Genomic DNA, 72089 nt, shown 5'->3' on the forward strand with positions numbered 1-72089 from the left:
TTTAAATATTTCGAAAAGCGGGAGCAGTGGTGCTCCCGTATGTACCAAATCTTCCTCTAGGGTTAGCAGATTTGAGAAGAACGGGACTAGCTGCCTAGCAGATACTCCCTCCGTTCTCAAAAGAGTATATCTCTACCTTTTTAAAGCTTAAACTCTATTTTCGCATCGCTGCACCCGTTGTCCCAGGGTTTCTCTCGCAAGCAATTTCCCATGCTTCCGCCGCTCCGTGATGTTTAGGCACTTCGTCGATTTCAGTCCATATGCGTTTTTGGTAGCCTCTACTTACTATTTTGCAGTCCCACATTTAGTGTATCTTATATAGTTGCTCTTACTTTTTGAAAAGCTTCACGAACGATTTCAGTTTTGATCAAGCCATTAAAAAGGGTTTATATCAATTCTCATTTAGAATTAGCTTAACTTTAATCTGATTTCATAGGATTGCACACTGATAGATGCTAACATGGGTTGCAAATTAATAAGATTTGTCAAGGTGATTCGCCAAAAAAAATCTAGTCATACACTCATACATGTGGTTGCAACTTGCAAATAAAAAAAAGTCCAGACCATCAGATCGTCTCGATGATTCGTGCTAGTCATGAGATAAAATGCGCAGAATATCACAACCTGTTAAATTACTTTATATGTTCATATTAGCAATAAGCTATAACCAGTGATGGATCTAGGATAATACGAATGGATGCCAAGCTTAAAAGATTCCTTATTGGTCTTCGCATTTGATCTAAAATAGACAGGTTAATTCGCTAGTTTGAAATTTTCACCATAGGTTGGGCATACTTTACCATAAAATAGGCTCCGTTCGAGCCATGGCGGGGGTTTCCACATACAGATCCTGGATTTTACCAACTGGTAGCCCATTATGCGGAAATCGTCAACGCCGGGTACATCCAAGGTTAGCCAAACCTTACATCACACTTGTACATGTATGTTAGGGGCAGAAGCAAGTTTTCCAACAATTCTGACGCTCCGGTGATCTGTTTCTTGGGAAACCCTAGGGTTAGGGTTAGGGCTAGAGTTAGGGTTACGGTTAGGGTTAGAATTAGGGTTAGAGTTAGGGTTACAGTTAGGGTTAGGGTTAGGGTTCGGGAAACCGTAGGGCGGGGACCCCGCGGATCTACCCATATGTACATCGATAGCAAATGTTGGGCCTAGTGGCTCCGGTTGACCCGTCTGCGAAGAGCGTCACCCATGGGACCTACATATGCCATCTACGAATTCTTAAAAAATAGAACCATTTTTTACATAATTCATACTAATAAATAAATAATAGAAACATATTATAAAGTAATATGAGAGAGGGAAAAAATAAAAAAAATAAAAAAATACTATATGCCGAGGGTGGCCGTCGGCATAGGGTGCCCATGCCCTATGCCGAGGGTGGCCGTCGGCGTCTGACTGACGCCGTGAGCGGGCGACGACGGCGCGGGCTGGGCCAGAGGCGATGCCGGTGCTACGCCGAGGGCCAAGGTGACGCCGACGGCTGCCCTCGGCGTAGCCTCCTCTACGCCGACGGTATTTGTACGCCGACGGTCGGCTTCCTGAGCTGCCCCGGCGAGGCCGTACGCCGACGGCCCCGATAAAAAGCCGTCGGCGTACAGTTTAGCCGTCGGCGTCTTCTCCCATTCCTGTAGTGGTTTGTACCTAATAATATACTTATAGGATTAGCCTAAACTACTAAACAAAGGAGGTTTTATATTTTTTGGAGGGGATGCCATGCCACCCTACTGCATCTGCCAATGGTTAACGTGCGTTACACTAAGCTTTGATAACATCTAGTCGTACCACGTAAATGTGGTCTCTCGTTAAAAAATAAAGTATGGTTTGTAGCACTCTGGTCTGGTCACGTACGTACTCACCTGAAGCACGTTTTTTTTTCTCTCGAGAATAGTCCGATAGTAGGCGCAGCCTAGAGAACTCCCGCCGCACGCAAAAGAAAAGCCAACACAAAGGTGGCCGCGATAGCACCCTGCCGGTGCAGGGGCGTTGCATGCGCATATGCCACACCCACACGTGATGCTGAAATGCGTGCTGATTGACATGGTCAGATAAGCTCGGGTTCCTTTTTTCAGTTTTTCTCAAGAAAAGAAAAAAGAAGGGGAGAAAAGCTCTCAGTTCCATCGTTAAACCCAAAGCTTGGTCTAGGCCGCGCCCTATTGCTTTCGGATGCACACCGATCGACGGCTCTTATCCTCCTCCCTCCCACCTTCCCCCTTCATTTCTCTCTTATCGCTGCTGTGGCTTGAGAGCTCTCACTCTTTTACGGGCCGTACCGAGATCTTCCTTGTCAGCGATGGCCATACGGCTAGGCGAGTGGCTGAGGCTAGACGTCGGCCACCGTACTGTCCATAGTAGGTTTAAGATTAGTAGTGGTCCTACATAGCCTTTGAGAGTAGAGTACCGGATCTTCTCGACTAGATGTGGTGAGATGTGGTGCGGCATGTGGGTGTTCTTCTCATCGCGCTGCGCTGGTGGCAAGCGCGATCGTTGGCCTTAGGGATCTCCACCATAAACTTGTGGGGTCGAGCCTAGATTGGCGTTCTGGTGCTTTGGCGTGGCACCAACATACAACAATCATCTTGGAGCTTCACCGACTTTCTTCCGAGATGGGAGGAGGAGGAGGAGAAGTATTTCGACGCAGACTCAAGCGATAAACATTGTGTACTCCTGATCTGCGGTTTTCGAGCTCGACAAGTACTTTGGCTAGCCATGGTGGTGAGGGAGAGGAAGGGAATGACTCCTCTTATGCTAGATCAAGAATATATTGGAGGGAATACACATAGTCTATGTTGTTCGGTGATCCCCAACCAGATGAAAGACTGGGGCACCGATGAAGACGGATCGCGAGGCGGGGGGTTTAGGAGGGCGGCAAGCGACGCGGGGATAGACCGGGAGCTGGCGGCACCCAAGGCGGAAGCGGACATAGATGCGGCGGCGGCCCTAGGGTTTTGGGCGCGGTGGTGGCGGCGATGGCTAGGGTGGGGAGGATCTAGATTTAGGCTGATACCATGTAAAACAAAGGGTTTGGGGGAACTAGCTCAACCCTCTATGGGGTGGCCTATCTCATCTCTATATAATGGTGTACAATGGTACAATACAAGTTCAATATCAATACGACATGGATTACATAGTTGGGCTACAATACAAAGTCTAACAGGTGGTTTCCATCTCCCGAGTTCGGCGGTGAGGCAGATTGACTGGATCGCGTTTTCAGAAAAGTTCTTGAGGTCCTCTGTGTGTGTTTCTAGGACCAGCTTGTAATTTGCTTTTCTCTTGAGGTCTTATGTGAAATTTGTACCCGCTTGGAATGAATGATGCAACTCTAGGTCCTTTAGGACCGTTCCCTTTTTTTCGTTCCCTTTTTTTTTAAAAAAAAAATCAATGAACCGAGGGAGGAGCAGAAAACTTGCAGGAAAAGACTCGTGTCGTGTGTCCCCTGCACGGCCTTTTTCTGCCCATCCCAGTGCCCAGCCACGCGTGGAATATGCCTCAGATTGCACTGTTCCAGATCCTGCCTTGCCATCCCGTGACCTCTGCCAGAACGCCGGCACTCACTGGTAAGTTTCTGTTTGCCAGAACGACTTGTCGATCGGACGTTTTTCTTCTCCAGTTTTCTGGGCGCACGTGTGATTTGGTCGTTAATCACTTGGGTGTGTACGTGGATTTGCAACGTCTAATCATGCAACCCACGTAGCTAAAGCGTGTAGAGCTAAGCTAAGCTAGCTGCTTTTTTATTTTAACCCCGCTCGTACGTGCGTGGCTAGAATGCCTGGATAGATACTACCGGCCTCGGCTGCTTGACACCTGTGCCGTGGATCGGTCAAAGGGAGTGGGGTTTTTCTCGCCCGGTATTCCACCCGTCGGCGATCGATGACGACTGTCGCCTCAATCGTCCCTCTGCAGCCGAGCTGCGATATCGACGTCCCGCCTGCAAGTAAATATCGAATCTACTGTAGACGCCGATGCTGCACACCTACTAGTGCTTTACCTGACCGACGATGCTGAGGGCATCTCCAGCGGCGCGATGCATTTCGGACATTCAAACGGACGCGTCGTGTCCGTTTGCGTCGGGCAAATGGTCGAAAGTGTCCGGGTGTCCGTTTGCGTCGGGGGTGGCTCCAGCGGTACGACGCATAATTTTTTTTCATTCATACGCCATAATTTACATGATAATAAAAAGGACATAAAAAAGCCAGAAAGGGGTGCTAAAATAGGCGCTGTCTACTGGTCGTCGTCGCTGACGAGGTCAATCAGCTGCGGCGTCGGCCATGGAAGCTCGTACGCCGGCGGTGGAGGAGGTACCGCCGCACGGGCAGGAGGCTGTGGCCAGGGATCCCACGCTAGAGCAGCAGGCGGAGCGCGGACGTTGGAATCGGCGTGGCCGGAGGAGTCGCCGACCTCCCCTGCGCGAGCGCTGACTCGCGGAGCTGGATTGCGAGACCGTCCCACAAAGCGAGCTCGTTGAGCTCGTCCTGCTCGCTGTTGGCGAGTGCCATGGCAATGGCCTCCTCTGAAATGTCCGACGGCTGGTTCTCCGGATCCCACGCCGGTCCGCCATCGTCGTGGTCGTACTGCGGCATGGTCACGTCGCCGTCCTCGTCCTCGTCGCCGTCCTCGTCCTCGTGGTCGTTCTCTTCTTCTTCGGCGGCGATCTCGCGCTCGAAGTAGTCTACGTCGGCGAGGTAGGCAGCGCGGCGCCGCGCGTCGAACTCCCACGCCCCGAAGGAAATCCAGTTGTAGGAGTTTAGCGCGTACGTCGGATCCTCCCGCAGATCCGGCGGCAACACCGCGCGGCGGCGCCGCACCTCGTCCCGCCGCTCTCGGCCCGAGCGCGGCACGGGAGGGACCGGCACGCGCCGCGAGTTCAGGTACCAGCCCCCTCCCGGCAAGTTCGCGTCCGGCCATGGTACCGGCCAGTTTTCCTCCCATAGCTGTCGAGCGAGGTCAACGCGGACGTACCGACCGACTCGTGCTTTCTTACCGGAACGCGAGCCGCTAGCCTCCTGGTCGTTCTTCGTCTTCCGGAACGGCCAGCATTTCTTCCCCATGGCGTCCGCGTGGTGGCTACTGTGGGATTTTGCCAATGGTTTTGGTCGGGGAAATGGGCGCCGGCAGCGTCCCTTTAAGGCTCCGACGCCATCTCGCCTTCAATGGTCTGCCATTGCAACGCCTACTAGCTGCGCACGCTCGCGGAAGCCGAGGCACGCCATTAACGCGGCCCCTGCAAAGGCTGCAGCGCGCCGCCCAGAAGTAATACCGCGGAAGACGAAGCAGTTGTGCCGCTGCCAGACGCGCCCACGCGAGGACCGAGCGGACACTTTGCGCGTCCGCCGAGCGTCCGCCGAGACGCAAACCTGACGTATATTTGGGCCAGGTTTGCGTCTCCGCGGACGGTCCGGTCATTTTGCGTCGCCCCGCTGGAACAGACCCCAGACGCATTTCCGATCACGGCGGACACAAACGATCGCTCAGCGTCCTTTTGCGTCGCGCCGCTGGAGATGCCCTGATGCACACGCAGGACGACGAGGCTTATTCTTGGGCATGCTAGCTGACGACGACATGCCACAACTGGCGGCATGGCAGCTCAATGATTGTCCAATTTTGGTTGACGGGCTATTTTACTTGGAGCCTGGGATTTTCGTACTGTACTAGCATTCTTGTCGTGGGACTTTTGTGTGTGTCTGTGCGCGCGTGTGTGTTTACGGCAAATGAGTATGAGTTTTGAGCCCACATATAGTGGTCCTTAGATTTCAGACTTTCCTATAAATCTTAAAGACCACGTAGTGGCAGCTTATGTGAGTTTGAGCCTAAGTTAGTGGCAGCTCACAAAGGAGTGTCAAGAGGTGGAAAGTTTAGTCTCAGATGGAAAGTTGGGAGGAAGTTATGCCACTTTATAAAGTGGGTTGTTCCACCACTAGTAAGTGAGTGAGAAGAGAAGTGGTACATGCGCGCTCCTCCTCCTCGCTCGCCCGTCTTGACTCGACTCGACATGACACGACACGACACGACACGTTCCGATGCACGTGCCGCGCTTGTGGTGAGTGGATTGAGCCTCGAGCCAGGAAAACGAACAATCCTAGACGGACGCGTTAATCGGTTCGGGTCGCTCTCGTATCGTGGGCTATCTGTAACAGACTCAAAACGTGGGCGTGGCACCCATGTTGCCTAGGGTTTCCTGAGGCTATATAATCTCTTGCTCGGCTACCCTAAAAACATATTTAATACACGAGTTAGGGTCTTGCCTCCTCTCTCTGCTTGCGCTGCCATCGTAGGGCAACTTCTTTTGGGCTCCTGCTTATGCATAAGCCGGCTTATAGAAAATGGTGGCGAGAAACTGTGGTGGGAAGAAGTTGCTAGAAGCAGGTTCCTTCTATTCTTTTGGGCTTCTAAAAATTTGGCTTATTGGATGGGTTGAGTTGTGAAATATCTGTAATGCCCCTAAATTAAAATTTTGTGAAACCAAATAATAATTAAAATTAGCGGCAATTCAACATATATGACCAAATCAAAATTAGCACTCTCACAGCCATGAACATCTACACGAAAGCATGAACAAACTGAGATGATTCTGAAATTAGAGGCAGTCCATGGTGTGTGAAGACAGCCGGCCGTGAGTAGCTGAGGGCGGGGCTGGGAGCGGCGACGGGCGAGGCCGGATGCGAGCGGCGACGGGCGGGAAGACGTGAGGAGAGCCGGCCGTGAGGAGTTGAGGGCGGGGACGGCGGCGAGCGGCGGCCGCGACAGCGGGGTAGGCGGCTACGAGCGGGCAGAGCCGGCTGTGAGCGGCGACATTCCGTGCAGCGTGAGGAGAGCCAGCCGTGAGGAACTGAGGGCGGGGCCGGCGGATGCGGTGGCGGGACCAGCGGCGAGCGGCGGACGCGGGGGCGGGGTAGGTGGCTATGAGCGGGTGGACGTGGGCCAGTTTTGCTTTTGCTGTCTCTTTTTTTTTCCTTTTTCTATTTTCGGTGACAGACAGCAGCTTCGGAGTGGCATCTGCCGTAAATTGCATTAACTTGAGGGGCTAGTTGATGTACCGGTTCGGTTGGCTCGCGGAGAAGCACGGGAAACTGGTGTCGGGCAGTTTCTCCAATTACACAGCGTGCTCGCTTCTCGGTGGAAATAAGCTGGACATAAGCTAAACACTTCTTTTGGACTTCAATGGTTTGGTACTGAGAAGTAGGGCTATAAGCCCAAAAGAAGTCGCCCGTAGTCTACTTCATCCCGCCCGCCGGCGTGCACCGGCGAACGGGGGAGCAGGCCTCCGAAACTGCTCGCCTTTGCGATCATGTACGAGAGAGGGAGAATTAGGTTTTTGGGGAGTGCTCTGCGCGACTGCTCAAGCTCTTCATCACATGTCGTCTTCCGTCCAATTCGGGTGGTGATGCCTACAGTCGTCTTCAACGCCATCTACTTCGACCCGTCGTCAACAACGTTGTCGTCAACAACGTTAAAGCTGCATCGGCGACTGCTACACCGCCGCCACCACCTTTACCAGAGCGGTACGTGAGACATATCTCGATCTGTTTGGCAATGAATGTTGTGTCCTTTGCCCTACTACTATTCATGTTGATTAATGCATCTAGTGTGTTCGAGTTTCACATGTTAGTAGTTGCTATCGTCATGCTTAATATTCTAGAATTAATCATGAAAATTGTGCCTAATTATCCAACAAAATTTTCGTGTGTGGCATTTCTTTGCTTTATTTGGGAGTATACGTACCGCAAACAAATCGACACACGACCGAATACTGTGAAGGATCACACGACCACAGTACAAATAGCATCTCCTTCAGTGGCAGAGCTAGACAAAAAACTGTTGGGACCGAAATGTAAAATATGTGGTGCAAAATGTTTAAAAGTCCCATCTCCCATCAAAAATATCTTCTGAGAATGGTCAAAATCCCCCCCCCCCCCCGAGACATGCACATAGCTCCGCCCCTCATCTCCTTTGAAGAAGAAATTAACCAAGCAACCACAAGGGAGCGTGGTTGGGCCGCCCAAACATTTGAATTGCACCACCATCACGACACTTCGAGTACCGAAGTGCCAGCTAGCACCGTGTTCTGAGGATGGTGTCCCGACATCTAGATGAGTACCTAGCATAGCAGCATGTCATCATCACCACCTAGAGCAGTTAGCACACTAACATCAACAACCGAAGGAGTTAGCACAATAAGATTTATTGGAGTTTGCACGACCGTATGTGCTAGAGTTAGCACAACAACAGGAGGTGCATCAATTCCTAATAGTTGGAATGGCATCACCTCAAGGAGCTAGCACAATATGATCTCCCATAGACGATATGGTAGCAGAATGTCCATGCTTTTTGATAGTTGGGACAACAACACCTCAAGGAGCTAGCACGGTAGGATCCGTGATACTTAGGGTAGCAGAAAGGTGCAGTATCTGGGTTAGAGCAAGTACAATAGAGTCCAGTCAGCTGACTATAAGACATTAAATAATATATTTTAGATGAGTTGGAGGAAAGAGAAGAGGAGAGAGAAGGGAGGTGGGCTACTATGCAATAGCCAGCTCTTGCACGTGCTCCTAGGCACCTTGTGAGAGTGAAAGGTGGGTCATATTATTAGTAAAGTACTACATTCTTATAGCCAACTATTGTACATGTTAGCTATATGATGACTACAAATGATATGACATCTTGTTATAGCCAACAGTTGGCTATACTATTGGAATTGCTCTTAGATTGTCGAGCAGCATGTATTATTCCAAGAGGAGATTGCACACTACTTGAAAAGAATTGGGTAGCATTACCTTCTCCAATCATATAGATTTGCCCTGGTTTTTCCTTATTAACTACATAATTATCTTTTCTTTAATTAATGTAAACAGAACGCTTTAACTCGTTAAAAAAAACACCCAAAGGTCCTTCATGCGCTGAAGGATAGAACGAAGCAGGTGTGTGTAAGAGTAGTGTTTTTTCCGGTGGCAGGAACGTATGCACCCAATATCAAAAGTGGATCTCCGTACATTTTCCTACTATTAATCTCTAATGTATTTCCGCGGCAGTGGTTCATTCTAGTCTTGTGTGGACATGATCCAATTGTGTCACTGTTATCTGGATACTGTGATGATATTATGGTCACAATAATGTCCATCCTTCTAAATAACTCTGTGAACAACTACTCTCCAGACACCTAAGCTAAAACTTCTAAAATAGAAGAAACATTTTGGGTACAGCTACAAGCAGCAGGAACCAGTATCAGTCTTCCTCCAGAAAAGAAAAACCAGAGCATATCCAATCAAAACGCACACACAGATCACGCTGAAACCTTCTACCAAAAGAAAAGAGAGAAGCTAGATCGTGCTGAAACCTGTCTGTCTGTGTGCCAGGAATCAGGAGACACAATTATATACGAACCTGTTCCGTCAGACTGTCGCATGTACGCATCCGCGTAGTTTATTACCCACTAACAATGGTCCACTAATCAAGGCAATCATACTAATCCGATGTGCTCATCCAGGCGAGCAAGTAGGCCTAAATACTACATAAACAAAGCCATGGAAGCTTCGGGAGCTCCAGATCATGTATACAATAATGCATAAATGAGCTCATGGAGTTAGGTCAGCGACTACTTTCTTCCCTGAGACGAAATCAGGCGCCATTAGTTTTCTCTCGATCAGTAGTGCCGACTGCCGAGTGATGAAGAGACAGCCCGGGTGATTGCAATAAACTAGCCCGGGAATGATGGTTTGCATTGCTGTCATCTTTCAGACCATCGAAGCGATCAGGACTTAATACAAAGAACGTGCATCGTAAAGTAGATAAATTGGGCGATAGAATAATCTATCTAGGGAGTACTCGGGATCATTCCACCATGGATACGTTCTCTGACATCGGACGTAAACATGGCGTCTGAGTGAGGAAAGGGTGCAACGTGCAAGCATGGTTGGCTGCATGGGTCATGATGCCAATCAGCCAATGTTTTTGTTTATTTTCTTTTTTCCTAGCATTCTTTAGAGAAGTGCAAGTAAGCAGTAAGGATGAGGCGCCAAACCCCCTCACGTCTCCCCACGGAGGCGCCAGGCGGCCAGGGCGGAGGGGCACCCCGCAGATGCCAGCAACACCTCCTCATCGGATCCCCTCGTCGCCGAAGGTGAATTGGGACGGTGGAAGATGGAGTCCGCCGCCGATCCTGGAGCGGCGAGAGTCGGCGAGTCGTCGATCTGCGACCAGGGTGACGACCCTGCGTCGGGGTGGTGGCGGAGACCTTCTCCGGCGGCGCCATGGCCGGCGGCGGATGCAGGGCTGGGGTGAGTGGTGTTTGGACGAAACCTAGATCTGATCTTGGTGGATCTCTCATGCCACATACCCGGATCTTTTTCCCTGCGTGGTAGGGCCAGATCCGGTGGAGGGTCGTCCCTGCGCTGCCTCCGCCTTTCCTTTTGTTGGCCCTTGGCCGCCGGTTGGGTTCGGTGCGGAAGATCGAGCAGGGTGTCGGAGGGTGTCGTGGGGCTGCTCACACGGATTGAATAAAGGTGGTGGTCCTAGGGTTCCTCTCGCGCCAAGACGAAGATCTACTTGATACATGTCCTCTGGATTTGGCTGGAATATTGAGTTCCGGAAGACTCCGCCGACAAATGTAATAGTGCACCTTATGCCTGGAGTTTGCTGGATCGGGTGGTATTTGATCGTGCGCACCCATGCTTTTATTCCGACCGTTTGGTTCCGGAGAGAGCGGCGCGAAGCTCTGTTATGTGTTGTCATCAGATGCCATTCTAGTCCATGGTGAAATCAAAGGCAGAGGATATCATGAAGTCCGGGTTTCGAGGACTAGCGATGGAGGTTCGAGTCCATGTGATGTTGAGGGACTTGATTGCTATTCTGGTTTCGCAGCAAAAGTATGCAAGTGGGGGCGGCAGCACATGTGAAGTTCGAATCTTACCTTTCAGAGTGAAAATACAAGGTCTGGACTTAATTGGTTTTATCTGACAATGACATTGTTGAAGACATTGTTTTGAGAGCGGGGACTATCTTCAGGGTGAAAACCTAACATCTTCTGATCGGGCGACGATGGCGCTTGTGCACTGTTTCTTCTTGGAGGCGTCGCTTTTGGAGAGTCTGGAGTTCAGGTGTTGTCTTGGTGGTGGATCTATTGTTGGTACTAGCGATGGAATACCGTCGCGGGACTTTTATTTTCTTAGTTTTATTTTTCTTTTTTGGGTTATGTACATCTGTACTACCAGTAAGCTATTGCGTTGTTGCAGAGGCTGGGTGTAATTGGTATCTTTCGATATTAATATATTTTCTTTATCGAAAAAGCAAGTAAGGATGTGGAGATTCACTTTTGATCATGGGTGCGTATGCTTCTGCCGAAAAAACATTTTAAACTATCAAAAAATTCAACAAAAATTTCACGCATACATTTCGAGATACAACGTGTGCATGCCAAGTTTTCCTACCAAATGTTTTTTGTGTCATGTAATACAAAAAAAAAATAAGAAATATCCCATGAAGAGCTTTCCGAATTTTGTCTTTTTACACACTACACAACAAATATCGATTTTTTGTGAAATGACTTTGCGAGCACGTAGAAAGTCGAGATGTACAAGATGTATTTTTTTTTGTCTTTTTTACATTTTGAAAACGCATTTAAAACCTATTTCGAAAAACAGGAGCATATGCTCCTAGGTGCAAAAAATGCCTCGTCTAAAAATATATGCTTTATTTAAGAGCATAAAGTTTTGCCTTATTGTTGAAATAAATATATATATGTTGGACTCTACAGAAGATGATTTAGATGTCTCCGGCTTTATGATAAGCCTAGTTGCTAAAAGAGAAAAAGAATCCTCCAAAACTTTGTAGCGATAACTATCTTAGAATAAAAGTCGCAGCCATTTTCCCTGGATGGGCTCGAAATGGGCGCCTAAAGATGCATCTTAGCTCGTTGGATGCTTATCGGGCGGCAAAGAGAGATGCCCTGTCGCTTTCCCGGCCCTCCTTTTTCAATGATCACTCAAAATCATGGTATATCAGCACAAGCATGGGCAAGGCCAGCAGCGCATTATTATCTGTCTATATACTATCATCTGATAAATTTGAAGGCGCAATCCAGGGGTTCTAAGATTGTTTTTATAATTCGAAGCAACTACACAGCGGTATGCTGTAGGAAAACAGGGCTGTGAAGCGAATGTGGCTAGTCATAGAGCTACAACGTCAGTGTGCTGAGGAACAAAACATTCACCATGGTATGTAATAAAAAAAATCTGAACTTTAATTCCGCAAGTGCGAGCATGAATCAAAAAGGTCCAAATAGTTGCTATCAAGATCCAATCCTGACAAGCAAAACAAATCAAAAATTCAATTATATGTGAATTAACTGCAAAATTTGTTACATTTCTTTGGTTGAGGTGATTTTGACACCACAATCTGCTAAAATGACTATACTGCTGCAGACTGAGAAAAAGATAAAAAGAAAAGTTATTCCACTCTAGACCATCTCCTACCCAAGCTAAACATCCACGCTAACTTATTAACATAAATGATCCCAGGTTCAGTTACACTTGGCAAAGCAACGAACAAAAAAAAAATTCCCGACCTTGTCAGCCTAAGGTTTTCCAAGCAAAATGCAATGCAAAGGGACCGCCGCACTAGAACGTCATCCGCATGGCCTCTACAAGCAAGATGGCTTTCCTCCGTGTCTGCCCTGTTCTCCACACGAGGAAGGCCTGATCGAAGTAGCCGGCTTCTTGCCACTTCCGCATTTGATCCATTGAGTGTGGCCCTTGTTCTTTTCCCGTAGGATCAATGTAATGCCACATCCTTAAAGACTCGGTGGCCCCGTTCAGGGTTATGCGAGCAGGCGCCACACCGTCAGTCATGGCTTGTGAAGTGCTGACTGCAGGCACAGTGATTCCATTGAGATCTTTGGAAGCACAAACTGTAGGTACGGTGACCCCATTGATGGCTTTTGCAGCATCATGTTTATGTGCAGCCAACTCATAGGCAGCTTCCGGGGCATGATGTGTACGCGCAGCGATCCCGTTCGTGGCTTCAGGTGCACCACATGTTGCCCGTTCTGGCACACGCTGCTCCATATGAAGATCCTCGTCGTCATCGCTGTCCAGATTGATGACCTCTTTGTCACAACCAACGTGATGCCTAGAACCATTTTCATCCTTGCCACTGTCTATATTAATGACTTGAGTTGTGCCACCATCTGCATTAACTTCAGAAGATTATTTTTATTGGAGAAGGGGGAACATGTAGAAAAGCAATAATTGTCAAAGGGTTAAGTATAGTATTTCAATGCATTATCTGGTGAGGTTGAATCAACCTGAAGAGTAAACTATATATAGTGAACAGGTAAAATGGTAGTAGCCAAATGCAAACTATTTCCTTTCGTGTTGCACCACCATCTAATTATACTTGCATTATAAATGGGCCAAAACTTATAAATTAACGAAAAATGTCTCAATATGCAGAAAAAAGAAATCTGGAAAGTTAACAGGCTCATAATTAGCAAGAGGGGTGAGTAGGAATAGGAAACCTTGACAGTTGTGCACTGGAATAGACATTCCAGGACCAGGGGTGCCACCATTACAGAGGGCTTTACCGCCAGCTGCATGGATTAACGTGGGTAGATAAAGATCCAAATCGAACAATACCAATTGCAATCAATAAATCAGTATCCATGACAGGAGATAAATAAGAGTACAACCAGACGACAGCTCATAACAGACATGACGACTGCCTCCGAAGCACATAAACTATATTCACATGTGAATACACTAATTTATACACATTATATCAGCATGTTAGACACAAGTAGTATGATTGTTGAGATGCACTATTTCGTAGTGTGGTTTCTACTTTTGCTTTCCACCATTAGCTACAAATATACAACTATCTTTCAGGCGACATATATGTGCAGCCTAGTAGTATGTCCCATACGATTTGTCCGATATTTAAGTATTTTATTTTTCTTAGCACCGCGAATACCAGTTTGCAATATCACTTGCAGATAGCAGCATTATAGACAAATTCGCTCACAGCCTACTCCATAAGAGTATAGACTTCGAAATGACTACTAAGAATTCAAAAGATGCAAGTGAGGAAAGAAAGGATCCGGTGTAGAGGAGGAAAGAAAGGATCCGGTGTAGAGTACCTTCAAAAGCTACTTCACAAGCAGCAGAATTTCGCAAAGATGCACCTGGACAGACAGAAGAATGCAAGTAGCCCATAGATGGAAGTTAGTCAACAATTAAAAATGTAAGGTAAACAAAGGAAAAGAAAGGTGTAATAGTTTCTTCAAACACGAGCTACCAGAAAACCCATATCTGATTACCAAAGACAAACCTTCTGGTGATTCATCTATGCCTACTTCCAGAGAATCAGCTACTTGCTGTGTTACACCTGAGAAAAGAAAGGCAAGTAGGTCTTCGTATTAAAAAGTTTCATCTAATAGCAAGTAAAGACTTAAGCAACAGATTGTTTCATGGTAGAAAAGCAGAAGTGATGAATGGCAAGTATATGCATGGAACAGAAACCTAAGGGAGAAAACATGGTAAACCTTCAACTCCAACAATATGAAACAACTCATGGAGTGCACCTTGGAATATTGGCACAAACCCAGAAGATAAACGGAGGAGAAAATATGGGCATTATTATTCTAAACGTTGGCTACCCAAAAATATCTTAACTGAGTACTATAGACAAACCTTCTCGTGATTCCTCTACAGCAACTTCCAAAGGATAATCCAATTGTTCCACTGCATCTGGAGACAAGAAAGTAAGCAGTTCTTAGTTAAGAAGAGAATCAGACCAAACCTGCAATCAATTCCATCCAGTACAAATAACAAGTATTTATTTATCGGAGAACACTAATGTTAAAAGGGGCAGAATAGAAATTTTAAACAGAGTAACACGAAAATACATGATTAGCGCAAAGCTCCAACAACATTGCTAAAAAAAATTGAACCTTACATGGAAAATTGACAAAAATGCGACAAAGGAAGGAAATATTCTTCTGAGCATTAGCTACCTAAACATCATAACTGATGAGTAAAAAAATGGGCAAATAGGTCTTACTACTACAAATAGAACAGGTGAACCTACCAAATACAAGACAATCAAAGGTAGAAAGAAATAAATATTCTTCAAACTCCAAAGCATTAGCTACCAACGCATCATAACTTATTACTAAAACAAACCTTCTCCTTGTTCCTCTATGATGTCTTTCAGAGAAACAGGTAACTGCTTTGCTGCAATAAAAGGGAGAAAAGAAATAAATATTATTGTAAGAATTAGCTACCAACACATCATAACTGACTACTAAAAAAACCTTCTCGTGGTTCGTCTATGATGAATTCCAGAGAAACAGGCAACTGCTTTGCTGCATCTGGAGTAAAGAAAGGTAAGTAAGCCTTAATATTATGAAGAGATGACATTCGTGCCATTAGTTCTATCTAATGTTAACAACTAGAGCTCACAATACAAACTATTTAGAGACAAAGGTAGAGGCGCAGATAGCAGTATTATACCAAATGATAGCTTACTCAAAGGGGAAGGCATAGGTACAACATGCAAACAATCTACGAGGTAGATGTTAAGTGGAAAACAAAATGGCACATAATCCGAAAAATGATCTAATTTATGTATCTCTTCATAATAGGATACCTGCACATGGTTACTTTTAGAGAAAAAGCTGCAGTAAAAGCAAATGCTACAAAGAATTACAAAAGTTACTCAATAAATTTAGCAAGGACTGAATCCAATAATTAAACCAAATTAAAAGAAAACATGCAACTTCTCAAGGTACTCTGATCTCAGGATTGTCGTTGCAGATGCCATAGGCTAGCTTATTTAACGCAGGGAACATTGTACCCGGAAACAAGTGAGCTTGTAAGGATACCTATCTCTTTACTAGTGAAATAATGCGCAAATCTTTTAATCATTCTCAAAGGGAAAAAAGAGAGAATATTTTAGCCCTTTCAAACTGGTATTTGAATTCTTTTCGCAGTACGAGAACTTGGCAAGACTAACCTGCGGCATGTGATCCGTTCTCCAACTATGTTACCACGAATACAGCCACACTAAGTCACCGACTGTACCAAGTTTTGTTTTTCAAAGGCCTGGACTACGCCGCATACTATGTTGCACAGATAGTCAGATATAAACACATAGTAACAAGACGATACACCAGCTTTGCAAATCCAGTAACATGGAGAAAAAAGTAGTGCATGGTGTGGGCCCCACATGTCAGGTATGTTAGCTATCGCAGGAGTACGATTTTCTGTAACAGCGGGGGCAGGGAGGACGTGAACCATAGTTCTTTGATAAGTTTCATGAAGCGTGTGTTTTTTTGGCAGTTTTGCAGGAGTAATGTTTCCTTTATATGTTTGTGTTAAACTGAAACAAGTCAGCTAGGTCTTGTCTCCTCAGCCAGCACAAGAGGGAGAAGAAGATCGCAACTAAGGAGAGGAAGAAGAGGATAATGAACTCAACATGCTACAGCTGGTGCCAGTCATTAGCGAAGAGTCGCCATGGCATACATCTCAAGAGGAGGAGGATGAGCAGGGTCTCCACATTTCAACAAGATGACATGAGGGAAGCATCATTACGGTAGAGCAATCCCTCTGCTTCCCTAGGTAGTATAGAATTCAATCCTTGGGGACGAAACAATTCGACTCTTGCTTTATACTTAACTAAAGAAATCAAAAGCCTTAACCTGAATTTTCAACTAGATGAGGTCGGATTGAGCAGTCTTGGTAATGGGTACGGAATGAACATAAGATCTCCAATGCTGCTAGGCTACTCCAAAAGGTTCATAAATTCATTTCAAATATAATTTTATTTGGGGGTTATGTTCACAAAACTCAGCCCTATTTTCAGTTGCCAACTGGACATGGGTGGCAGAGGCATAACAATGGTTCAACGCAAACTTGCTGCCTACCCTATCTGTCTCTGCCTTGTAGACTAAATTGCATTCATTTCAAAATTATTGCAAGTAAAAGTGTAAAACCAATCAGTTATAGAACAACAAATTATTAAATATGAGGATGCTCTTCAGAATGAACCAAAAATCATAGTCCACCACAACAAACACTTTCAACAAAAAAGAAATTAGTTGTAAGGTTTCTGAGAGTGCCTTCCAGTATTCTCCTCAAATGTATAAACTACAACATTTTAAAACCTGTAACGAGTACTGTGAAACAAAGCAAAAAGGTTCTCATATGCGTTCACCAAAAGGATGGATAATGCCCCGTGAAGGCATTATCTGGTGCAGCGAATTGTAGGGAATCATTCTGTATCATTTTAATTCAATAGGATCGTATCTCTAGAGTTAGTTTCCAAGTTGTTTAATCCTTTCCAAGTTTGTTAGGATTCAGGCCTTAGGCCTAAGTAATGTACATGGGTATTTAATGCCTACCTCGAGACCCTTATGGACAATCAATAAAGAATCAGATGTAATACATGGGGTATTCAGGCCTTAGGCCTAAGTGATGTAAATGGGGTATTCAGGCCTTAGGCCTAAGTAATGTACATGGGGTATTCAATGCCTGCCTCGAGGGCCCCTCACACTCGATGTGGAGATGTGGTGGCCAGCTTCTCTCCTGGAGGCAATGTGTTTGGAGTGCACCTGTGAACGCTGGGCAAGCTGGGTACCCCCAGCTCCAGAACCAGCCGTGAGAGCCGATAATGGTCTGCTTCAGGACTCTGACGTCGTCCTGTTCCAGCTCTGCCATCACCAGGAGTGGCTGCAGCATGAGCTGGGCGCCAACGGCGCATGCTAGCTCAGGCGGAGATGGTAACCCGCCGAGCTCAAGGCCTATGTTTCAACTGTGAGGAGCAGTTTGGCCCAGGACCCAGGTCACCGCTGCAAGAAACTGTATATCATGGAGGTTGATCCATTCCTTGATGATGACAATGCAGCCGATAATGGCTGATTTTTAGCAGCCCTAACCAACTTATCAGCTCGAGGATGAGCTGACTCGAGGGGGGAGAAATGTCACATGACGACATTGGCTGGTGCAGCGAATAGTAGGGAATCATTCTGTATCCTTTTAATTTAATATGATTGTAAGTTAGTTTCCAAGTTGTTTAGTCCTTTCCAAGTTTGTTAGGATTCTGGCCTTAGGCCAAGTAATATGCATGGGCTATTTAATGCCTGCCTCTAGACCCTTAAGGACAATCAATAAAGAATCAGATCTAATATCCTTCGGCACGTTACTTCTTCCCTGCCTCCGTTGTGCGACAACCCCTCCACGGCTGGAGTCGCGCTACAGAGGTCCAGGGTACGGCGTAAGATCTGATTTTTTTTCAGAGTTCCTCAGCTTCTAGTGCAAACATGGTTGCGATCGCATTTCCCTTCGCAGGCATACACCGGTACACACTGAGCACGCTTGAACTAAATCTAAACCAGATAAAATGAGCAAACCTTTAGATATTTCTTCTGCATCCTTTAAGCAAGCAGCAATATTCCGTCTGCTACCTGCAGAATGGTTCAACATTAGCCTCTTGTTGACATAGCAAATGAGTAATCTATTATTATATTACTAAAACAAGTTTAAAGGTGCTCTCACATCCACCCTAAAGGGCTAGGCGGAGCAAATACCATCTGATATGTCAACAAGCATTATAATGTGTAGCTTAACTAAAAATGCATACAAGGTATCTAAACTAAGAAGGAAAGCATAAGAGAACATAAAACCAGAAAGAAATCTGGAACATCATTTAAGTTGGATCCAGATTATAACATGTAAAAATATTGCAAGTTTGCAGCAATGCAGATACTCAAGTACTTGTTATGAATATATATAGAAAGTATCTAAACAAATAAAAAGAAACAAAAAGAACATAAAATTTGGGAAGGTATCTGGCGACAAATTTGGTCACACGATATCCATTTTCGCTTAAAAGTAATATTCACTGCCTATTTTAATATGCCTATAGATGCACGACCCACTGTTCGATACGAAGCATGCGATCTGAGTCACCAGTGATCATATAGCCACAATACAAGCTGCAAAACATCGACAGCATTTCAAGCCAATCTAGGCCAAACCTACCTTTCGAATAGAAAGTTATACCATATTTAAAATTGAACTTGCTAGGATAATATCAAGGTTGTCTAGTTGCTCCAGTCAAATTGCGCACAAACTGTGAGCTGAGCTTAGAGTATGGTTCATCATGATTTATTTCCTTATTTGGCAAAGCTTGAGAATCCAAGAAATCAGACCATACTTAAGTTTGATCACCTAGATGTAGCGAAGATATTTTGCTCAAATCATTTAGTCTTCAATAGATAAATTTTGATACTACTCAAGATTGATAATTGAGATGGTTGCTAAAATATTACCTGGCCCTTTGTGATTTTTTTTTTGTCTGACCCCAACCTAACCATGTAGGCCTCAACAGATAAAATGGTGTTCTACTAAGCAATTTAGGCCTTATTGCTACTTGCATGCATTGGTGCACTATTGCCCAATATTATCCACTATCAACGTGTCAAGAATTTAGTAACATGTACATACTACCTACGCGTGTTGGCCACTCCTCCGATCGACCAGTTTTAGGAGCGGGTGTTACGGAGGATTTGCAGGGAGCGCCTCCTGGTGCAGGCGAGTCTTATGGACTTCAGGTCTCAATGGGCTCAGCCGATAGAGGTAGCTAAAACTTTTCCCCGCTTTCTTCTAGGACTTCAAATGTCTCTTGATAGCACCCACGGTGCATCTATAGTGTTAAAAGGAGTTGATTCAGAAGGTAACATGCACTTCTTAAAATACAGAAGATAGGCATCGTAACATTTAGTCATGCGATAGAAGTGGTCATCTGGTTACTATCTACGTCAAGAAATGGCGGGTGTCACGAGTCCGCCTTCTTCTTTCCATTGGCAGCTAAGATAGCTGTCAGCATGTGTGCAAGGTTGGCCTATCCCAAGGCATCCACATAAACCTTGCTCTTTTGCTACTCCCTATGTTTCATATTAGGCTGCATATAAGGTTTGGTCAAAGTCAAACTTTGCCAAGTTTCATCAACTAAATGTAAAAATATATTATTATTTACAAAATCAAAATAATATCATTGGTACCATAATGCAATGACCTATCACATCATATCATAGATAGTCGGTGAAAGATTGCAAATATTGACTTTGACCAAACCTTATATGCGGAGTAATATGTGGAATGGAGGGAGTTTCTAGCAATGCATGGAGACATCATTTTTTCATGTTTTCTCAAAGAAGAAGAAAAAACTTGGGTGAAATGCAGTGGCCAATGTACACATAAGTTGTTCAATCAACTTACTCTGATATTTGGTAAACAGGTCCTATAAAGTAATATTCATAGTTTTATACAACAAAAACATAAATTCCAAATATTTTCCAAAAAATGAGCATAACTTTTGAAACACAAGACCTGTGTTTTAATCATACGTCCAACACATAGGTACATGTTATGTATCCACTACGTTACAAAATAGCTGACAACTCCTTTTTCACAAAAAAGGCTTAGTATTATTTCAAAAGGAACATAGAAGAACTGAAGTAGGGCGCCTTCATGGGGATCTTTGAAACACCTCTGCACTGATAAGTTACTTGACAGTTGGACCTAAATAAGATACAGTTTAATGACCATGACTATTTTAGCAAACAAGTCAACAAGTTAACAATGGACCAGGAAGGCTTTAGAACACAACCAAATTCAATGGTAAATAACTCCAGACCAACTAATAGATGAGTCATCTAAGATAAATTACACTGCTGCATTCCAGTTTAGGGATGATGTGGAATTGTGGATGTGAACACTGAACAGAGTGTATTTCAGGAGTTGAAGTTTGGCATTCCCTTTATAGTCATGTTATACTGTATCAACTGAATTACATACGACCAGAAAAAAAGACTTGTGTCCCCTCAAATAAGGAAAAGAAGGCTCTAATTTACAGAGGGTTTTCAAAGGCTGATGTTAGGACATATCCATCATACCAAGTCCATAGCATACTATATGCATTAACAGCAACATACATAAATTCATATATTTAGTCGGTATTAGAAATATCCACTAAAACATCACTCATCTCGGCACTATGTTGCAATCACTTGGCTACTTGTAAACGCTAAATCACAGTCTTCCCAGGCAAACACAAGAATCATGCAGTGGCAGAATCAAATAGTTGTTCACAGTATATTTAACAGCTAACAAATCTTTCAAAAGAATTAGCTAAGAAATTCGAGAAAACAAAGTATCTCCATTTGTTTGTTTTTTTCCCAGATGTTAGTTTATGAACTTCGGTAATGTTGGTTTCCATAACGGGAACCATGGGGGAAACGTTGGATGGAGCATGTAACGCTTTAATGAAGCATATGGAATGGAAGAGAAAAAAATGTTATATAATTAAGAACAGAAATTAGTGCTTGTACCTTGATCCCCTTGGACAGGGCCACTAGCTGCTGGTTCAGTTTCAGGATCTTTACTCTCTTCTGCGTCTGGAATAATTTCTGGGATCTCCTCAAGACGGCGTTGTCTTTCAACTGGTGTGCTTAGAACTTTTTTTCGGCAACTTAGATCATAGAATGTAAAAAGAGAATCAGTCAAGGAAAAAAACACCACATAAAGTTTCTTTCCTGTGTTTTAAGTCATAGGTTTGCAATAAGCTACAGTAACATAATAAGAAAAAAGACAAATCTGTAAATCACAAGCATTGTTAGTTATGCTGCATATTATTACAGTCAATCTGGAAAGGATATTCTTGGCGCCACCCCTTCACATGCGCTCTCTCCAACTCATTTTCTATCTTTTGAAGCTCCCTGTCAATCCACTGAAGAAAAGGCAATTTAGCCAATCATTGTAGAGAAGCATAACTAGCATACAGATATTACGCAATATATCAGTAGGGTGCACGGGTATTCAATTTGAGATGACAACTCCGAATTTTCTTTCAGGCTTCACATGGTATCTATCAAACAAACGTAAGAAACTTTAGCATGCAAGGAAGCTAGCATGTCACTAAAAGATATAACACTTTTCCTTTTGAGGAATGGTGGGGAAACTCTAATAACCCCATTAAATATGTGCTAATTAATCCAGCCAACTTTTACAAAAATAATATTCTACCTCCTAAATAGAGGTGTCATGTCTAGCGCCAAACCTAAACCCTGATCTTGAAAGGTCAGGTCTGTTAAGGAGTATTAGTATTGGTCTAGGTCTCTATGAGTCCGTATTTGTCTAGGTTTACTATTCTTGTGCCTCAAGTCTTTTGTACTATATATTGTGGCCTTTGGTCCCCTGGTAATACAAGTTGCTATTTGTCTAACATGGCATCAGAGCCCGGTTAGGGTTTCGCACGTCGCCGCAACATCTGTGCTGCAAGTTCCCGTTGGATTTTTTTTTCTTTCGGTCTTGTCGCTGCTGCTGATCTGTTTCTGGTCGTCATGGATCCACTTGGTCGCTTCCTTGCTCTGCTGCTTGTCCTCATCCAAGATTGCATTGGGAAGTTGCCTTCAATCGTCCAGGGTCAGATTGCTCCAGCCCGAACGCATCTCGACTCTGCTCTCAAGGTTGCTGGACCCGCTGATTGATCTGTTGCTCCTCATGGTCGTCGAGGACCTCGGCCGCTGCCCCAGGCCGCCCTCCATCGTGGTCCGCCACCGCGTCCACCGGATCCAGGTCGCCGCCCCGTCCACAGGATCCCGATCGCGGCCGCCATCCAAATCATGGCCGCGTGCGTAGCAGAAGTTCTGTTCCTGAGCTTTGACTTGATCCCGAACTGGCCGCTCTACTCGTGGTTGTTGCTGTGCGCTCCTGTTGGGCTGTGGCGGTCTGCTGATTGGGCTGCTGTTCGTACGTGGGCTGCTTCTGGGTGCTGACCTGCTCGCTGGTTCTGTGATCGTTTCTCTGCTGCTGGTAAAAAAAATCGTGTCAATCTCGACTTTTTCTAGTTTTCTTCCGCTGCGTCCACCAAGTCCGTTGATCTTTTATGTCTCTCGCCATGCGAGTCCACCATACCTTTATGTCAACCTGCAGCTGCTGCTTGGCCCTCTGTGGCTTGATTCTCTTGATGTGCCATCTTTCGACAGCCCATTTTCTTCTTGTGGGTGTGTGTCTTTCTCTGATGCGCCATTTGTTGCATGGTCATTGATCTATGCACTTTTCTTTTTCCCGTTGTCCCTCGGTGTCCACGTATAGGCCTGTTGAGCCATACATCTCAGTCATCGGTCCACGTATAGGCCTCTTGAGCCATACCTCTGAGTCCACGTTGACTTGTCTTCCCATCGTCATAAGTGACGGGGGTGTTCTTGTGCTATGATCTTTCTGTGACATGATTTTCTTCTTGTGGCCGTCTTCCGGCTTGTGTCGATCTCTTCTTTGATCAAACAGGTTTTGAAGACTCTTCGGGCTACGATGACACTCAAGATGCGGATTTGGATTATCTTTTTTTTTTGTAGTTCGCCTTTCTTCAAATGCAATGCTATTGCATACGCTTTGCATTTGAGGGGGTGTGGAGTATTAGTATTGGTCTAGGTCTCTATGAGTCCGTATTTGTCTAGGTTTACTATTCTTGTGCCTCAAGTCTTTTGTACTATATATTGTGGCCTTTGCCCCCCGGTAATACAAGTTGTTATTTGTCTAACAAGGTCCACCATTTTTCAGCAAAAAATACTGCATTCAGAATATTCTCACTACAAAAAAATTACTCCGTATTACTGTTTACCTTTATCAGGATTTCAGAAAAGGCCTAAACTGCTCAGGAACTGAGTTGCACATGAACAGGTCCGTCTACTCTAGACTCACAATGCCAGAGCACTTCAAATATCAAACATAAGACAAAGGAAAAACAACTAAAATATATACCAGTTCAAACACAAGCTAAGGTTGAAACTATGATACTCCTTTATGCAGTTAAGCGTTAAGACTTGAGAGTATATTAAGAAACTTTTGCTAAATCATGCACCATTTCATTCAAAATGATTTATAATCACTCGGTCTCTTACTAAATTGCTTGCATCTAACCAATTATTTATAAAGTTTGTCCAGTTGCATTTATTTACATTCAACATTTAGCACAATAAAGTACCAAATTAAAGTCACCAGAATGCGCTTACATGATTTACTATGTCTGCATGTACGCTTGCCTCTTTTTCCTCTAACTCAGCCTGTGAAAAGGACAAACTCATGGCATTAAGAGAGTAGCTTGACATATGCTTGCTAGAAGCTCAAGTAATAAAAGAGACTGAATGACACTTAAAAGGGATCCTAAATAAGCCTTTTAAGCTTTTTCCATATACTAGGAACTAAGAAACACATATAAACAAGATGGCTTATACGGCACCAAAATATATCACGACATGTCTCATGTGCACTCGCTACATTACCAGCTCCGATCAAAAAGGGATACCCTGGGACACGCGGAGTCCAAATTTGCCAAGAATATAACTGTGAATGTTAGACTGGACTTCATTTTACGAAAAACATATGGGTAGATCTGTCTTAAAATAACTTTATAATTGCTAATTAAACCAGTTCTACAATATTTTACAATAGATATTTATAATCCAAAGTGAATTTGGAGGCCTTACTGTCTAAAACGGCATTATCAGCTAACAAACACAGGAGTACCATCATGAGATACACAACATTTTCTATCTCTGTCCTTACATGATTCCAGTTAAAGAGATAGTATCCAACAAGACTACTGAAAGTCACTTCCTTATGACTACATAATGCAGGCTTGTTTTTCCTCCCAAGTATTTGCTACAGTCTCATATGCATCAGATGTGAACAGGGACAAAGGAAATGATGCATATACCAATTTGACAACAGATGCATTGCACAAGGAGCAAACCTACTCCTGACACAATCATATGTCGCATTATATCATTTTATTTGACAACTCAAATATGCTACTCCTGTGTCGGAGGGGGTAGAAAAACTGCAAGATTATTATTTCTTTGACATGCTAGTATGGCAACTGGACAGTGTTGATGTTTAACCATGTAAAAATGAAAGCATGAAGGGGAGGAACAAAATATGTTTCTCAATCTCACAGATAAAATAAATTTTAAGATTAGACACATACAAGTAGACATATAGACTGATCTTACACATGCAACTTCAATGGGCTAGACAAACAAAATAGTTAAATAGCAGTAGCAGCAGATGAACTAAAGCAATGCATGTCTAAATATAATTTTATCCAACAAAAAAAATTGTATGTTGGGTGCACCCAGTATATCTTATGGCCAAACATTACAGTGAGGTGAACTTACAACAGTAGGCCTTTTGAAGTGATCTTTCTTGGCCGAGAGAAGAAGATCTTTGCACTCATCCTGTTGTGAAGGATAGAAGAATAATCATTTGACCAGCCCAATACTCAAAAGAAAAGAAAAAAGGCTGTATTTGGAGTAGGTGAAGCAACTTTGCAGAATCTGCTGAGCAATAACAGCCTCTAACTCATAAAAAATGTTTGCACTCGCTACAATTTTCCACCGGTATGCAGTAGCATAAATCATAAACCATACCTCCTCAATGTCTTCATCTGACAGCGATGAGATCTTGACATCATCCAACATACTGGAAACACATAAAAGAATGTCTGTACATTTGTTATCCTTATTAATCTTGTATTCTTCTGAAGATTTCTTAATGCCTGTTATGGATAAAAACAAGCAGGTGAGAAAATTGCTTCCTTTCATAGAATGGACAAAACAGCAGAATGCAGAAGTCAGCCCGCTTCTAAATGCATGTGTTTTTATTTGCCAGCTGATGAAGTAAATAAAAGGATGTTGCAGGCTGCAGCATGATTTGGGTTCTCTCTAAAACTACAAGTATGCTGGGCATGCTTGACAAATAAATTATAGCAAGCATCAGAAGACGAATGCTTGAAATTGAAAAATACCTGTAACTAGGCCAAGCTGGAAATGTTTCTTAGTCATCATATAAGTATAACTCTTGACATCATTCTTCACTCTAACAAAACAGCCGACAACTTTCTGATGAAATGTGTCTAGCTCACTCAGAAGTTTCACAACCAAAGTTCTTCTCAAATAAATTAAATTCAAGTTATTCTGATTGAGAGCAGCAACACATCTCTTGTCTATTCCTGAAACCTTATTAAGAACTTTTGGCTCCAGACAATTGCGCGGCTTCTTTTTTACCGTCAAACCATAGTCATCCCCAGATCCATCGCTTTCATCCTCTGAAATGGCATTTACAGCGAGATGTGTTTCCAGCAGGCTATGGATCATGTTTAACTTCACTTTGTTTTTACCAAATAAAGAATGCAGATTAACATCACAATCCACAGATTTTTTTTTCTTATTCTCCTTTTGTCCCGACTTGCTTGGGACAAAAGGCTTTGATGTTGTTGTATTCTCCTGTAGATTCTGTTGGATGTACTCCCTGACAACTCGAGTAACTCCGTAATGATCAAGAGGCTTGGTTGAATCCTTACCGATACAGGATAGGAATTCAGTTAGCTCTTTTGAAGCCCAGCCAACATATGTTTTCTTATTTGACTTCTTTCTCTTCGGTGGTGCTTGCACTTCACTTGGTTTGTCCATTGGCTCAAGCAGAAATGTTTGCCCAGCATCATCATTACCCAATGACTGTCCATCTGTGTTGTGATGTTCATCTGAATCCCTACTTTCTTTACAGTTTTGTCTTTTCAGAAGAATACTTGCTGCTTGCAAGTCGAGCAATGTGAGACACTCTTTGCCTTTAATTACTTCCCAGTAATCTTTAAACAATAATTCATAGTCCTCTGGCTCTGGGGCATCTGCAGGCTGGAGAAGCACATGGATACTTGTAAGAAAAGACAAAAGGAAGAAAAAAAACGGAATGGCATTTTTGTTAGTAGATAAATAAAAACTAGCCTGACTTCTTTCTACAAAGAAATCCAACAAAGGTACAGTGGGACAGCATATAGATAAATATACGGTGAATGTGCCTTACGGTAAGCAGCAGGACTGTTGAATCCAAAACAGGTACAGGGGGCAACATGCAGATAAGTTGACTAATGTGATGCCAATTCATGCTAAGTGAAACTTGGTATTGCGTTGAAAAATGGAAGCTCTTTACTGCAATACAAAAACAGGCTGTGGGTATGCATATGGCCATATCCCATATGCATCTAGTTACCTGTTCATCGCCAGCGTCTTTCTCAGTGACTATTGCCATACTTAAGCAGCTGCTGCAGAATCCTTTGCCCTCTTTCAGTGGGACAAAGTCAACTTTTCCAAGGCAGTCTTGACAAGTAGAGGAAGTTGGACAACAGAAGCATTCATAGAGCGCATTCCCTTTGCAATGAGCGCATTTGTGGCAATCTGTAAAGAGTTAAATGTTAGCAGCAAGAACCAATATCATAATTTTACGGGACAGAAGTTAAAAAAGGCATTCGATGAAGTGGAGTCAGGGAGGAGGGGGAAGCTATATACTGAAGTGTATGGTATATATATTCAAAACAGCAAAGTGAACACTAAGAATGTGAGGTTCCGTTGAAACAACTTTTTCTTATGCCTTCATCATACATAAAAAAAAATGCAGGGCCACTATCGATATGAAAGTTTCTAGTTGGAGATATTGTGGCGCTGGAACACAGTTGAGCGTCATGCTACATCATACTGGAACAAGGACAAAGCATATTATGTTCTAAGAGGTTAAGCACCCAGCAGCTTTTTTTTTTACAACGAAAGGAAAAAAAAGGAGATGAACATGAAGAGCAGGGACTTCAGAAATGCAGGATATGATACATGATTCCTGGCCATGACAGGGGAATTGAAAACTGAATATGAGCACGCAGCATAAACAAGTGTGCACCAATGTAGTGCCGATTCCCGTAGCAGTCAGTCATGCATGGTAGAAAAACTAGGAAGTATAAACTGGGAAGTATAAAGTATATGAGCCCTCACCACAGGTGAATTGGTCATTGGAACTGAGGAAGTCGTCTTCCTTCCCCACGCAGCGCGGATGGTAAGCCTTGAGGCAGTTCCTGAAAAGACATCGCAAGGCACATTCAGTGAAATTCTCGCCCGCGGGACAGTTAGACAGAAAATGATCCAGAAGATGTTGTTTCCAACCCCGCAACTAGTAAGTAGAATGAATTAGCCATGCATCATAGTTGCATCATCATCTACCTAACCGCATGGCGCACTGTCCCAAACACAGCAGGAACACCAACCACTGCAGAAGTAGACCCTTTTTTTTTGCCCAAACGGAACAGGCGGCAGAGACAGAAAACTGACAGGAGGTGTGTGCGCAAACGAGGGCATCACACATGCCCTGATCGGTTGGTAAATGGGGAACGCAGATGAGTGGGGGGCAATTGCCCGAACGACTGTAATAAGACTCGTGATGAGTGTGATCGGTAATAATATTGCATCTTCACCCTGGGGTTAAAAAAAAATGCAGAAGCAACAACAAGGCCGCCCTTTTCACCACGCAGATTGCCGCAACAACCAACCCAACCCAACCCAACCGAACCCCCGGGGTAAAACTAAACCAGAGGAGGGGAGGGTAGGGATGGGCTTACTTGAAGCCGCATACGCGTACTTCGCCGCCGTCCTTGCAGACGAAGCAGAACTCCTCGGCGATGTCATCGGCGACCTGCTTGCACCTCCTGCCCATCGCCCCGTCCTCCCCCTCCTCCTACCCCTCCCAGCGCAGCGACGGCGGGGAGAGGAACCAACCGAAAACCCCAATCCCCCGGCCCAGAACCCCCGCGGCGACCGAGACGGCGGCGGCGAGGGGGGGCGGATTGCGGCGAATCCTTGTGCGATGATGATTGGGGAGGCGGCGGGGCGGATGGGGCGAGGGTTTGGGGATTCGGGGGCTGGAAATTAATGCGGCGCGGAGGACGGGGGCTGGGGAATCGGCGAAGATTATGATGAGCGGCGCGGGGCGGTGGGTTCAGATTGAGTGCGACGAGAGAGAGAGCGTCAGGGTTCAGGAGAAGCGGCGTCTCCAGTCGAGTTGCAGGGTACCGGGGCGAGTCAGCCAGCCAAGTGTGGATGCCTTCCAACACGTGGCAGAACTGCAGCAGGGCGCGTCACGTGTATCAGCCTCGGAACCTCCACATTCGTTTGCCATGCCCACAGTTTCTAGCGTCACGCACTGGCACCGCCCGGGCGCCCGGGCCGGCGGGGCCAGCACCGTCCGTGTATGTTTCAGTTCGTTCCACTGCTAGTACCGGTGAATCTTCCAAAACATGACGACCTACCACTAACTTTTATCCAACCCTACCTATTGGCCTATTAGCCAAAATCGAGGCTAGAAAAATAACCACCTCTCAAAAAAAACTAATTTTAAACTAGGCTCGTCCCGCTATATTAATATAACAACCACAAGATAGAGATGATTGCACCACTCATACAGCAATCGGTCCTTTTGGGTGCAAAGTTATACAAAAACTTGCAACATGTGTTCCCGTGGTACAACAACTTATATTTTAGGTGCATCTTCGTACAAAATCGTTGTGAGGTTGACTGCAACACTGGAAAAAAGGCATGCCCCAGTTTTCAACATTTCAAGAAAGCCCCCCTCTGCTTATTTGAACTCTCTTGGGTTCTTTATTTCAAGTGACTATTCTAATCAAAGCCTCCATCATCCATGGACAAAACACCATCAGCGGAGGCGAGCAGATCCAACAGACCACGCACTAAACTAGATCCTCTTAACAAACGCCCCGCAGCTCGGCCCTAGTTGCAACATGGACACCATCTATGGGAAACCGCGTGAAAAAAGGTGATAATTGATGGACTAGGGCCATTACTGCTACAGAAATAATTCGCAAATGCAAGGTTAGAGAAAGAATCCTACAAGCCAGGTTTAAGTTTCATATGTGGGTGTAAGTTAGTTGATGCACGAATACAAAATGTAAACTGGATTTTTTAGTTATCAAAATCAACAGACTACTAAGACGGGCAGTGATGTCTACGCACGCTTCTATTATTGTAGACAGTGTTGGACCTCCAAGTGCAGAGGTTTGTAGAACAACATCAAGTTTCCTTTAAGTGGGTCGCACAAGGTTTATCGAATTCAGGGAGGTCGAGGTCAAAGATATCCCTCTCAAGCAACCCTGTAATTATGATACAACGAGTCTCTTGTGTCCCCAGTACACCCAATACACTTGTCAGGTGTACAGGTGCACTAGTTCGGCGAAGAGATAGTGAAATATGTTAAGTTTCATGCACTAGCCACTTGAACCAAAAGTCCGAACTGATGGAAAGGGCTAGGCAATCCACATATACACTTCACAACAAAATACAAGTAATATGGATGATTGTAAGTAGTAATTACAATCTCAAATAAAAATGACAGCAAGCAAATATATAGCACAACTTGTTGTAAATTGTGTTTCAATGCTTGGAAACAAGGCCTGGGGATCATACTTTCACTAGTAGACACTCTCAACAATGATACCATAATTAAATACATAGATAGTATTACTTCACTATGCTACTCTGAACCACTCATCGGTTTGATAACAAACACAAATTCACTACGTGTGGTTGCATAAGCATTCCTTCAAGTTCGCATTCCCAATCTATGGATGCCCCACGCTATCACTTTGAGCATACAAAGATGGTACTAACTAGTCACCACAATTCATAGGTACTTCTATAAACTAAGCTTAAGAAACAAACACGGTGTGCACACTGTCACCTTCACACTGTTGGACAAAGTGTCACCGGAGATCACATAATAAAACCACTTGAGTAGCACAATATTTGAAGAATAACATCTACTTATTCAATTAGATTACAAAGCTCATGATCACATAAAGATCATACATGGAGAGATGGATAGACCACATAGCTACCGGTAAAGCTCTCAGCCTCGGGGGAGAATTACCCACTCCTCGTCATGGGAGTCAGCAATGGTGATAAAAATGGTGGTGGAGTCGATGGAGATGGCTCTAGGGGCAATTCCATGTCCCGGCAGGATGCCGGAACAGAGACTTCTGTCTCCCGGATCTTGTCTTCGACGGCGGTGGAGCTACAGGACTTTTCGTGGACTGAGGCTTATTGATTTAGGGTTCACGCGTTGGGAGGCTTCTTATAGGCGGAAGGGAGAGGTCGGTGGACGCTAGGGGGCTCCAGGGCCTGGGCCGCGCCTAGGCCTGGTCTGGCCGCCCTATGGCGTCTCTTCGTCCCCCCTCTGGATGATGGGTTCGTTGCATGGAAAATAAAAAATTCTACCGCAAAGACGAACAAATCCAAGATCTAATCTATGGAAAAGCCAAGATCTAATCTATGAGATCGGAGCAACGAGATGTATGTGAGACTAACCCTTGAAGATAACAAAGCCTACGAGATCAGATCTCGTTGTTGATGTAGTCGATCGTCCCAGTGCTGCAATCCGGCAGCACTTCCGTACTCGGTCGCGCGTACGGTGTCGATGAAGTCCGTCCTCTCCCCGTTCCAGCGGGCAGCGGAGGTGTGGTAGATCACCACGGAATTCCAGCAGCACGACGGCGTGGTGGTGGTGGTGGAGAAGAAATACTGCAGGGCTTCTCCTAAGCCTGAGCAGCGTATGGAGGAGGAAGAGAGGGGGGCGGCTAGGGTTGGATGAAGGGGGCTTTGGCCGGCCACCCCCTCCCCTCTTTATATAGGTGGAGGGGTCGTCCTAGGGTTTCCCCTAGGGCCCACCCTCCCCTTGGCCGGCGCATGAAGGGGGGAAACCCCTCCCCCAAGTGTTCCCCTTTATCTCTAAATTAAACCTTTTATTTTTTAGAGATAGATTCTATCTCTAGATTTAAACAATTTAAACAAGAGATAGATCTTATCTCCAAAGGGGGGCCAGCCTGGGCCCACATGTAATAGTGGGCAGGACCCACCATGCCATGTGGCGCATATGTGGTCCCTCCCGGGGTGGTGGGCCCACTGGTGACCCTTCTAGAACATTCTAGAAGCTCCGGTCAAAACACCAGAACTTTCCCGAACCCCGGAAAATGACTTCCCATATATGAATCTTATTCTCCGGACCATTCCGGACCTCCTCGTGATGTCCTGGATCCCATCCGAGACTCCGAACAAACTTCGGTCTCCATCTCATATTCTGAATCTACTTATGCGACATCGAACCTTAAGCGCGTCACCCTACGGTTCGTGAACTATGCAGACATGATCGAGACTCCTCTCCGAGCAATAACCAATAGCGGGATCTGGAGATCCATAATGGCTCCCACATATTCAACGATAACTTAGTGATCGATTGAACCATTTACATACGATACCGATTCCCTTTGTCACACGATACTTTACTTGTCCGAGATTCGATCATCGGTATCTCCATACCTTGTTCAACCTCATTACCGACAAGTACTCTTTAATCGTACCGTGGTATGTCATATATTGTGATCTAATCACATGCTTGCAAGCTATTCAGACGACGTGCCACCGAGAGGGCCCAGAGTGTATCTATCCGTCATCGGGATGGACAAATCCCACTATTGATCCACATGCCTCAACTCACACTTTCCGAATACTTAATCCCATCTTTATAACCACCCATTTATGCAATGGCATTTGATGTAATCAAAGCATCCTTCCGGTGTAAGTGATTTACATGATCTCATGGTCGAAGGACTAGGTAACTATGTATCGAAAGCTTATAGCAAATTGAACTTAATGACTTGATCTTATGCTACGCTCATTTGGGTGTATGTCCATTATATCATTCATCCAATGACATAACATTGTTATTAATAACATCCAATGTTCATGATCACGAAACCATTATCATCTTGTAGGGATTCATTGCATAGAAAACAAAAAATTTCCTACCGCGAGAACGCAATCCAAGCCAAGATGCAATCTAGAAGACGGGAGCAACGAGGGGATGAACGAGACTCACCCTTGAAGATTTCCAAAGCCTACAATATGAGGCTCTTGTTGCTGCAGTAGACGATCACTTGCCGCTTTCAAAAGCGCGTAGAAGATCTTGACGGTGCCACAATCGGGCAGCACCTCCGTACTCGGTCACACGTTCGGTGTTGATGAAGACGACGTCCTTCTCCCCGTTCCAGCGGGCAGTGTAAGTAGTAGCTCCTCCTTGAATCCCGGCAGCACGACGGCGTGGTGGCGGTGTCGATGGAGATCTCCGGCGGAGCTTCGCTAAGCGTTGCGGGAGAGCTGGAGGAGGTGGGGCGGCTAGGGTTTGGGGAGAGGGGGTGGCCGGTGATGACCCACAAGTATAGGGGATCGCAACAGTCTTCGAGGGAAGTAAAACCCAATTTATTGATTCGACACAAGGGGAGACAAAGAACACTTGGAAGCCTTAACAGCGGAGTTGTCAATTCATTTGCACTGAAACAGACTTGCTCGCAAGAGTTTATCGATAGTAACGGTTTTATAGCGATGGCGATAGTGAAATAACAAAGACGAGTAACAAAGACAGCAGTAGTGATTATAGTAAACAGCAGGATTAAAATACTGTAGGCACGGGGACGGATGACGGGCGTTGCATGGATGAGAGAAACTCATGTAACAATCATAGCAGGGCATTTGCAGATAATAATAAAACGGTGTCCAAGTACAAAGCAATCAATAGGCATGTGTTCCATATATAGTCGTGCGTGCTCGCAATGAGAAACTTGCACAACATCTTTTGTCCTACCAGCCGGTGGCAGCCGGGCCTCAAGGGAAACTACTGGATATTAAGGTACTCCTTTTAATAGAGTACCGGAGCAAAGCATTAACACTCCGTGAACACATGTGATCCTCACATCGCTACCATCCCCTCCGGTTGTCCCAATTCTTGTCACTTCGGGGCCATTGGTTCCGGACAGCGACATGTGTATACAACTTATAGGTAAGACCATAAACAATGATTATCTTGATGAAACAATAACATGTTCAGATCTGAGACCATGGCACTCGGGCCCTAGTGACAAGCATTAAGCATAACAAGTTGCAACAATATCATCAAAGTACCAATTACGGACACTAGGCACTATGCCCTAACAATCTTATGCTATTACATGACCAATCTCATCCAATCCCTACCATCCCCTTCGGCCTACAGCGGGGGAATTACTCACACATGGATGGGGGAAACATGGCTGGTTGATGTAGAGGCGTTGGCGGTGATGGCGGCGATGATCTCCTCCAATTCCCCGTCCCGGCGGAGTGCCAGAACGGAGACTTCTGGCTCCCGCGATGGAGTTTCGCGATGTGGCGGCGTTCTGGAGGGTTTCTGGCGACTTCGACTTCTCTCCGTGCGTTTTTAGGTCGAGGCCGATAAATAGTCCGAAGGAGGGCGTCGGAAGCCGGCCGAGGGGGCCACACCACAGGGCCGCGCGGGCCCCACGGGCCGCGCCGCCTATGGTGTGGGGCCCTCGGGCCTCCACCTCAATTGTCCTTACGGCTCCGTTAGTTTCACGGGAAAATAGGGCCTTCGCATAAATTCCGAGGATTTTCCCGAAAGTTGGATTTCTGCACAAAAACGAGACACTGAGCGGTTCTGCTGAAAACAGCGTTAGTCCGTGTTAGTTGCATCCAAAATACACAAATTAGAGGCAAAACAATAGCAAAAGTGTTCGGGAAAGTAGATACGTTTTGGACGTATCAACTCCCCCCAAGCTTAGCTTATTGCTTGTCCTCAAGAAATTCAGTTAACAACTGAGCGATAAAAGAACTTTCATGAACACATTTGCTCATATGATGTATATATTCTCATGCTATGGCTAATACTTAAGCAGTTCATAATGAAATACATGCAAATAAGATCATCTAACAGCTATGCCAAACATGGAGAGGTACCAACAATTAATAATAAGCATCATGAATCATGTATATAAGCAGGATTGCAATGTTCATAAGAGAGTATGATAAAGTGGTATCTCGCTTTGTATTTGATTGGCAAAACATAAATGCCCGGGCACCTCTGGAGTTCATAGAAAGACTAGAAGTAGTGATTGTCAAAAGATAAATGCATCAAAGTTATACCACAATCAATCATATTTTGAGACAAGCATATTATACTAAGAATGACAGTTGTGCTCTCAAGATAGTGCTCAAAGAAATAATGGAGACACAACATAAAAGTAAAAGATTGACCCTTCGCAGAGGGAAGCGAGGGGATTAACATGCGCTAGAGCTTTTCATTTTTATAAATCAGGAGTAAAATTATTTTGAGAGGTGTTTGTTGTTGTCAACGAATGGTAATGGGTACACTAACTACCTCGCCAACCGGACTTTCAAGAGCGGCTCCCATGAATTATTGTATATTTATATGGCACTCCTTCCAACCTTTCTTACACAAACCATGGCTAACCGAATCCTCGGGTGCCTGCCAACAATCTCATACCATGAAGGAGTGCCTTTTTATTTTATTTTTATTATGATGATGACACTCCCCCCAACCTTTGCTTACACAAGCCATGGCTAACCGAATCCTTCGGGTGCCGTCCAACAATCACAAACCATGGAGGAGTGTCTATTTAAATTAATTAATTTGGGACTGGGAATCCCATTGCCAGCTCTTTTTGCAAAGTTATTGGATAAGCGGATGTGCCACTAGTCCATATGAGAGTCCGTCAAAAGTAAATGACAAGGTTGAAAGCTAAACACCACATACTTCCTCATGAGCTATGAAACATAAACACAAATTGAGAAACATTTTGAAGGTTTTAAAGGTAGCGCATGAGAATTTACTTGGAATGGTTTGAAATGCCATGCATAGGTATTTATGGTGGACACGCTGGAATAACTTGGTTTTCATGTGGTTGGAAGCACGAGCAGCGTTCCCGCTCAGTACAAGTGAAGGCTAGCAAAAGACTAGGGAGCGACAAATCAAGAGAGCAGTAACTGTCATAATCATGCTTGCGGTAAAATAAATTAACGGAGGCATAAAAGTGATACAAGAACTCTGAAGCAATATAGATCATCGAGGCTTAATTGACTTTTTGTTCAGTCATATGCATGCGTGAGCATGTGCCAAGTCGATATAAATGAATTATTCAGAGGGGGATACCACAATGCCATACTTACTTATGAATAAAACAATGCAAGCAAACATCCATGACATGCTACTCATATTAATAGATTGGAGCTAAACATGAGAGATCATAAACTACTAGACTTTCTCAAATAACATATACCTCACATGAACCAACTAAGCATGCTCACATGGATGAGTATATGTACAAAAATAAAAACAAATAGAGTTCATACCAGCCTCTCACCACAATCAGATTGTCGTAGATCGTCATTATTGCCTTTTCACTTGTGCAGCTTGGATAATATGAAATGAAAACCACGCTCCAGCCACCGAAGACCATTGAACTCATAAAGAACTTTACAAACCAGAGAAGAACAGCAAATGTTTTTGGTGTTTTCGAATTTGAGAATAAGAACAAGAGGAAACAAGCAAACAAAGCAAAATCTTTTTGGGTTTTCTTATAGCAAACTAGCAATAGCAAATAAAGCGAAACAAATGTAAGAAACCAAAGCAAACAAATGGTGAAGAGAAACAACAGAAATATTTTTGGTCTTTTTGTGTTTTGGAAAGGAAACAAAGAAAAAACAAGAAATCGCAAACTAAAAGAAACACAGAAAAGCGAGATGGCAGAAATCTGCCAAAACCTGATAGCAGTACAGAAATCGATTTTTACAAAAATCTTACGTTGCTCAGCTCGAAAAGTGTTCAACTAATGAAAGTTAGATAACAACCTGGGGAACCTGCAAAAAAATTGGCAGCTCAAAATGACGCTCTGGCTATTTTTGAGAATTTTTACGGTAACATTCCAGATTCTGTTTTCAGGCAGCACTTCCCCAAATATCATCTTTCTCTCATTAGAAAACCACTCAAACGAACAAAACAAGTATGTACAAGTATCCAGCAACCATAATATGCAAAGAATGAGTGATGCCGGTATACCTCCCCCCAAGCTTAGGCTTTTGGCCTAAGTGGAGTTCAATCCCATCGATCCCATGAGGTAGTGTCTCCGTAGTATGACGAAGATGGATCGTATTCCGGGTATGTGCTAGAAGAAGCACCCGGATACGTGACGGTGTGGTCGTAGGAGGCCCCGGCGTCCTCGGAGTCATGTTGCTGGTGGATGTCTTTTATCTTCAAATGTTCATCCACTTCCTCCTTAGTGTACGACCATGATTGCCTGTCAATACTGAACAAACCTGGTTGGGGAAGAGGAATTTCTTTCTCATCCCCGTCAGAAAACAACATTCTATAAACCATATTATCTAAAGTAGAATCAGTGGTAACAAAATGATGACTCTTCATAGCAGCAATATCGAGTCTCCTAGGGGCCAATGGCACATCATTAGGATCAATAGGAAGATTTAGATATGTTAAAACACGCAGTGCAATAGTTCCTCCAAAAATAGGCCCCCTGGTAGTCAGGCGGCGAGCAATAAGAGCACCAAGGTGATAAGATGTCTGACCAGTAAGTGCAATATTCAAGAAAGCAAGATGGTAACTAGAAATGTTGCTAGTGTTCTCCCTACCAAGAATGCTAGTAGCAATGTAGTATGCAAAATATTTAATGGCGGGGAGTTGAATGTTCCTTATCTTGCCCCGCTGAATAGTGCGACAATCATCATCGGTGATCCCTCGATAGAGCTCCAACAAGTCCCGGGGGTTGTCATCAATCCTGCTGGCTGTACCTACAGGGACAATATCCAATGCACGACAAAAATCCTCCAATTTCATAGTAACAGGATTACCATAGATCCTGAATGCAACCGTCGGCTCATATTGTTTGTTGTTGAAATGGAAACTCTCGACGAAGATTTTGGTGAGCATGTAGTATTGCTCCCTTTCATCTCCCACATAGGTGGTTAACCCTGCCCTGTTGACAAGGGCGAAGAAATCCTCCAATATCCCTGCATTCCTAAGAAAATCATAGCATGGAAAAGACGAAGCATTAGGAGCCCCGTTGTCCTCTTCGGGCGCGAAGCTAGGCGCGATGATGTCTTCATTGTATGATCGCCTAATCCGGGTGGCGGCCCTAGAAGGCCTCCCGGTGCTGGTTGTTCCTTTCTTGAACAACTCTCCAAAGTTGAACTTCTTCATAGCTTCTCTAAAATTTTCAACAAGTGATATAAAATTTGGTTTGGTGACATATAATTGAGGGAAACTACCATAGGAACTTGCTAGAGTACTAATCATGCATCAAAACAAGTTTATATATCTTAGAACAAGCATGCAAGCTCACTAAACATGTTACCTACAGCAGCAAAATATTCAAGATATACTCAACCAAACAAAATTCTACTTGGATGGGTGGAGGAGTCACATACCGAAGAGCAAATGTGCCAAATTTCAGACAGAAATTTGAGCTGAGCAAAGAGATCGAGAAATCTGGAGCTCTGGAGCAAAAACGCGAGAGAGAGGAACTTGGTACGAGTTTTTTCGGGAGAGAGAGGGTGCTGGGAGAAAGAGATGACAAAGTGGGGCAAAGAGGGGCCCACACCACATGGTGGCGCGGCCACCTCCTAGGCCGCGCCGGCCTGTAGTGTGGCACCCTCTGGTGCCCCACAGGTCATCCTCTGGTGCTCCCAGGTGCCTCGTCGAAAAATAGGACCAACGGTATAATTTTTGTAAATTTTTGAAAACTTTGAAAAACGCACATTTCTGGGTATTTAATTTATTATTACTGGCCAGGAATTTTTTTTGAAATCTCCAAATAACTAAGGAACTTTGCAAATTAAAAATGCTACAGCAACTAGAGCAAGTGGAGGAAGAAAGAGATGTTGTTTACCCTCTCTATGCATGTAAAAGGTATTTGTTAACAAGGTTGATCAAGTCTTGCCACCAAATAAATTTTACATAGCATAAGAAGAAATAAACCTCAAATCAATCATGTTACCTTGAATTGTATTGATATGGATCCAATCACGAGAGTTTGATATTCTTCTTTAGCCTCATATATAGGATAATCAATAGTTCCCACTTTAATACTTCTCACATTAGTAATAGTATTGACTCCACATACTTTATCAATCTTCTTGGGGAAATAGACGGTATGCTCCTTATCATCAACATTAAAAGTAACCTTTCCTTTATTGCAATCAATAACAGCCCCTGCGGTGTTAAGAAAAGGTCTCCCAAGAATAATAGACATATTATCATCTTCAGGCATTTCCAACACAACAAAATCAGTTAATATCAAGCAGTTAGTAGTAACTTGAACAGGAACATTCTCACATATACCAACAGGAATAGCAGTAGATTTATCAGCCATTTGCAAAGATATATCAGTAGGTATCAACTTATCTAAGTAAAGTCTCTTATAAAGAGAAAAATGCATAACACTAACACCGGCTCCCAAATCACATAGAGCAGTTTTAACATAATTATTCTTAATAGAACAAGGAATAGTAGGTATACCTGGGTCGCCCAACTTCTTTGGAATTTTGCCATTGAAAGAGTAATTAGCAAGCATAGTGGAAATTTCCTCATTGGGGATTTTCCTTTTGTTAGTAACAATATCTTTCATATACTTTGAATAAGTGATGGCGTGTATTTCACACGTTCGTTGGGCAACCCCAAGAGGAAGGTATGATGCGCACAGCAGCAAGTTTTCCCTCAGAAAGAAACCAAGGTTTATCGAACCAGGAGGAGCCAAGAAGCACGTTGAAGGTTGATGGCGGCGAGATGTAGTGCGGCGCAACACCAGGGATTCCGGCGCCAACGTGGAACCTGCACAACACAACCAAAGTACTTTGCCCCAACGAAACAGTGAGGTTGTCAATCTCACCGGCTTGCTGTAACAAAGAGTTAACCGTATTGTGTGGAAGATGATTGTTTGCAGAAAACAGTAGAACAAGTATTGCAGATGGGTGTATTTCAGTAAAGAGAATTGGACCGGGGTCCACAGTTCACTAGAGGTGTCTCTCCCATAAGACGAACAGCATGTTGGGTGAACAAATTACAGTTGGGCAATTGACAAATAAAGAGAGCATGACAATGCACATACATATCATGATGAGTATAGTGAGATTTAATTGGGCATTACGACAAAGTACATAGACCGCCATCCAACTGCATCTATGCCTAAAAAGTCCACCTTCAGGTTATCATCCGAACCCCCTCCAGTATTAAGTTGCAAGCAACAGACAATTGCATTAAGTATGGTGCGTAATGTAATCAACAACTACATCCTTAGACATAGCATCAATGTTTTATCCCTAGTGGCAACAGCACAACACAACCTTAGAACTTTACATCCTTGTCCCCGGTGTCAATGCGAGCATGAACCCACTATCGAGCATAAGTACTCCCTCTTGGAGTTACAAGCATCTACTTGGCCAGAGCATCTACTAGTAACGGAGAGCATGCAAGATCATAAACAACACATAAGCATAACTTTGATAATCAACATAACAAGTATTCTCTATTCATCGGATCCCAACAAACGCAACATATAGAATTACGAGATAGATGATCTTGATCATGTTAGGCAGCTCACAAGATCCGACAATGATAGCACAATGGGGAGAAGACAACCATCTAGCTACTGCTATGGACCCATAGTCCAGGGGTAGACTACTCACACATCACACCGGAGGCGACCATGGCGGCGTAGAGTCCTCCGGGAGATGATTCCCCTCTCCGGCGAGGTGCCGGAGGCGATCTCTGGATCCCCCGAGATGGGATCGGCGTTGGCGGCGTCTCCGGAAGGTTTTCCGTATCGTGGTTCTCGGTACTGGGGTTTTCGTCACGGAGGCTATTTGTAGGCGGAAGGGCAGAGTCGGGGGCCAGACGAGGGGGCCACACCATAGGGCGGCGCGGGCCCCCCCTGGGCCGCGCCGCCACGTGGTGTCGCCACCTCGTGGCCCCACTTCGTGTGTTCTTCGGTCTTACGGAAGCTCCGTGGAAAAATAGGCCCCTGGGCTTTGATTTCGTCCAATTCCGAGAATATTTCCTTACTAGGATTTCTGAAACCAAAAACAATGACAAAGAATCGGCACTTCGGCATCTTGTTAATAGGTTAGTTCCAGGAAAATGCACGAATATGACATAAAGTGTGCATAAAACATGTAGATAACATCAATAATGTGGCATGGAACATAAGAAATTATCGATACGTCGGAGACGTATCAGCATCCCCAAGCTTAGTTACGCTCGTCCCGAGCAGTAAAACGATAACACAGATAATTTACGGAGTGACATGCCATCATAATCTTGATCATACTATTTGTAAAGCATATGTAGTGAATGCAGCGATCAAAACAATGTGTATGACATGAGTAAACAAGTGAATCATATAGCAAAGACTTTTCATGAATAGCACTTCAAGACAAGCATCAATAAGTCTTGCATAAAAGTTAACTCATAAAGCAATAATTCAAAGTAAAGGTATTGAAGCAACACAAACGAAGATTAAGTTTCAGCGGTTGCTTTCAACTTGTAACATGTATATCTCATGGATATTGTCAACATAGAGTAATATAATAAGTGCAATAAGCAAGTATGTAGGAATCAATGCACGGTTCACACAAGTGTTTGCTTCTTGAGGTGGAGAGAAATAGGTGAACTGACTCAACATTGAAAGTAAAAGAATGGTCCTCATAGAGGAAAAGCATCGATTGCTATATTTGTGCTAGAGCTTTGATTTTGAAAACATGAAACAATTTTGTCAACGGTAGTAATAAAGCATATGCATCATGTAAATTATATCTTATAAGTTGCAAGCCTCATGCATAGTGTACTAATAGTGCCCGCACCTTGTCCTAATTAGCTTGGACTACCTGGATTATCACCGCAATACATATGCTTTAACCAAGTATCACAAAGGGGTACCTCTATGCACTTTGTACAAAGGTCTAAGGAGAAAGCTCGCATTGGATTTCTCGCTTTTGATTATTCTCAACTTAGACATCCATACCGGGACAACATAGACAACAGATAATGGACTCCTCTTTTAATGCTTTAAGCATTCAACAACAATTAATTCTTTTCTCATTAGAGATTTGAGGATGTTTGTCCAAAACTGAAACTTCCACCATGGAACATGGCGTCGGTTAGCGGCGCAATGTTCTTCTCTCACAATATGCATGCTCAAACCATTCAACTCAGAGTAGATCGCCCTTACTTCGGACAAGACGAACATGCATAGCAACTCACATGAAATTCAACAATGAGTTGATGGCGTTCCCCGATAAACATGGTTATCGCACAACAAGCAACTTAATAAGAGATAAAGTGCATAATTACATATTCAATACCACAATAGTTTTTAAGCTATTTGTCCCATGAGCTATATATTGCATAGGTGAATGATGAAATTTTAAAGGTAGCACTCAAGCAATTTACTTTGGAATGGCTGGAAAATACCATGTAGTAGGTAGGTATGGTGGACACAAATGGCATAGTGGTTGGCTCAAGTATTTTGGATGCATGAGAAGTATTCCCTCTCGATACAAGGTTTAGTCTAGCAAGGCTTATTTGAAACAAACACAAGGATGAACCGGTGCAGCAAAACTCACATAAAAGACATATTGTAAACATTATAAGACTCTACACCGTCTTCCTTGTTGTTCAAACTCAATACTAGAAATTATCTAGACCTTAGAGAAACCAAATATGCAAACCAAATTTTAGCATGCTCTATGTATTTCTTCATTAATGGGTGCAAAGCATATGATGCAAGAGCTTAAACATGAGCACAACAATTGCCAAGTATCACATTACCCAAAACATTTATAGCAATTACTACATGTATCATTTTCCAATTCCAACCATATAACAATTTAACGAAGGAGAAACTTCGCCATGAATACTATGAGTAGAAACCAAGGACATACTTGTCCATATGCTACAGCGGAGCGTGTCTCTCTCCCATAAAGTGAATGCTAGGATCCATTTTATTCAAACAAAACAAAAACAAAACCAAACCGACGCTCCAAGAAAAAGCACATAAGATGTGATGGAATAAAAATATAGTTTCAGGGGAGGAACCTGATAATGTTGTCGATGAAGAAGGGGATGCCTTGGGCATCCCCAAGCTTAGACGCTTGAGTCTTCTTGATATATGCAGGGGTGAACCACCGGGTGCATCCCCAAGCTTAGAGCTTTCACTCTCCTTGATCATGTTGCATCATACTCCTCTCTTGATCCTTGAAAACTTCCTCCACACCAAACTCGAAACAACTCATTAGAGGGTTAGTGCACATTATAAATTGACATATTCAGAGGTGACACAATCATTCTTAACACTTCTGGACATTGCATAATGCTACTGGACATTAGTGGATCAAAGAAATTCATCCAACATAGCGAAAGAGGCAATGCGAAATAAAAGGCAGAATCTGTCAAAACAGAACAGTTCGTATTGACGAATTTTAAAATGGCACCAGACTTGCTCAAATGAAAATGCTCAAATTGAATGAAAGTTGCATACATATCTGAGGATCATGCACGTAAATTGGCTTAATTTTCTGAGCTACCTACAGGGAGGTGGACCCAGATTCGTGACAGCAAAGAAATCTGGAACTGTGCAGTAATCCAAATCTAGTACTTACTTTTCTATCAACGGCTTAACTTGGCACAACAAAACACAAAACTAAGATAAGGAGAGGTTGCTACAGTAGTAAACAACTTCCAAGACACAAAATAAAAACAAAGTACTGTAGGTAAAAACATGGGTTGTCTCCCATAAGCGCTTTTCTTTAACGCCTTTCAGCTAGGCGCGAAAGTGTGTATCAAGTATTATCAAGAGATGAAGTGTCAACATCATAATTTGTTCTCATAATAGAATCAAAAGGTACCTTCATTCTCTTTCTAGGGAAGTGTTCCATACCTTTCTTGAGAGGAAATTGATATTTTATATTACCTTCCTTCATATCAATGGTAGCACCAACAGTTCGAAGAAAAGGTCTTCCCAATATAATGGGACAAGATGCATTGCATTCAATATCCAAGACAACAAAATCAACGGGAACCAGGTTATTGTTAACGGTAATGCGAACATTATCAACTTTACCCAAAGGTTTCTTTGTAGAATGATCAGCAAGATTAACATCCAAATAACAATTTTTCAGCGGTGGCAAGTCAAGCATATTATAAATTTTCTTAGGCATAACAGAAATACTTGCACCAAGATCACATAAAGCATTACAATCAAAATCTTTAACCTTCATCTTAATGATGGGTTCCCAACCATCCTCTAGCTTTTTAGGAATAGAGGCTTCACGCTCTAGTTTCTCTTCTCTAGCTTTTATGAGAGCATTTGTAATATGATGCGTGAAAGCCAAATTTATAGCACTAGCATTAGGACTTTTAGCAAGTTTTTGCAAGAACTTTATAACTTCAGAGATGTGGCAATCATCAAAATTCAAACCATTATAATCTAAAGCAATGGGATCATCATCCCCAATGTTGGAAAAAATTTCAGCAGCTTTATCACAGGCAGTTTCAGCAGTTTTAGCAGTTTCAGGCAATTTTTCGCGCTTTGCATTAGAAGTGGAAACATTGCTAACACCAATTATTTTATTAGTATGAGTAGAAGGTGCAGCAACATGTGTAGCATTAGCATTACTAGTGGTGGTAATAGTCCAAACTTTAGCTATATTCTTCTCTTTAGCTAGTTTTTCATTTTCTTCTCTATCCCACCTAGCACGCAGTTCAGCCATTAATCTTATATTCTCATTAATTCTAACTTGAATGGCATTTGCTGTAGTAATAATTTTATTATGATGATTCTCATTAGGCAAAACTTTTGATTTCAAAAGATCAACATCAGCAACAAGACTATCAACTTTAGAAGCAAGTATATCAATTTTCCCAAGCTTTTCTTCAACAGATTTGTTAAAAGCAGTTTGTGTACTAATAAATTCTTTAAGCATGGCTTCAAGTCCAGGGGGTGAACTCCTATTATTGTTGTAAGAATTTCCATAAGGATTACCATAGCCGTTGCCATTATTATAAGGATATGGCCTATAGTTGTTACTAGAATTGTTCCGGTAAGCATTGTTGTTGAAATTATTATTTTTAATGGAGTTTACATCAACATGTTCTTCTTGTGCAACCAATGAAGCTAATGGAACATTATTAGGATCAATATTAGTCCTATCATTCACAAGCATAGACATAATAGCATCAATCTTATCACTCAAGGAAGAGGTTTCTTCGACAGAATTTACCTTCTTACCTTGTGGAGCTCTCTCCGTGTGCCATTCAGAGTAGTTGATCATCATATTATCAAGAAGCTTTGTTGCTTCACCAAGAGTGATGGACATAAAGGTACCTCCAGCAGCTGAATCCAATAAATTCCGTGAAGAAAAATTTAGTCTGCATAGAAGGTTTGGATGATCATCCAAGTAGTCAGTCCATGGGTTGGGCAATTTTTAACCAGAGATTTCATTCTTTCCCAAGCTTGAGCAACATGTTCAGTATCTAATTGTTTAAAATTCATTATGCTACTCCTCAAAGATATAATTTTAGCAGGGGGATAATATCTACCAATAAAAGCATCCTTGCATTTAGTCCATGAATCAATACTATTCTTAGGCAGAGATAGCAACCAATTTTTAGCTCTTCCTCTTAATGAGAAAGGGAACAATTTTAGTTTAATAATATCACCATCTACATCTTTATATTTTTGCATTTCACATAGTTCAACAAAATTATTGAGATGGGCAGCAGCATCATCAGAACTAACACCAGAAAATTGATTGTTCATAACAAGATTAAGTAAAGCAGGTTTAATTTCAAAGAATTCTGCTGTAGTAGCAGGTGGAGCAATAGGTGTGCATAAGAAATCATTATTATTTGTGGTTGTGAAGTCACACAACTTAGTATTTTCAGCGTTGGCCATTTTAGCAACAGTAAATAAAGCAAACTAGATAAAGTAAATGCAAGTAACTAATTTTTTTGTGTTTTCGATATAGCAAACAAGATAACAAATAAAGTAAAACTAGCAACTAATTTTTTTGTATTTTGATTTAGTGCAGCAAACAAAGTAGTAAATAAAACTAAGCAAGACAAAAACAAAGTAAAGAGATTGAGAAGTGGAGACTCCCCTTGCAGCGTGTCTTGATCTCCCCGACAACGGCGCCGGAAAAAGAGCTTGATGGCGTGTATTTCACACGTTCGTTGGGCAACCCCAAGAGGAAGGTATGATGCGCACAGCAGCAAGTTTTCCCTCGAGAAAGAAACCAAGGTTTATCGAACCAGGAGGAGCCAAGAAGCACGTTGAAGGTTGATGGCGGCGAGATGTAGTGCGGCGCAACACCGGGGATTCCGGCGCCAACGTGGAACCTGCACAACACAACCAAAGTACTTTGCCCCAACGAAACAGTGAGGTTGTCAATCTCACCGGCTTGCTGTAACAAAGAGTTAACCGTATTGTGTGGAAGATGATGTTTGCGAAGAACAGTAGAACAAGTATTGCAGTAGATTGTATTTCGGTAAAGAGAATTGGACCGGGGTCCACAGGTTCACTAGAGGTGTCTCTCCCATAAGACGAACAGCATGTTGGGTGAACAAATTACAGTTGGGCAATTGACAAATAAAGAGAGCATGACAATGCACATACATATCATGATGAGTATAGTGAGATTTAATTGGGCATTACGACAAAGTACATAGACCGCCATCCAAGCGCATCTATGCCTAAAAAGTCCACCTTCAAAGTTATCATCCGAACCCCCTCCAGGTATTAAGTTGCAAGCAACAGGACAATTGCATTAAGTATGGTGCGTAATGTAATCAACAACTACATCCTTAGACATAGCATCAATGTTTTATCCCTAGTGGCAACAGCACAACACAACCTTAGAACTTTCTGTCCTTGTCCCAGGTGTCAATGCATGCATGAACCCACTATCGAGCATAAGTACTCCCTCTTGGAGTTACAAGCATCTACTTGGCCAGAGCAGCTACTAGTAACGGAGAGCATGCAAGATCATAACCAACACATAAGCATAACTTTGATAATCAACATAACAAGTATTCTCTATTCATCGGATCCCAACAAACGCAACATATAGAATTACAGATAGATGATCTTGATCATGTTAGGCAGCTCACAAGATCCGACAATGATAGCACAATGGGGAGAAGACAACCATCTAGCTACTGCTATGGACCCATAGTCCAGGGGTAGACTACTCACACATCACACCGGAGGCGACCATGGCGGCGTAGAGTCCTCCGGGAGATGATTCCCCTCTCCGGCAGGGTGCGGAAGGCGATCTCTGGATCCCCCGAGATGGGATCGGCGGCGGCGGCGTCTGCGGAAGGTTTTCCGTATCGTGGTTCTCGGTCCTGGGGTTTCGTCACGGAGGCTATTTGTAGGCGGAAGGGCGAGTCGGGGGCCGACGAGGGGGCACACCATAGGGCGGCGCGGGCCCCCACAGGCCGCGCCGCCACGTGGTGTCGCCACCTCGTGGCCCCACTTCGTGTGTTCTTCGGTCTTACGAAGCTCCGTGGAAAAATAGGCCCCTGGGCTTTGATTTCGTCCAATTCCGAGAATATTTCCTTACTAGGATTTCTGAAACCAAAAACAGCAGACAAAGAATCGGCACTTCGGCATCTTGTTAATAGGTTAGTTCCAGAAAATGCACGAATATGACATAAAGTGTGCATAAAACATGTAGATAACATCAATAATGTGGCATGGAACATAAGAAATTATCGATACGTCGGAGACGTATCAATAAGGAGGCAATTTAATAGCATCAGTCAAAGGGATTTGTAAGAATAAAGGTTTCATCCAATCACAAAATTTATTATAGTGTTCTTCTTCCTTTGATTTTAGTTTCTTAGCAGGAAAAGGCATTTGCTTTTGCACCCAAGGTTCTCTTTCATTACCATGTTTCTCAGCAATAAAATCTTCTTTAGTGTACTTTTTATTTTTAACATGCTTTTCAGGTTCTTCTTCTACCTCTTCTTTATCAGGAGTATCATTCTTATCATTATCTTTATCATGTTCATTACCACTTTCAGTTTCAGCATCAGAAATAGAAATACTATTAGGATCATTAACAGGTTCAGAGGATTCTACAACATTTTTATGTTTCTTCTTCTTTTTCTTCTTAGAATGAGCAGTAGGTTCAATGCGTTGAGAATCTTGTTCAATTCTTTTGGGGTGCCCTTCAGGATATAGAGGATCCTGGGTAGAGACACCACCTCTAGTTGTTACTTCATAAGCATGTTTCTCTTTAGAATTATTCCCTAACAAGTCATTTTGCACTTTAGTGAGTTGATCAATTTGAGTTTGAATCATATGAAAATGTTTAACAAGCATCTTAACATCATTGGAGGTTCTCTCCACAATACCATGCAATTCACTAATAGCTCGAGAATTTTCCATTAAATGATTCTCTACTCTCATATTAAAATTTTCTTGCTTAACAATATAATCATCAAACTCATCTAAGCATTGTGCAGGAGGCTTCGAATACGGAATATCTTCCCTAGTAAAGCGCTGAAGGGAGTTTACCTCAATCATGGATGAAGGGGGAATTATCTCACATATATCTTCTATGGGAGGAAGGTTCTTCACATCTTCAGATTTAATACCTTTCTCCTTGAGAGACTTCTTGGCTTCCCTCATATCTTAATTATTTAATTTAATCATACCCCTCTTCTTCAATATTGGCGTTGGAGTTGGTTCAGGTGTAGTCCAATCATCATGATTCCGGCTTATTTTAGCCAATAATTCTTCAGCGTCGTCTGGAGTTCTTTTCCTGAAAACACAACCAGCACAACTATCCAGGTATGCCCTAGACTCAATGGTTAGTCCACTATAAAATATATCAAGTAAATCATGCTTTTCCAGATCATGCTCAGGCCGAGCTCTAATAAGAGAGAAAAATCTCGCCCAAGCCTCAGGCAATTTCTCTTCATCTCCCTGGTCAAAATTATAAATTCTCTGCAAAGCAATATGTTGAGCACTAGCAGGAAAGTATTCGCGGAAGAAAACATCAAGCAATTCTTTTGGACTTCTAATAGAATTAGGTGGCAAATTATTATACAAGTTTTAGCGTCATCCTTTAATGAGAATGGAAAGATTTTAGCAACAAAGTAAGTACGCATCTTGACATCATCAGAAAACAAGCTACTTAGAGTAGATAACTCAGTCATGTGTTCAACAGCACTTTCTTTTTCAGTACCACAAAAGGGTGTTTTCTCAACAATAGCTATATGAGATAGATCAAGAGAAAAATCATAATCTTTATCCCTAATGTTTATAGGAGATGTGGCAAATTTAGGATCGAGACAGTTTATATCTAACGGCATGTTACGCAAGCAACTTTTTAATTTTTCTTGCATCGGTAGTAGCATTGCATTTTTCAATAAAATCATCATTAAGCTCCACATAATCTTCCTCGGGATCATCACTAAAATAATCAAGTTCAGGTGAACTAACGGTGTAGTAGCATTAGGAGTTTCGGTATTTTCAATTTGTCTAGACCTAGCAATTGTAGCATCTAGAAAGGATCCCAATGAACCACTATCATCAAGCACAATGAGAAATATTATCAATATTATGAGAGTTTTCAGATTCAGCGAAGTACACGCATTTGAAGCATGCGGCGGTGAAACAAGTTTATCAATCACAGATGGCGAATCAAGAGCAGCAGAGGTATTCAGAATTGTACCTTTTCTTGTAGTGGATGGTAATATGGCGATCTTAGTATCGCGAGGTTTACCCATGATGGAGAATTTGCAGCGAACAATATTAATCCAAGTGAACTTCCAAATAAAGCTATGCTCCCCGGCAACGGCGCAGAAAATAGTCTTGATGACCCACAAGTATAGGGGATCGCAACAGGTCTTGAGGGAAGTAAAACCCAATTTATTGATTCGACACAAGGGGAGACAAAGAACATTTGGAAGCCTTAACGGCGGAGTTGTCAATTCAGCTGCACTGGAAACAGACTTGCTCGCAAGAGTTTATCAAGAGTAACAGTTTTATAGCGATGCGATAGTGAAATAACAAAGCAGAGAGTAACAAAGACAGCGGTAGTGATTATAGTAAACAGCAGGATTAAAATACGTAGGCACGGGGACGGATGACGGGCGTTGCATGGATGAGAGAAACTCATGTAACAATCATAGCAGGGGCATTTGCGAGATAATAATAAAATGGTGTCCAAGTACAAAGCAATCAATAGGCATGTGTTCCATATATAGTCGTGCGTGCTCGCAATGAGAAACTTGCACAACATCTTTTGTCCTACCAGCCGGTGGCAGCCGGGCCTCAAGGGAAACTCCTGGATATTAAGGTACTCCTTTTAATAGAGTACCGGAGCAAAGCATTAACACTCCGTGAACACATGTGATCCTCACATCGCTACCATCCCCTCCGGTTGTCCCAATTCTTGTCACTTCGGGGCCATTGGTTCCGGACAGCGACATGTGTATACAACTTATAGGTAAGACCATAAACAATGATTATCTTGATGAAACAATAACATGTTCAGATCTGAGATCATGGCACTCGGGCCCTAGTGACAAGCATTAAGCATAACAAGTTGCAACAATATCATCAAAGTACCAATTACGGACACTAGGCACTATGCCCTAACAATCTTATGCTATTACATGACCAATCTCATCCAATCCCTACCATCCCCTTCGGCCTACAGCGGGGGAATTACTCACACATGGATGGGGGAAACATGGCTGGTTGATGTAGAGGCGTTGGCGGTGATGGCGGCGATGATCTCCTCCAATTCCCCGTCCCGGCGGAGTGCCAGAACGGAGACTTCTGGCTCCCGCGACGGAGTTTCGCGATGTGGTGGCGTTCTGGAGGGTTTCTGGCGACTTCGACTTCTCTCCGTGCGTTTTTAGGTCGAGGCCGATAAATAGTCCGAAGGAGGGCGTCGGAAGCCGGCCGAGGGGGCCACACCACAGGGCCGCGCGGGCCCCCCCTGGGCCGCGCCGCCCTATGGTGTGGGGCCCTCGGGCCTCCACCTCAATTGTCCTTCTGGCTCCGTTAGTTTCCTGGGAAAATAGGGCCTTCTGCATAAATTCCGAGGATTTTCCCGAAAGTTGGATTTCTGCACAAAAACGAGACACCAGAGCAGTTCTGCTGAAAACAGCGTTAGTCCGTGTTAGTTGCATCCAAAATACACAAATTAGAGGCAAAACAATAGCAAAAGTGTTCGGGAAAGCAGATACGTTTTGGACGTATCAGCCGGCCACTTAGGGGTGCGGCCAAGCTATGGGCTTGTGGTGGCCGGCCCCCTCCCCTTGCCCCTCATTATATAGGTGGAACCCCCAAGTGTTGGACTACAAGTTGATACGCGTACAGCACGCATCCGTTGGGAACCCCAAGAGGAAGGTGTGATGCGTACAGCGGCAAGTTTTCCCTCAGTAAGAAACCAAGGTTTATCGAACCAGTAGGAGCCAAGAAGCACGTTGAAGGTTGATGGCGGCGAAGTGTAGTGCGGCGCAACAACATGGATTCCGGCGCCAACGTGGAACCTGCACAACACAACCAAATTACTTTGCCCCAACGTGACAGTGAGGTTGTCAATCTCACCGGCTTGCTGTAACAAAGGATTAGATGTATAGTGTGGATGATGATGTTTGCAGAAAACAGTAGAACAAGTATTGCAGTTGATTGTATTCGATGTAAAAGAATGGACCGGGGTCCACAGTTCACTAGTGGTGTCTCTCCCATAAGATAAATAGCATGTTGGGTGAACAAATTACAGTTGGGCAATTGACAAATAAAGAGGGCATGACCATGCACATACATGTTATGATGAGTGATACGTCTCCGACGTATCGATAATTTCTTATGTTCCATGCCACATTATTGATGATATCTACATGTTTTATGCATACTTTATGTCATATTTATGCATTTTCCGGCACTAACCTATTAACGAGATGCCGAAGAGCCAGTTGCTGTTGAAAGAACATTTCCCGCCCTTTTGGGTTTTGTGTGTTTGACGTCAACACTATGTATATTTTTATGTGTGTTGCTGTAGACAGGTACAAGCCATCAAAAATTATGTTGGATCGGTGTATTGGTTTAGCTGTTCTGAAGTTCTGCAGGTTTTCTGTATATGGCGGAAGTTCCGGCCTAATTCGGCGGAAGTTCCGGCCTGACATTTTCAGCAGAAGCTTCTCAGCGCCGTCAGTGCTCATTTTTCTCTTCAGGACCGGAAGTTCCGGTGGAGTTGGCCGGAAGTTCCGGCCAGCGGAACTTCCGCCCAACTTCCGGGCAAGTTCCGGAATTGCGAGTTTGTGGCTCAGTAATGTCCAGTAAGGTTTTCGCAAGTTTCCGGAACTTGGCCGGAACTTCCGGCCACCGAAAGTTCCGCCCCTTCTTTTGCTTTGCAGGTATTTTATCAAGGGCGGAAGTTCCGGCCCGAGTCGCCGGTACTTCTGGTGGAAGCCGGAACTTCCGGCCATCCTGGCCGGAACTTCCGGTGTAAGTGGAATTCGTCCCCAACGGTCAGATCTGAAAGCTCCACCCATATAAATAGCTTTCTCCTCCAAAGGGACAAGTTGCTCAATCATTGCAAGAAAAATCTGCCAAGCTTCATCACCATTAGAGCCACCTCAAGAACACAAGATTTGCAAGATCTCCTTCCTCCCCCAACCAAAGCTCTTGATCTTTGGAGATTCGAAGGAGAAGACACCGATCTACATCCTCACCGAAGCGTTCTTCATTTCCCCCTCTCTTGTTTGAGGGATCTCATGCTAGTGTTCCTATTTGGTACCCTAGTTGATTTGTGTTGATGTATTGTTGTTGATTGTTGTGTTGTAACAGATTTGGGAGCCTCCAATTTGGTTGTGGATGTGTGCCCCAAGAACCTTGTAAAGGCCCGGTTTCCGCCTCGAGGAAATCCCTTAGTGGAAGTGGGCTAGGCCTTCGTGGCGTTGCTCACCGGAGATCTGAGTGAAGCCTTCGTGGCTGTTGGTTTGGCTTTCGTAGCAACCACACTCCTCCAAACGTAGACGTACCTTCTTGCAAAGGAAGGGAACTACGGGAATCATCTCCGTGTCATCGCGTGCTCCACTCTCGGTTACCTCTATCCCACTCTATCTCTTATATATTGCGTAGCTATCTCTTGCCTAGTTGTTTACCTTGTCATATAGGTAAATTCACTTAGTTGCATATCTAGAGAATTTACCTTTTGTGTCAAGCCTAAATTGAAAAAGAACTAAAAATTGGTTAGCACCTATTCACCCCCCCCTCTAGGTGCGGCATACGATCCTTTCAATTGGTATCAGAGCCTCGGCTCTTATTTCGGGCTTAACCGCCTAAGAGTATGCCGGACGAGGAGTCCTCGGAAGGGGCCGCTAGGACGGTCTCCATGGAAGACTTCAATTCGTTGAAGTCCTCCATGGAAGCCCAAATGGAAAGCATGAAAAAGATGATTGCCGAGCTTTTGGCTCCAGCTCTTTCCAAGGCTCCTAGTGTAGAGGTAAAAGACACGGGTGCGTTAGATGAGGGAGAGGCTTCGGACTTACCCTCATCTACCAAACCCGTGGAAGGTGAGAACTTAAACACTATCAAATCTCCCATTGCATCTCCTAAGGGAACTAGTGGGAGTGAGAGCTACAATCGAGTACCTCCACCTTTCCAATCTCCCGATATACCGGTTCCCCATCCTCATTTGAACATTCGGGGCGACCCACCTAAGTTTTCTATTGAAAATTTCGATACTTGGCGATTTGAGTTCCGCTCTCATGTTTGTAGTGCCTCCAATGAATTATGGAGAATCATCTTGGAGGGCTTCAAGCCATACAACCCCGACAAGTTGACTAGAAGAGAAGCGGTTGATAGCCAACTCAACAACACCGCCTTGCACATGATTCAAACTAGTGTGGGGACAAAGGAATTGCATCGTGTCCGGAACTACACCACCGCCAAGGAAGCTTGGGATGGTTTGACCGCTAGTTGCATTGGAAGTGAGAGCACAAGGAGGAACAAGTATAATGCTCTTAAGAATAAAGCCGAAGGGTTCATGAGGCTACTGGATGAAGATCATGAAGACATGTATGGAAGACTTCTCACCGTTGCCGATGCCTTCCAGCTTATTGGTGCCACCCACATCAATGACTCTTGGATCAAGGAGAAGTACATTGAATGCATGATGCCATTTGTACCCATTGATGTCAAGACTCTTGTGGGGAGGGAATGCTATTCCTCTCTCACCTCTCAACAAGTCGTGCACGAGTTGCAAGCTCTCAAGGTGCTTGAGGAAACCTCTCATGATTCTCGCAATCGTGCTCTTGGGATGGCAAAAGGTTCCAACCTTGCCTTGGTGGTCAACTCCGTTGAAGAAGTGATTCCTCAAGAATCTTATAGGGCATCTTGGAGCATGACCTATCCGGAAGATTTGCAATGCCACTACCATGACCACATGGCCTTCCATGCAAAGTCGTTTCGGATTGATCCGTCCAAGGCCAAGGAAGACAACATCAAGAGAAACAACAAAAGTGGGTTTACTAGCTTTGGTCCAAAGACAAGATCATGCTACAATTGTGATGACAAGCGCCACTTCATTGCCGAATGCCCCTATGAGAATAGAGAGCTTCATAATGGTAGGCTCATTCCCAAGAACAAGAGCAAAGACACAAAGGGCAAATATTCAAAAGCCCCCAACAAGAAATTCTACAACAACAAGACCAAGAAAGGCAAGAGGCCAACAAGAATTGTGCTAGTAACAAAGGAAGAATATTCTTCTGATGAAGTGGGAAGCTCTAGTAGTGAGGAAGATGAAGAAAGCTCAAAGGAGTTGGCCGCCATCGTCACCACCAACATTCCCTCTTCATCTCTCTTTGACTCTCCCAATGAGAATCCTCATATCAAGAATGCACATTGCTTCATGGCAAGGTCCTCCTTGGACACATCTATTGTGCTATCAACTCAAGAAGAGTATACCTCCGGAGATGACGATGTTGATGATGAAGAAGATGCAACCTCTAATGGATTGGTCGCTCTTGCCTCTCTCTCCACTAACTCTTCATCACCAAGTGAATCCCCCAATGAGGTCATTCATGTGGAGGAAGAAAGTTGCCTCATGGCTAAATCCTCCGAGGTATCGTCCCCTAACCCCTCTACGCCTAACTTATCTAGTGATCTAGGGGTTGATGATGCTAGTCTAAAAGTGAAACAAGAAATGCTAGAGTTTGATGATTTCATTCTCAACCTACAAGGTAACACTAAGAAGCATGTTTCAAGCCTCATGGTTCGTATAGCTCAACAAAGTGATATGCTTGAGAAAAAGGGTCAAATAGAGAAAGAAGACTCTCTTGAAATCCATGCCCTTAAAAATGCTCTTGAGGAAAGTCAAGAAACTATAGCTTCTCTTGAGGAGAGGTTAGAAACTCTTGAAGAGCCTAAAGATAAAATTAACAAGCTCACTAAAGCTAGAGATCTCGCTAGAGCTAAGACTAAAGTGCTTATAAAGGAAAAGGTCAAATTTGGTGTTGATCATGAGAAACTTGCGAAGGATCTAGATGAACTAGACAAGGCTCACAAAGCCTTGAAGAGTGAATACTCTCTCCTCTCCGAGTCTTATGAGCAACTTCAAATTAGGCTTGCTTCATATGACATACCTAGTACCTCTACTCCTTCATGTGATCATGCAAATATAATTGAGGAAAATGCTAGGTTGAAAGATGAGCTTGCTAGGACCTCCTCTCCCCAAAGTAAACTTTCCTTGGATGATCTTTTGAGTAAGCAAAGGTCAAACAATGGGAAGGAGGGACTTGGTTTTAATACCAAGGCTAAAAAGGCAAACAAGAAAAAGACCAAGCCCGCACATGAGAAAGCTAATGTTGAACCCCGAAAGGGCAACACCATTAATGATGATGGTGCGGGAATGGATAACCCTCACTATGTTCTCTTTAAAGATTATTATGGTGATGTCTATGCTAAATATGTTGGTCCTTATGATGGTTATGTTGCTTGGTCTATTTGGATTCCAAAGACCCTTGTTGCTAACAAAAGAGGACCCATTGAAAAATGGGTACCTAAATCCAAGAATTGATCTCATGTAGGACTATGCCGCCGGAGGTTCAAAATGGGTACTTGATAGTGGATGTACAAGTCATATGACCGGCGGCAAGAACCTCGTCAAGGAGTTGAGGCCTAACATAAATGATATCACCGTCTCCTTTGGCGATAATTCTACATCCGAGGTATTGGGTTTTGGCAAGGTTGTGGTTGCACACAACATTACTCTTGTGGATGTCATGCTTGTCAAAACCCTTGGTTACAATTTGCTTTCCGTTTCCGCCCTTGGCAAGATGGGTTTCGCCGTCTTTATTGATAATGATATTGTGGTCCTCTTGTGGAGCAAGACTCTAAAAGTCGCTTTCGTTGGGTATCGCGAACATAACTTGTATGTGGTGGACTTCTCGGGGACCACCACGTCAAGTGCGATGTGCCTATTCGGAAAGGCGGACGTGGGTTGGTTGTGGCATCGCCGCCTAGCCCATGTCAACATGAGAACTTTGCAAAGTCTTCACAAGGGGAACCATATTGTGGGACTAATGGAAAATGTGTCTTTTGCCAAAGATCGTGTTTCTAGGGCTTGTGTTGAAGGCAAAATGCATGACTCTCCGCATCCAAGCAAGACTATCATCTCTTCCAAGAGGATCTTGGAGCTCCTTCATGTGGATCTCTTTGGTCCCGTTACTCATGCAAGTCTTGGTGCGAAGAAACATTGCTTGGTGATAGTTGATGATTACTCAAGATACACTTGGGTCTACTTTCTAAAGACGAAAGATGAGACTCAACAAATATTCATTGACTTTGCTACCGAGGTGCAACGCCAACACAACCTCCTCATTATGGCAATAAGAAGTGACAACGGCTCCGAGTTCAAGAACTATACACTCAATGATTTTCTTAGTGATGAGGGGATTCGACATCAATATTCCGCTGCGTACACCCCTCAACAAAATGGTGTTGCGGAGAGGAAGAACCGGACTCTTATGGATATGGCAAGATCTATGATGGCGGAGTATAAATCCCGCTATAACTTTTGGGCGGAAGCCATCTCCACCGCTTGCCACTCCTCTAACCGGCTCTATCTCCGCAAGGGCTTGAACAAGACTCCATATGAAATACTCACCGGGAACAAGCCTAATATCTCATACTTCAAGGTGTTCGGGTGTAAGTGTTTCTACAAAATCAAAGGGGTTCGTTTGTCTAAATTTGCTCCTAAAGCTTTGGAGGGTATATTTGTTGGTTACGGTGCCGAATCTCACACTTATAGAATCTTTGATGTATCCTCCGGGATTATCATTGAATCTTGTAGTGTGAAGTTCGAAGAAAATGATGGCTCCCAAGTGGGGAAAGTTGATGTTTGTGCAGGTGATGAAATACCTCAAGATGCCATAGTAAGAATGGGTGTGGGATTTTTCCGCCCCATTGAGGGACACGGTGTGGCGTCTCGGGAAGAACTATGCTCTACCACGGTGGAGCCCTCATCTTCTCAACATCAACAAACCTTACCTAGTGAAGCAAATGATGCACCAACCCAAGAACAAGAACAAGACCCTCCCTCTTATGTGCAAGATCAAGGACAAGATCAAGGTCAAGATCAACCAATCATTCATAATGGCTCCAATGAGGATCCAATCAACTCTTGCCCTTCTCCGAACATTGTTCAAGATCAAGCACATGAGATTGAGCAACCCCAAGTAATTGAGGAAGCTCAAGTTCAAGGTCAAGACGGGGACCCAAATGATCAAGTTGATCAAGTGACACCTCCAAGGCCAAGAAGAACCAAGGAGGAGATCGAGGCCCGTCGTTTAGCAAGAAGAGAAAGGACCCTTGAAATTCGTGGACACACTCATGACAAGGTCCTTGGTGATGTTCGAGCAAAAGTCTCCACAAGAAGGCAATTGGCTAACTTTAGCAATCATCATGCTTATATCTCCGTAGTGGAACCCAAGAAAGTGTTTGAAGCCCTTGAAGATTTGGATTGGGTGGAAGCTATGCATGAGGAACTCAACAACTTCAAGCGCAACAAAGTGTGGACCTTAGTAAAGAAGCCAAAGGAGTGCCGCAATGTTATAGGCACTAAATGGATATTCAAGAACAAGCAAGATGAGTTTGGAAATATTGTGAGGAACAAGGCAAGATTGGTGGCTCAAGGTTTCTCTCAAGTTGAAGGGATTGACTTTGGAGAGACCTATGCTCCCGTGGCTCGTCTTGAGTCCATCCGTATCCTTCTTGATTATGCATCACATCATAACTTTAAGTTACAACAAATGGATGTGAAAAGTGCTTTTCTTAATGGTCCTTTGCATGAAGAGGTGTATGTTAAGCAACCTCCGGGGTTCGAGGATCTCAACTTTCCTAACCATGTCTACAAGCTTGATAAAGCACTTTATGGTCTCAAACAAGCTCCTAGAGCTTGGTACGAGCACCTTAAGGAATTGTTGGTAGACCGTGGGTTTGATGTTGGGCTAATCGACCCCACTCTTTTTACTAAGAGGGTCAATGGGGAGCTTTTCGTTTGCCAATTATATGTTGATGATATTATATTTGGCTCTACTAACAAAGCTTTCAATGATGAATTCTCAAAGCTTATGACCGATAGGTTTGAGATGTCTATGATGGGAGAGATGAAGTTTTTCCTTGGTTTTGAGATCAAGCAATTGAGAGAAGGAACCTTCATCAATCAAGCAAAATATCTCCAAGACATACTCAAGAGGTTCAAGATGACCAAGATGAAAGGTGTTGCTACTCCTATGGTTACCAAATGTCATCTTGCACTTGATCCCAATGGTAAAGAGGTGGATCAAAAGGTATATCGCTCCATGATTGGATCCTTGCTTTACCTTTGTGCATCTAGACCGGACATAGTGTTGAGTGTTGGTGTGTGTGCAAGGTATCAAGCTTCTCCTAAGGAGAGTCACATGATAGCTCTCAAGAGAATATTTCGATATTTGGTTGATACCCCAAGATATGGTATTTGGTACCCCAAAGGCTCAAGTTTTATTCTCAATGGGTACACCGATGCGGATTGGGCGGGAGATAAGGATGATAGGAAATCAACCTCCGGGGCTTGCCAATTTCTTGGTAGGTCCTTGGTGTGTTGGTCATCTAAGAAGCAAAATTGTATATCTCTCTCCACCGCCGAAGCCGAATATGTTGCCGCTGTAAGTGGATGCACTCAATTGTTATGGATGAGGCAAACTTTAAAGGAATACGGTGTCATTTGTGACAAAGTGCCTCTATTATGTGACAATGAAAGTGCTATCAAGATTGCCTATAATCCGGTGCAACATTCAAGAACGAAGCATATTGAGATCCGGAATCATTTCATTAGGGATCATGTTGCCCGGGGTGATATTGAGCTTATCTATGTTCCTACCAAAGATCAACTTGCCGATATATTCACGAAGCCTCTTGATGAAGCAAGGTTCACTTATTTGAGGAATGAGCTAAATATCATCGATTCAAGGAGTATAGCTTGACCATCTTGCAAACACACCTTCGTCTCAAAACTTTATTTGGTTTAGATGTGGGCATGGAAATAGGGGGAGTGCGGTTTAAATTATTGAGCTATCCCTCCCGCCATAATGCCAACATTAAAGATTTCATTCTCGGTATATCATATGTTGATATGTGAGCTTAAATGATGAGTATTGGTTTGGACCCTAGATATATCTTCGCGGTGCCATACCATAACACTCATATATGGTGGCCTAGGCCACCACACTCTTCTTCGTGAAGAGTTGGAGTTGTTTGGATTTTCATTGGATTTTATTGACATCTCCTTGTTTATGGGAAATCACTCATTTTTGGCCTTCATTTGCATTATTTGCAAAAATGAGTGATCATGTACCATCTCACAGTTTGGCGTATCTGTCCTAAGCCTATCTCATCTAAGACATATCCATCACCCTCTCCAAGTGCACCTTCTTCGTGTCAAAATCCTGTTTTTGGGCACAGTTTCCTGTTCCACCGGAAGTTCCGGTCGTTTCGACCGGTACTTCCGGCCGGTATCCTTTTCGCCAGTTCAGCCTTTCGTGTCCAGCCTGGGTGGTTCCTGAGAGACCGGAAGTTCCGGCTCCAACGAGCGGAACTTCTGGCCTTAAGTGACCACTATATAACTGGGCCGAACGGGTGAGCAGTTCCATCTTCCTCACTTTTCCCCTTTCCAAGATCTGTTTGGTGGTGCTCCTCCCCGGTGACGGCTGCTGCTCCTCCGGCCGGATCTCCCTCCTCCGGCGCTCCCCGCCGGATCGTCTCTGTGGATCGGCATCCTCTCCCTCTTCTCCTCCATGGCTCCCCCCGGTTTGTGCCCTCTCCCTCTCTATGTGTGGGTAGACCTCACTAGATGAAATATAGGGCATACTCTAGGCAAAGCTATGGTAGAAATCCTCTAGATGCCTTTCCTCTACTAGAACGTGCTTAGGATGTCGTGGTAATGCAGTTCCATTAGCCATTGCTTCTGATCTGGTGAGAAACTGCCACTGTTTTCGAACAGCCGGAAGTTCCGGCCCTTCACGCCGGAACTTCCGCCCGGGGGCGGAACTTCCGCCGGTTCTTACCGGAACTTCCGGCCTGGCAATTTTTTCTGCTGTTACCCGATATCCTGTGCATGCTCTGGTGTTTGGCCTCCTTGCCTATGTGCTTTCATTCATCATTCCTATCTTTTGATTCCGTTATCAGGTGGTTCCAAGAAGAGAGGCAAGGATCATGTGGATGAAGTTGAGGAAGAGCTTGAGCAAACCCGACCATCCAAGCTCACCGCTCGCCAGCAAGCTGCTCAGAGGCTCAAGTCACCGGCTGTTCGTGGGAAGAACATACACATATCCGTGAAGGGCATGCAATACAATGAGTACAAGGAGCTCCGTGACATGAACCCTTACCTCACCCCTCGGAGCAATAGGGTTGGGGATAAGCGGTTCCACAACAAGACCCAAGAGGAGATATTCTATGAGATCTACATACCATTCAAGAAGGGGGTCGCTCCTCAACATGCTATTGACACCGGGAAGATGGCCGCTAATAAGTACTTTGACGAAGCCTATGCCATGTGTGGAGAGTTTGGGCTCTATCCCATTATGGAGCTCAACAAGGACTATGATGTTGGGTTGATTCAGCAATTCTATGCCACCGTCCACTTTGAGCAAGATGAAGCAAGAACATTTCGGTGGATGACTCATGAGAAGCTCCTTAAGTCTAACTTGGCAAAGTTTGGAGCCGCCCTTGGATATCCTCGCTACCCGGGTGTGAATGCAAATGGTTGGAGGTGCCATGATAGCTCATGGGCTCAAACAAGGGAAGTCTTGGAGAACCTCTACATCCCCGGTTGGGGTATAGCGGGCAAGAGTGCGGATCTTCTCCCTACTTGGGATGTTATGCTTAGAGTCTACCGGGAAACCATTGGACCAAAGGGGGGCAACCTTGATGAGATACATCTTTATGAAGTGGATCTAATGGAAAACTCTTTTGCTAAGAAGGGCACCGGTGAGAAGCTTGATGTGATGGACTACATCTACCATGAGATGTGGTCATGTGTGTATGAGAAGAAGCTTCCCGCCTTTGCTCCGTACATTATGAAGCTCATTGAGGACACTTGGATGGATACTTGCAATGCTAGACTCGTTCAATCCATTCCACTCACTCTCACATCCCATGAAGTGAAGTCATTGAGGGCCAAGCGCCACAACTCTGCTCTTGAAGAGGTTAACCCCATGGATGAGAAGCCACCGAGTTGGGTTTCCAAGCTAGCACGCCGCATGAGACAGATTTTCTGCCTCACCTCTGCAGTCAACCATCGTCAGTATCAGCAGCATGTTGAAGCCAAGAAGTCAAGGGTCCGTCAGAAGAGCATCATGAGGGCACTTGAGGTGGAAGTGTCTCCTCCCGGATCCGAGGAGAACATCACTCCGGAGGCAGAGTGGGTCTCTCAGCATGGCATGCCTCTCCCTCCAGATGGTCTTGAGATCGAGTCTCCTCCGCACACTCCTCCCTACCCCGGCGCCTCATCGAACCTCCCTCCCGGCTGGGCTAACGCCACCCCTTGGGACGTGTAGTTTCTCTTTTTCCCTTTTTGGTGCCTTGGTGCCAAAGGGGGAGAGCGAGAACCTTTATTAGGTTGCTCTTCGGTGGGTATTTGCATGGGGGAGTCACAAGCTCGTGTTGGCTTTGGTTTTTTATGGCTTGTGATTCTAGTTATCTTTATGGTGTCGAACTATGTCTTAGCTATTTGGTTTGTAAACTCTATCTATGTGCTTGGAACCTTATTTGTGTATGGTAAACTCCATATGTGAGTCTTCCTTGGTTATCTATGTGTGCATGATCTTATTGTCCATATGCTTATCACTATGTTGTATTGCTAACCCTTGGAAGACGGATGCAAGATATAGGGGGAGCGTCATATGTACCATTTCTCATATCTAGGGGGAGCTCCTCTATATCTCTCACATTGTTGTTTACATTATCTATTCCTTGCAAATACTTGTGTTGTCATCAAACACCAAAAAGGGGGAGATTGAAAGAACATTTCCCGCCCTTTTGGGTTTTGTGTGTTTGACGTCAACACTATGTATATTTTTATGTGTGTTGATGTAGACAGGTACAAGCCATCAAAAATTATGTTGGATCGGTGTATTGGTTTAGCTGTTCTGAAGTTACGGGTTTTACGTATACGGCGGAAGTTCCGGCCTAATTCGGCGGAAGTTCCGGCCTGACATTTTCAGCAGAAGCTTCTCAGCGCCGTCAGTGCTCAGTTTTCTCTTCAGGACCGGAAGTTCCGGTGGAGTTGGCCGGAAGTTCCGGCCAGCGGAACTTCCGCCCAACTTCCGGGCAAGTTCCGGAATTGCGAGTTTGTGGCTCAGTAATGTCCAGTAAGGTTTTCGCAAGTTTCCGGAACTTGGCCGGAACTTCCGGCCACCGGAAGTTCCGCCCAAGTTCCGCCCCTTCTTTTGCTTTGCAGGTATTTTATCAAGGGCGGAAGTTCCGGCCCGAGTCGCTGGTACTTCCGGTGGAAGCCGGAACTTCCGGCCATCCTGGCCGGAACTTCCGGTGTAAGTGGAATTCGTCCCCAACGGTCAGATCTGAAAGCTCCACCCATATAAATAGCTTTCTCCTCCAAAGGGACAAGTTGCTCAATCATTGCAAGAAAAATCTGCCAAGCTTCATCACCATTAGAGCCACCTCAAGAACACAAGATTTGCAAGATCTCCTTCCTCCCCCAACCAAAGCTCTTGATCTTTGGAGATTCGAAGGAGAAGACACCGATCTACATCCTCACCGAAGCGTTCTTCATTTCCCCCTCTCTTGTTTGAGGGATCTCATGCTAGTGTTCCTATTTGGTACCCTAGTTGATTTGTGTTGATGTATTTGTTGTTGATTGTTGTGTTGTAACAGATTTGGGAGCCTCCAATTTGGTTGTGGATGTGTGCCCCAAGAACCTTGTAAAGGCCCGGTTTCCGCCTCGAGGAAATCCCTTAGTGGAAGTGGGCTAGGCCTTCATGGCGTTGCTCACCGGAGATCTGAGTGAAGCCTTCGTGGTTGTTGGTTTGGCTTTCGTAGCAACCACACTCCTCCAAACGTAGACGTACCTTCTTGCAAAGGAAGGGAACTACGGGAATCATCTCCGTGTCATCGCGTGCTCCACTCTCGGTTACCTCTATCCCACTCTATCTCTTATATATTGCGTAGCTATCTCTTGCCTAGTTGTTTACCTTGTCATATAGGTAAATTCACTTAGTTGCATATCTAGAGAATTTACCTTTTGTGTCAAGCCTAAATTGAAAAAGAACTAAAAATTGGTTAGCACCTATTCACCCCCCCTCTAGGTGCGGCATACGATCCTTTCAGCTGTTTTCTGCTGTTTTTGGTTTCAGAAATCCTAGTAAGGAAATATTCTCGGAATTGGACGAAATCAACGCCCAGGGGCCTATTTTCACACGAAGCTTCCAGAAGACCGAAGGAGTCACGAAGTGGGGCCACGAGGTGGCCATACGCTAGGGCGGCGTGGCCCAAGCCTTGGCCGCGCCGGCCTAGTGTGTGGGCTCCCTGTCAGGCCCCCTGACCTATCTCCTCCGCCTACTTATAGCCTTCGTCGCGAAACCCCCAGTACCGAGAGCCACGATACGGAAAACCTTCCAGAGACGCCGCCGCCGCCAATCCCATCTCGGGGGATTCAGGAGATCGCCTCCGGCACCCTGCCGGAGAGGGGAATCATCTCCCGGAGGACTCTTCACCGCCATGGTCGCCTCCGGAGTGATGAGTGAGTAGTTCACCCCTGGACTATGGGTCCATAGCAGTAGCTAGATGGTTGTCTTCTCCTTATGTGCTTCATTGTCGGATCTTGTGAGCTGCCTAACATGATCAAGATCATCTATCTGTAATGCTATATGTTGTGTTTGTTGGGATCCGATGGATAGAGAATACTATGTTATGTTGATTATCAATCTATTATCTATGTGTTGTTTATGATCTTGCATGCTCTCTGTTATTAGTAGAGGCTCTGGCCAAGTTTTTACTCTTAACTCCAAGAGGGAGTATTTATGCTCGATAGTGGGTTCATGCCTCCATTAAATGCAGGACGAGTGTGAGAAAGTTCTAAGGTTGTGGATGTCTTGTTGCCACTAGGGATAAAACATTGATGCTATGTCCGAGGGATGTAGTTATTGATTACATTACGCACCATACTTAATGCAATTGTCTGTTGTTTGCAACTTAATACTGGAAGGGGTTCGGATGATAACTTTGAAGGTGGACTTTTTAGGCATAGATGCATCTTTGGATAGCGGTCTATGTACTTTGTCGTAATGCCCAATTAAATCTCACAATACTCATCATATCATGTATGTGCATTGTCATGCCCTCTCTATTTGTCAATTGCCCAACTGTAATTTGTTCACCCAACATGCTATTTATCTTATGGGAGAGACACCTCTAGTGAACTGTGGACCCTGGTCCATTCTTTTAATCGAATACAATCTACTGCAATACTTGTTCTACTGTTTTCTGCAAACAATCATCATCCACACTATACATCTAATCCTTTGTTACATCAAGCCGGTGAGATTGACAACCTCACTGTTTCGTTGGGGCAAAGTACTTTGGTTGTGTTGTGCAGGTTCCACGTTGGCGCCGGAATCCCTGGTGTTGCGCCGCACTACATCTCGCCGCCATCAACCTTCAACGTGCTTCTTGGCTCCTACTGGTTCGATAAACCTTGGTTTCTTGCGAGGAAAACTTGCCGATGTACGCATCACACCTTCCTCTTGGGGTTCCCAACGGACGCGTCTTTGTACGCGTATCAAGGCTGTTTTCGGCGCCGTTGCAGTGAGATCAAGACACGCTGCAAGGGGAGTCTCCACATTGCAATCTCTTTACTTTGTTTTTGTCTTGCTTTATTTTATTTACTACTTTGTTTGCTGCACTAAATCAAAACACAAAAAAATTAGTTGCTAGTTTTACTTTATTTGCTGTCTTGTTTGCCATATTAAAAACACAAAAAATTAGTTACTTGCATTTACTTTATCTAGTTTGCTTTATTTACTGTTGCTAAAATGGGTACTCCTGAAAATACTAAGTTGTGTGACTTCACAACCACAAATAATAATGATTTCTTATGCACACCTATTGCTCCACCTGCTACTACAGCAGAATTCTTTGAAATTAAACACCTTTCTTGAATCTTGTTATGCGAGAGCAATTTTAAGTGTTAGTTACGATGATCTGCTGCCCATCTCAATAATTTTGTTGAATTATGTGAAATGCAAAAGTATAAAGATGTAGATGGTGACATAATAAAATTAAAATTGTTCCCTTTCTCACTAAGAGGAAGAGATAAAGATTGGTTGCTATCTCTGCCTAAGAATAGTATTGATTCATGGACTAAATGCAAGGATGCTTTTATTGGTAGATATTATCCCCCTGCTAAAATTATATCTTTGAGGAGTAGCATAATGAATTTTAAACAATTGGATACTGAGCATGTTGCACAAGCATGGGAAAGAATGAAATCTTTGGTTAAAAATTGCCCAACCCATGGACTGACTACTTGGATGATCATTCAAACCTTTTATGCAGGACTGAATTTTTCTTCGCGGAACCTATTGGATTCAGCTGCTGGAGGTACCTTTATGTCCATCACTCTTGGTGAAGCAACAAAGCTTCTTGATAATATGATGATTAATTACTCTGAATGGCACACGGAAAGAGCTCCACAAGGTAAGAAGGTAAATTCTGTCGAATAAACCTCTTCCTTGAGTGATAAGATTGATGCTATTATGTCTATGCTTGTGAATGGTAGGACAAATGTTGATCTTAATAATGTTCCGTTAGCTTCATTGGTTGCTTAAAAAGAACATGTTGATGTGAATTTCATTAAAAATAACAATTATAATAATTCTAGGCCAGATCCTGCTAATGGTAACTCTTATGGTAGATATGCTTCACCTAATGAGGAAAAGATGTTAGAAATTGAAAGATCCACCAAGAACTTTATGCAATCACAATATGAGCAAAATAAATTGTTTACTAAAACTATGAATGAGCAATCTACCTTGTTGAAGAATATAGGAAATCAACTTGAAAATCTGAATATGGAGATCTCTGGGTTGCAAACTAAACTTGCAAATGCTGAAAACCGAATCTCATACATGTCTGCGTCACAATCTTCTTTAATTAATAAAATGGCTGCTAAACCTGAGGATATAGATAATAAAATTGTTACTACAGCAAATGCCATCCAAGTTAGAATTAATGAGAATATAAGATTGATGGCCGAATTGCGTGCTAGGTGGGAAAGAGAAGAAAATGAAAAAGAAGACAATATAGCTAAAGTTTGGACTATTACCACCACTAGTAATGCTAATGCTACACATGTTGCTGCACCTCCTACTAATAATGGTAAAAGAATTGGTGTAGGCAATATTTCCACTTCTAATGCAAAGCGCGAAAAACTGCTGAAACTCGCTAAAGCTCGAAACCGTCTGTGATAAAACTGCTGAAATTTTTTCCAACATTGGCGACAATGATCCCATTGCTTTAGATTATAATGGTTTGGATTTTGATGATTGCCATATCTCTGAAGTAATAAAGTTCTTACAAAAACTTGCAAAAAGTCCTAATGCTAGTGCTATAAATTTGGCTTTCACAAAACATATTACAAATGCTCTCATAAAAGCTAGAGAAGAGAAACTAGAACGCGAAACTTCTATTCCTAGGAAGCTAGAGGATGGTGGGAGCCCATCATTAAGATGAAGGTCAATGACTTTGATTGTAATGCTTTATGTGATCTTGGTGCAAGTATTTCCGTTATGCCTAAGAAAATCTATAATATGCTTGACTTGCCACCATTGAAAAATTGTTATTTGGATGTTAATCTTGCTGATAATTCTACAAAGAAACCTTTGGGGAGAGTTGATAATGTTCGCATTACCGTTAACAATAACCTTGTCCCCGTTGATTTTGTTGTCTTGGATATTGAATGCAATGCATCTTGCCCCATTATATTGGGAAGACCTTTTCTTATTTGTTGGTGCTATCATTGATATGAAGGAAGGTAATATTAAATATCAATTTCCTCTCAAGAAAGGTATGGAACACTTCCCTAGAAAGAGAATGAAGTTACCTTTTGATTCTATCATTAGAACAAGTTATGATGTTGACACTTCGTCTCTTGATAATACTTGATATACACTTTCTGCGCCTAGCTGAAAGGCAAGAAAAGCGCTTATGGGAGACAACCCATGTTTTTACTACAGTAATTTTATTTTATATTTGAGTCTTGGAAGTTGTTACTACTGTAGCAACCTCTCCTTATCTTAGTTTTGTGCATTGTTGTGCCAAGTAAAGTCGTTGATAGTAAGGTTCATACTAGATTTGGATTATTGCGCAGAAACAGATTTCTTTGCTGTCACGAATCTGGGCCTAATTCTCTGTAGGTAACTCAGAAAATTATGTCAATTTACGTGAGTGATCCTCAGATATGTACGCAACTTTCATTCAATTTGAGCATTTTCATTTGAGCAAGTCTGGTGCCTCAATAAAATTCGTCTTTACGAACTGTTCTGTTTTGACAGATTCTGCCTTTTATTTCGCATTGCCTGTTTTGCCATGCTTGATGGATTTTTCGATTCCATTGATTTTCAGTAGCTTTGTGCAATGTCCAGAAGTGTTAAGAATGATTGTGTCACCTCTTAACATGTAAATTTTGATTGTGCACTAACCCTCTAATGAGTTGTTTTGAGTTTGGTGTGGAGTTGTTTTGAGTTGTTTTGTTTTGACATGTTAACACAAGCTAAATCAGCTTTCCAGGGGAGCCTTTTCTTTGAGATTTTCACTATAGCTGCGTGGGGGATTTGGAAAGAAAGGAATGACTTCATTTTTAAAGGAATCACACCCTCGATAGCATCCTGGAAGGCAAGGGTAGTAGCAGATTTTAATCTCTTAAGGTTCAGGGTTAGCCAAAACCTGGAAGCCACAATCTCTTTATTTATAGATAGACTTTCATAGACTTTGATTCTTTTGGTGATCTGATGTAATTGGGTGTATGCACCCGAGATGATGTAAACTTGTGGTTTTAATATAATATCATAGTAGGAGCCTCTCCTACTAGTTTTGGTTCAAAAAAAAGGATCAAGAGAGGAGAATGATACAATATGATCAAGGAGAGTGAAAGCTCTAAGCTTGGGGATGCCCCGGTGGTTCACCCCTGCATATATCAAGAAGACTCAAGCGTCTAAGCTTGGGGATGCCCAAGGCATCCCCTTCTTCATCGACAACATTATCAGGTTCCTCTAGTGAAACTATATTTTTATTCCATCACATCTTATGTACTTTGCTTGGAGCGTCTGTTTGTTTTTGTTTTTGTTTTGTTTGAATAAAATGGATCCTAGCATTCATTGTGTGGGAGAGAGACACGCTCCGCTGTTGCATATGGACAAGTATGTCCTTAGGCTTTACTCATAGTATTCATGGCGAAAGTTTCTTCTTCGTTAAATTGTTATATGGTTGGAATTGGAAAATGATACATGTAGTAATTGCTAAAAGAGAGTGGATTTGGTGACCGGGTGTATACGTGAGCACCCTCTAGATGCCACACGTTTTGCTTTGAGATCAGGTTATCTTCACACAGATCGGATGCCCTAACTTTGTCTTATCCTTATGTAAGCGTGCTTCCCGTGGGCTTCCCGTGGGCTGCGGGTCCCGCGATTATCTGATTGGTAGCGCCAATCATTAGTGTATCCTTTGGCGGTGGGGTTTCGCGCGGGACGTTGTGGCGCCAAGTCGGGAAAAACCGTGGTAGTACAGCGCTTGGCGCCAAAGACTGAAAAAACGCGGATCCACGCTCTGATTCACCCGTGACTTCCTCTTGGTAAGCATTTATAGGGCAGCTGGCAGCACATCCTTTGCTGTGATACTAATCTAGGAAGTAAGGTAGGCACAGAACCGAACTAGCCATGACATCTCCTAATCTTCTTCTTCTCCCCATCCGCCCCGCAACTCCATATCGCGTCGTGCTCGCCGTCCACGTCGCCGCCGGTCGCATCGGCATCCCCAGCAGCGAGAACTTGTCCATACATACACATGGATGAGGGGACTAGCTACCCTCGGACGGCACGCTCTGGTGACGGGAGGCCAGAATGCTCGAGGGCGCCACCGCGGACGACGAGGTCGTGCAGCTCGCCGCCGATTCCTCTTCCCTAGTGGCGCATGGGGCGTGCTCCGACCTTCCGCCAGGTACGAGCCTCACGCGGTAGATGCTGAGCTGCTCAAGGGCGCCCCCGAGGAGGACGAGGCCGTGCAGCTCACCGCTAGTTCCTCGTTCCTGCCCGCCGCCTCCTCGTCCATGCCCGCCACCAGCTCCCGTTTCCTGCCCATCGCAGCCTCCGGCGCATGCCAGGAACGCACGGTCGAAGTCGCCGTTGTAGCCTGGGACGGCAGCCGAGATGTGGCTGGGACGCGTGGACGAGGTCGCCGTTAAAGGCAACCAAGAATCCTGTCCCGCATCTCCGCTGCCTCTTCGCTGTCCACAAGTCCCCCGAGGCCGCCGCCTGGTCCGTACGGATCACGGGGGCAGGGGTGGAGCCCCGCATGGAGGAGCGAACAAGGACCTCCGAGCCAGGTACATGTTGCGGCTGGCCGGTCCTGTTCGGTGTCGAGGGGAACGGAGGAAGGGGCGCATCGTTCATGCACGCGCTTGGCCCCGCACCAGCGATGGCTGGTAGGGGCGGCCATGCTCCGTGGGAGGTCCGATTCTCCGTCGCCGGGGTCGGGCCGCGGCTGGTCCAGGGATGCATCGAGCGCGGGGTCAGTTAAGCAAACCGATGGGTCGCTTCTTTCAATTCATATTCTGATTTTATTCCCCTTTTCGTTCTTGGATTGGTTCTGAGCAATTATATCCTTGTTGTTCTTACAGCTTGCGCCAAGAGAGCAAACCGCCGAGTTGTGGAGAGGAATTAGTGCAGCAGCCAAGAGAGGGCGATGCTATCCTCGGCTCTCACGGCATTTTTTCCTTTGTTTCTGCGATTCCTAGTGAATGGCATTTTTCCATTGATGGTGATTTTGGTGATGGGATCAGTGAATTAGTTGATTGGTTTTGGTGAATTTGGTTTCATGGTGAATCTTTTAATTTTAGTCTTGTGAAATTTTGTGGGATATTTATTGTGATTCCTAGTTTTCTAATTAACTTTTTTAACTTAATTGAGAAATTTCTAGAAGTAAAACAATAAATTTCTCAGTTTCTGGGTGACGGAGGCGCTGGATCGGCGAGTGCCGGCACTGGATCTGTGTGCCCCGCCCGGAAAACGGCACCTCGTGCCCCGTCACGCTCATCCTGGGTGACGACATCGGACCCCTCGTCCCCAGAGCCGTGCAGCAGGTCATGGAGCTCGCCCCTCTATTTCAAGACCTGGTCACGGGAGACGCGCAACGGAGCTTGACCCTCTACTCCATCCGCCCCTGTTCTGCCTCAAGGGTGAGAAGGAACAACGAGATGCGAATGGTGCAAGTGCGCCATATGCGCCGCGAGGTCGGGCAGCTGCTCGACGGCAACCAAAACAAAGACGGCATGAATCAGGGTAATCGCCATGCTCCCCAATCATCCAACATGTCCATTTCATCCCCATACGCCTTCAGCTTGTGATTGTTGCACAGTTCATCCGATTGGTGATGCTATATTGTAAATGGGTCGCATCTGCAACTGAATTTATTAGAAAGTCATTACAGCATCAACTTTCTGCTAGATGACCGAGTGCAGCTCTGCAATAGGATGTTCTTTGTTCCAAGAATCAGGGTTTCAATTCTTGTTTAGGTTTAGATAGCCTACATATCAGTGTTGTATCTTCCAACAATCAGTCTGTGTGATGTCCAATTCTTTCCCTAGCTTTGTACCCGATCTCTTCTTCTTTCATTGGTTTATGATTGAACTTTGTTATTCATTTTGTAGGGAAAGCTGAAACTGAGTTCAGTCTGGTAGCACGTGTAGTCTGATGGATAAAGGTATGTGCCTTGTTGCTTTTTTATTGAATACTCAATTTTACGATCAGCGTTTCAATTATGTGTCCCTGTGACCTTTTTGGATTAAGCATTAGCTTGTTTTTTAACGGACTAATTGAAGACATGAAAGTATCAAACTGTATTGGGGAGTACCATTATATGATTCATCCATATACAGTTTAGACATCCATTAGCATGGCCTGAATAAACCTCTCGTCTTTGATCTGTGCATGGGAATTTGATCTATGCACGGGAATTTTTGTTTATTTACTCATGTCTAGATTTTCCAAGATTTATTATTAAAACTTGTTGACCCTTGTGCATGATTATTCATGTTATTGGGGACTATGAACCTTCACCAACTTCCCCGATTTTGATAATGTGCATTAAACTGAAAGTAACTCATGACATTTCTGATGTCAACACAATGCAGGTTGATCTCAATGCTGCGGGAAGACTATCGCCTGCCCCGCCACGTCTCGAAAAGAAACTCAGAAAGGTACTCCCTTTGCACTCAGTCCCATCTCTCTTAGCGCAATGCATAGCAATGCCATGCTGACATGATGTGTGTCTTTTCTGAGAACAAGCAGAGCAGTCCTATATTCAAATTGTTAAATGATGCTCTGTTTAGTAAGCATATTCTGAGAATAAGCAGAGTAATTTTCTCTGTTTACTTTAATTTTTAGAAATTGGAGTACTGCTAGGCTGCAGTTACTGATGTGCTGCAGTTACTGATT

General features: G+C 44.0%; 1 protein-coding gene and 1 long non-coding RNA gene across 6 annotated transcripts in view; one reads left to right on the top strand and one right to left on the bottom strand.

Annotated features, from left to right (window-relative positions):
* Nucleotides 1-12309: 12309 nt before the first annotated feature.
* On the bottom strand, nt 12310-28904 carry LOC127345169 (uncharacterized protein At5g08430). 5 transcript variants are annotated; one of them, XM_071828556.1, is made up of 17 exons: nt 28501-28900; nt 27881-27960; nt 27111-27295; nt 25870-26755; nt 25493-25620; nt 25241-25300; nt 24077-24127; nt 21720-21792; nt 21395-21547; nt 18413-18466; nt 15317-15373; nt 15186-15236; nt 14694-14750; nt 14332-14388; nt 14141-14185; nt 13523-13594; nt 12310-13192 (listed from the first exon to the last, which is right to left on the bottom strand). In XM_071828556.1, exons 1-17 carry the CDS (start codon nt 28593-28595, stop codon nt 12624-12626), a joined length of 2673 nt encoding a protein of 890 aa, XP_071684657.1. In that variant the 5' UTR covers nt 28596-28900; the 3' UTR covers nt 12310-12623. The 5 variants fall into 5 exon arrangements, 4 of the variants coding, with proteins under 4 accessions (XP_071684657.1, XP_071684658.1, XP_071684659.1 ...); XR_011756126.1 differs by having other exon boundaries at nt 13126-13192; nt 14321-14388; nt 28501-28903; XM_071828557.1 differs by lacking the exon at nt 14694-14750 and having other exon boundaries at nt 28501-28901.
* A 40381-nt stretch (nt 28905-69285) lies between these two features.
* LOC127345168 (uncharacterized) overlaps nt 69286-72089 on the top strand; it is a 3492-nt gene continuing 688 nt past the window's right edge. Inside the window, exons 1-4 of the long non-coding RNA XR_007878477.2 lie at nt 69286-70164; nt 70274-70934; nt 71303-71355; nt 71786-71851. This is a non-coding gene — a long non-coding RNA (uncharacterized lncRNA). The remainder of the gene's footprint in view (nt 70165-70273; nt 70935-71302; nt 71356-71785; nt 71852-72089) is intronic.

The sequence above is a fragment of the Lolium perenne genome, chromosome 3 (assembly GCF_019359855.2).
Source record: "Lolium perenne isolate Kyuss_39 chromosome 3, Kyuss_2.0, whole genome shotgun sequence".
Classification (NCBI taxonomy): Eukaryota; Viridiplantae; Streptophyta; class Magnoliopsida; order Poales; family Poaceae; genus Lolium; species Lolium perenne.

Excerpts from the sequence above, each read along its gene's own strand:
- LOC127345169 (XM_071828556.1), bottom strand. The coding sequence starts at position 28,595 with ATGGGCAGGAGGTGCAAGCAGGTCGCCGATGACATCGCCGAGGAGTTC. Across the intron at positions 27,961-28,500 it reads GTACGCGTATGCGGCTTCAA|GAACTGCCTCAAGGCTTACC; the intron begins GTAAGCCCATCC and ends ATGTCTTTTCAG. Across the intron at positions 25,621-25,869 it reads CCAGCTTGGCCTAGTTACAG|GCATTAAGAAATCTTCAGAA; the intron begins GTATTTTTCAAT and ends TATCCATAACAG.